Genomic DNA, 72,089 nt, shown 5'->3' with positions numbered 1-72,089 from the left:
TTGCCTGAGGAGGGATCCACTTCCAGGCTCATTTGTGGCCAGCAAAGTTCATTTCCTTGCAGGCTGTTGGCTGGAGTCTACTGTCAGTCTCAGTTCCCTATGATAGATCTCTCCAACCTGGCTGCTAGCTTTATCAAAGTGTGCCAGCTGTGAAGGAGATGGAAAGCATTGGCTAGCAAGGTGGAAGTTACCACCATCTTCAATCACAGAGGTGAAAGGTTGCTCTTCGAGCCGTGTGTTGTGCTGAGATTCATGACCTCTGGAGGAAAGGATTTCCATCTGGGGGTCAGAGACGAGGCTTGGCTATTTGGAGCTTTTTGTGTAGCAAAGTTTTATTAAAGTATAAAAGAGATAAGGAAAGCTTCTGACAAAGACATCAGAAGGGGACAGAAAGAGTGCCCCCTTGCTTGGTTTTAGCAAGGTGTTTTATGTCTGTTAGAAAGCTATTAGGAGAAAGCAATGGCACCCCATTCCAGTACTCTTGCCTGGAAAATTCCATGGATGGAGGAGCCTGGTGGGCTGCAGACCAAGGGGTCTCTAAGAGTCGGAAACAACTGAGTGACTTCACTTTCACTTTTCACTTTCATGCATTGGAGAAGGAAATGGCAACCCACTCCAGTGTTCTTGCCTGGAGAATCCCAGGGACGGTGGAGCCTGGTGGGCTGCCATCTATGGGGTCGCACAGATTCAGACATGACTGAAGTGACTTAGCAGTAGTAGCAGCAGCAGAAAGCTATTAAGCAGGTAAAAGACACCTCAAGGCTGAGGGAGTTTCACCAGGCCACTCTCCCACAATGTGTATTTTTGAGATAGGATGGCATGAGGTATGTCATCCCCTGGCCATAAAATGATCGACATGAATATTGGTTTGTTGAGGCACTATCAGCCCCAGGTTTGAGAAGAGAAAAAAATTTAGTCTTAGGCGGAATTGGTTTCATCAACAGAGAAGGGGAGAAAAAATGTCTGCCACTTGCAGTTTATTTCCTCCTGCTGCTTGGGGACCTTTGGCCTTCCTACCTGCTACCCTCTCAGAGTTGATGCCTTATCACTTTGGCTGTATCTATTGGTTAGAAGGGAGGAGACTCAAAGGGAGGAGACTACACAGGGCACACCAGAAAAGAAAGTGAAAGTGAAAGTCACTCAATCGTATCTGACTCTTTGTGATCCCACGGGACTATACAATCCGTGGAATTCCCTAGGCCAGAATACTGGAGTGGCTGGCCTTTCCCTTCACCAGGGGGTCTTCACAACCCAGGGATCAAACCCAGGTCTCCCTCATTTGCAGGCAGATTCTTTTCCAGCTGAGCCACAAGGGAAGCCCAGGACACTTGGAGGGCAGGGGTTATTGAGACTATCTGGGAGCTTGCCTGCCACAAGGACTTGTAAGTTCAGAGAAGGGACATTGCTCATGCAGGGTCACGTAGGAGGTAAGTGGTAAGGACCATGCTCCCCAGAACCTACCTCACTGAGACATTACTCAAGCTGTAGGTGATTACAAATCAAAAAGTAGTTTTCGTTCACTAAGCAAGTTGTTTAGTCCCTAAGTCGTGTCTGACTCCTTTGCAGCTCCGTGGACTGAAGCCCAGTCATATGCGACTCTTTGTGATCCCTTGAACTGTAGCCCACTGGGTTCCTCTGTCCATGGGATTCCCCAAGCAAGAGTACTGGAGTGGGTTGCCATTTCCCTCTTCAGCAGATTTTTCTAATTTAGGCATCAAAGCCACATCTTCTACATTGGCAGGCAGATTCTTTACCACTGAACCACCAGGGAAGCCCCACTAAGCAAGATGCAAACATTAAATTTATTCCCGTTAGGGTCAGAATTATGTCCCTGATTAATATACATCTTTTTAAAACAAATGAGATCAGAAAGTTTAAATTTATTTTTAGAAAGAAATAAACTTTTGATAGCATGTAATTATGAAAAAAATTGCTTGGATCAAAGAGTACTTTGCTTCTTCAGATAAGGTGATCATTTTTCTCTCTATGCTGATAACAAAAGCCAGTGAAAATATTTCTATTCACACCTTTGTCCTAAGTCCTTTTACTTGGGCTAAAAATATGCCCAGTTAAAACAGTACATTTCTCTCCCTTATATGTGGAATCTAAAAGGAAATGATACAAATGAACTTACAAAACAGATGCAGACTCACAGACTTAGTGAACTTATGGTTGCCAGGGGGAAGGGACAGTTAAGGAGTCTGGGATGGTCATGTACACACTGCTCTGTTTAAAATGGATAACCAAGAAGAACATATTATATGGCACAGGGAACTCTGCTCAACATTATGTGGCAGCCTGGATGGAAGGGGAGTTTAGGGGAGAATGGATGCATGTATATGTATGGCCCAGTCCCTGAGCTGTTCACCTGACACTATCACAATATTGTTAATCAGCTATACCCCAACACAAAATAAAAAGTTACAGAAAAGAGTACATTTCTCATCCTTCTTTGTAGGTCCAGCGGACCTTTGACTGAATTCTGGCCACTGTGTTATGGGTGCCTCCTGGGAAGGTGTCGCGCCTGGTTAGCAGGTGTCTCAGTTAAGCCAGCGAGGTGGCTCAACTGCTCAGTGCACCCTTTCTGCTGCTCCAGCCACCAGCTCAGGCTGCAGAGGAGAAGGAAGGAAGGACTCTGTGAACTGGTCTAGAATTTTCGCCTCTGGACTTTTTTCTACAATCGAAAACACCTATGTGCCTGAGCCCCTGTTTGCTGGGGTTTCTCTCCTGTATATTTGAAGCATATGTGGCTGCAGCTAATCCTGCCGCAATAGGGAATATTTACAACCTAGGGATGTGTCATAAAGAACCAATTTGCCATCTCATCGGGTTAGCAATGAGGCAAGGTGTTCAGTAAGCCCTGGTCAGACTGTATTTTCTTTTCTGCCAAATATATCTGATTTATTGCTCATGTTTTTCCGCTCTTCCAAATAAAAAGATCAGGACTCACTTGCCTGGTGGCTTTATTGCAAAGCCTGCTTTACCTGTCTGGAATGTAAAACTCTGCTTTTGTGTGCGTGCCAAGATGCTTAAACATGTTTTAAATATTACTTTTTGCAGTTATTAAACATGAGAAATGGTGTCAGTTCATAAATACTACTTGGTGATAATCATGTCAGATGTCACTGGGTTTACTCAAAAAGGAACCAGAATATTTTTTCTTTTGTTGTGTAAAGTCAGGCACCTTTGTTCTCCGACATAGAAAGCCCCAAGTGGTTTTCAGCATTTGAAAATGCTATTTCTTTCCTCTCTGCTGTGGTTGAAATAAAGCTTCTAACACCCCCGAAATGTGAACCCAAAATTCGAGTTTTAAACACTTCAGTGGATCCAAAAGAAAACAACTTCCTCCTGCAGAGATAACACAGGACTAAATATTTAAAATCTGTCTTTTGACCAGATGACTGTTTTCTTACAAGCAGTCTGTTAGAAGATTCTAGGAAGCACAAGCTCAATTTTAATTTTCGTAATTAGGACTTCAGTGTCAATCAGTAAAAAAACATTATGAGAAAACCATGGTCTTAATTCCACATATATTATGATTTAGAGTGAGACTAAAGTAGGTAATGGTGTTTTAAGCTGGAAATCAAGTTACAGTAAAACATTAAGTGAATGTTGACTGTGAATGTTGGCTGCCGTTTCAGAACACTGAACCCCACAGAAGGTAAAATCTGAAGAGATGGCAAGAGTCTATGTGTTCAGATGACCTGAGGGATCTCAGAAGGAGTGCAGACAAGGAGGGCCCCAGGGACTGGTCCATCCTTTAAGTCCCATCAGTATATCTGAATGAAAGGAGATTAAAATCTGTAATATGAGACTCACTTCGATAAGAGAATGACATGGAGGGGGCAAGTTGTGATTTTCCTCCACTGCATGTTATCTGATGCCTAACTCTGTCTCATTACACGGATTTTTAACCTTATGTGTGTGAGCATGAACATGTGTGTGTGTGTGTGTGTGTGTGCAAGTGCTCATGTGTGTGTGCATGTTCTCATGTGTGCCTTCAACTCAGAGGGGAGGGTTTGGTGCAGAAAGGGAGCTAGAGTAGGGGAGATGAAGAGGAAAGATCTTGACCTACAGGTATGGACTCTGAGAGCTTTCCCTCTCATTTAGTCTGTGTGTGCATACTAGGTCGCTTCAGGCATGTCTGACTCTTTGCAACCCTATGGGCTGTAGCCTGCTCTCCATGACATTATTCAGGCAAGAATACTGGAGTGGGTCGCCATGCCCTACTCCAGGGGATCGTCCAGACCCAGAGATTGAACCCTGAGTCTCCTGCATTGCAGGCATATTCTTTACTGTCTGAGCCACCAGCAAATTAAAACATCAACCAAAAATTCAAAAACTGGATGGAGACCTCTGGTGAGACCTAGAAGATGAAGGATTGTCAGACCAGAGATGGGGTGCTATGGACTGATTTGTGTCTCCACCTCCCCCTTCCAAAATTCATATATTGAAGCCCTGACCCCTAAAGTGATGGTCTTAGGAGACGGGATCTTGGGGAGGTAACTGGGATTAGAAGAGGTCATGACAGGGGATCCTCATGATGGATTAGCGGCTCATAAGGAGAGACCAGGGAGCTCTCTCTCTGTTCTGTGAGGACATAGTAAGAAAGTGACCATGTATAAGCCAGAAAGAGAGCTCAGGACCCAGCCATGCCTGCACTCTAAACTTCAGCCTTCTGAATGTGGGAAATAAATGCTCCTTGCTCTCAGTCTATGATATTTTTTCCCTAATTTTGTTTTAATTGGAGTGTAGTTGCTTTACAATGTTGTGTTAGTTTCTGCTGTGAATTGGCCACATGTGTACATATATCCCTTCTTTCTTGGATTTCCTTCCCATTTAGGCCACCACAGAGCACTGAGTAGGCTTCAGGTGGTGCCAGTGGTAAAGAATGTGCCTGCCAATGCAGGAGACTCAGATTTGATCCCTGGGTTGCGAAGATCCCCTGGAGAAGGAAATGGCAGCCCACTCCAGTTTTCTTGCCTGGCAAATTCCATCGACAGAGGAACCTAGCAGGCTATAGTCCTTGGGGCTGCAAAGAGTTGGATGTGACTGAACGACTAAGCACTGCACTGAGCATTGAATAGAGTTCCTTGCGCTGAACAGTATGTTCACATCAGTTATATACTTTATTTTTAGTAGTGCATATGTCAACCCCAGTCTCCTAATCCATCCCACGCCTCTGCCCCACCTCAGTATCCACACCTTGGTTCTCTGTCTTTGTATCTCTATTTGTGCTATGCAAGTGGTGTAGATGAACTTATGGTATTTTGTCATATCAGCTCCAGCAGCCAAAGACACTGGAGGCCCAAGGAAAACGAATGTGTGTGGGCTTTGGGGAGTGGACATGCAAATCCTTGTGTCTCATGGTGATGTTCATGGAGGGTCTCTGTTGCTCTGCAACCAGTGGGACAGGATGACTGGTCTGGTGGGGTCCAGTGAGGATGGTCTGGTCCATCCTCATCACCCAGTTCTGTGCAATGGCCCATGGGTGTAGCCAAGATGGCAGGGATGGAAAAGGTTATGCATGGCCCCCTCGCCAAGGTTGACCTAGCCCCCGCCTCTGCTGAATGCTGGCTCCATTTGCCCTGCTATCAGCCTTAGGGGGACCAGCAGTCATTTGGTAGCAAATTGATCACATCAGTCCCTCAATTGCTCTGGGAGGTCAGTTATTCTTACTGGAGTTGACACCTAACATGGGTTTGCCTTTCCTGCTCCTGTGCTGCCAGCACCATCATTGGAGAGCTTCAGGATGAAAGAGTCATCAAATAGGAACCTGCATGATGTCAGCTCAAACCAAGGACTCATTTTATGGACACAGAGGTACGTCATGAGTGTATGACTGTGGGATTCATTGTCTCTAGCAAGTTCTGCATCACCCTGGAAACAACCAGCCTAAATTAACAATGAAAAGGCCAAAATGATACAAAATTGTATAGACAACAACATATTCTCTATATAATACATGAAATGTATTTGGTGGTTCAAGTAAAAGATTTCTGACAGTTAAAATATAGATGCATTTAATGTTTTGTTTAAAACTTTTTATTTTGTGTTGGGGTATAGCCTAGTAACAATGTTGTGATAATTTCAGGACAACAGTGAAGGGACTCAGCCATACACATATATGCATCCATTCTCCTCCAAACTGCCCTCCCATCCACGCTGCCACATATCATTGAGCAGACTTCCCTGTGCTATACAGTGGGTCCTTGTTGGGTATCCATTTTAAATAGAGCAACAACTTAATGTTCAATAATAAATTATTTAAATAACTTACGGTCCACCCATTAAACATAACACTTTTTAACTGCTTAAAATTATTTCATAAGAATGCATAAATTTATGGAAAAACATTTAAGTCGTTTGGTTAATTAGGAGTATTAGTCTCCTAGGGCAACTGTTACAAAGTACCACAGGTTAGGTGCCTCGAAACAGCATACCTTCATTGCCTTATAATTCTGGAGGCTGGAGGTCTTAAATAAAGGTGGCCTCTTCCATCTCCCAGTGTGTAGTCTTGGGCATTCCTTGGCTTCTAGTTGCATCCTTACCCTCTTTGCCTCTGTTATCACATGGCCTTCCCCTGTACATTCCATACATTCTGGCAAATGTATAATGACATGCATTTCCTGAGATAGAACCATGCAGAATATTTTCACTGTCCTAAAAATATTCTTCTCTGCCTTTTTATCCTCCCACCTGTCCCCCTTCCCCGGCCACAGTCGCTGATCTTTTTACTGTCTCCATAGTAGCTGTTGCATTTTTCAGACCCAATCCTAAGGAAATAATTACACATTTATGCTCTGATCCAGCTATGACGACGTTCACCACTGTGTACAATGGTAAAAAGTGCCAGTCATACGACATCCAATAGCAGGAATCTTCTTCAGATAAGTGATGCACCTTCCTTTCATGGAATTATGCTTAGTTATTAAACATATGAGTATTTACCAACTGGAGGAAGAGGCTTTTAACATGGTAAGTAAGTAAAACCTGGCTTCTAAACATTAGATAAAATAAGAACATTTTAAAATCTTTCTTCAAGAGATGGGAATACCAGACCACCTGATCTGCCTCTTGAGAAATTTATATGCAGGTCAGGAAGCAACAGTTAGAACTGGACATGGAACAACAGACTGGTTCCAAATAGGAAAAGGAGTTCGTCAAGGCTGTATATTGTCACCCTGTTTATTTAACTTACATGCAGAGTACATCATGAGAAACGCTGGACTGGAAGAAACACAAGCTGGAATCAAGATTGCCGGGAGAAAAAAAAAAAAAAAAAGATTGCCGGGAGAAATATCAATAACCTCAGATATGCAGACGACACCACCCTTATGGCAGAAAGTGAAGAGGAACTCAAAAGCCTCTTGATGAAAGTGAAAGTGGAGAGTGAAAAAGTTGGCTTAAAGCCCAACATTCAGAAAACGAAGATCATGGCATCCGGTCCCATCACTTCATGGCAAATAGATGGGGAAACAGTGGAAACAGTGTCAGACTTTATTTTTCTGGGCTCCAAAATCACTACAGATGGTGACTGCAGCCATGAAATTAAAAGATGCTTACTCCTTGGAAGGAAAGTTATAACCAATCTAGATAGCATATTCAAAAGCAGAGACATTACTTTGCCAACAAAGATTCTTCTAGTCAAGGCTATGGTTTTTCCTGTGGTCATGTATGGATGTGAAAGTTGGACTGTGAAGAAGGCTGAGCACGGAAGAATTGATGCTTTTGAACTGTGGTGTTGGAGAAGACTCTTGAGAGTCTCTTGGACTGCAAGGAGATCCAACCAGTCCATTCTGAAGGAGATCAGCCCTGGGATTTCTTTGGAAGGAATGATGCTAAAGCTGAAACTCCAGTACTTTGGCCACCTCATGCGAAGAGTTGATTCATTGGAAAAGACCCTGATGCTGGGAGGGATTGGGGGCAGGAGGAGAAGGGGACGACAGAAGATGAGATGGCTGGATGGCATCACTGACTCAATGGACGTGAGTCTGAGTGAACTCCGGGAATTGGTGATAGACAGGGAGGCCTGGTGTGCTGAGATTCATGGGGTTGCAAAGAGTCGGACACGACTGAGCGACTGATCTGATCTGATGCCATGCTATCGACTACTTGTCTTTGTGTGTTGGGCTTAAGAGAAATTTGGTTTAAAAATTTTCCTCCTTTTCTACTTGGGCTTCCCTGGTGGCTCAGATGATAAATAATCTGCCTGCAATACAGGAGAACTGGATTTGATTCCTGGATCAGGAAGATCCCCTGGAGTAGGAAATGGCTATCCATTGCAGTATTCTTGCCTGGAGAATTCCATGGGCCGAGGAGCCTGATGGGCTACAATCCATGGGGCAGCAAAGAATTGGACGTGACTGAGTGACTAACACTTTCACTTTCCTTTTCTGCTTACCTGAATTTTCTAATTTTTCTATGGTTAATTTATATTACCACTTCTAATGAGGAAAATAACAGAAGCTATACAGTAAAAATCATGATGCTTATCTAGGGGTGATATTTTCAGATGGGTTTTGTTTTCTTCTTTATATTAGTGGCCACAGGACTGGAAAAGGTCAGTTTTCATTCCAATCCCAAAGAAAGGCAATGCCAAAGAATGCTCAAACTACCGCACAATTGTACTCATCTCACACACTAGTAAAGTAATGCTCAAAATTCTCCAAGCCAGGCTTCAGCAATACGTGAACCGTCAACTTCCTGATGTTCAAGCTGGTTTTAGAAAAGGCAGAGGAACCAGAGACCAAATTGCCAACATCCGCTGGATCACGGAAAAAGCAAGAGAGTTCCAGAAAAACATCTATTTCTGCTTTATTGACTATGCCAAAGCCTTTGACTGTGTGGATCACAATAAACTGTGGAAAATTCTGAAAGAGATGGGAATACCAGGCCACCTGATCTACCTCTTGAGAAATTTGTATGCAGGTCAGGAAGCAACAGTTAGAACTGGACGTGGAACAACAGACTGGTTCCAAATAAGAAAAGGAGTCCATCAAGGCTGTATATTGTCACCCTGTTTATTTAACTTACATGCAGAGTACCTCATGAGAAACGCTGGACTGGAAGAAACACAAACTGGAATCAAGATTGCCAGGAGAAATATCAATAACATCAGATATGCAGATGACACCACCCTTATGGCAGAAAGTGAAGAGGAACTCAAAAGCCTCTTGATGAAGGTGAAAGTGGAGAGTGAAAAAGTTGGCTTAAAGCTCAACATTCAGAAAATGAAGATCATGGCATCCGGTCCCATCACTTCATGGCAAATAGATGGGGAAACAGTGGAAACAGTGTCAGACTTTATTTTTCTGGGCTCCAAAATCACTGCAGATGGTGACTACAGCCATGAAATTAAAAGACACTGACTCCTTGGAAGGAAAGTTATGACCAACCTAGACAGCATATTCAAAAGCAGAGACATTACTTTGCCAACAAAGGTTCGTCTAGTCAAGGCTATGGTTTTTCCTGTGGTCATGTATGGATGCGAGAGTTGGACTGTGAAGAAGGCTGAGCACGGAAGAATTGATGCTTTTGAACTGTGGTGTTGGAGAAGACTCTTGAGAGTCTCTTGGACTGCAAGGAGATCCAACCAGTCCATTCTGAAGGAGATCAGCCCTGGGATTTCTTTGGAAGGAATGATGCTAAAGCTGAAACTCCAGTACTTTGGCCACCTCATGAGAAGAGTTGATTCATTTTCCAATGAATCAGACCCTGATGCTGGGAGGGATTGGGGGCAGGAGGAGAAGGGGACAACAGAAGATGAGATGGCTGGATGGCATCACTGACTCAATGGACGTGAGTCTGAGTGAACTCCGGGAGTTGGTGATGGACAGGGAGGCCTGGTGTGCTGAGATTCATGGGGTCGCAGAGTCGGACATGACTGAGCGACTGATCTGATCTGAATAGGAAATTGTTATTTATGTAAGTGAAAAACAGTTAAATGTGGGCACTTTTGTAACAGGGAAGAACAAATCTGATTGCCTTTGGGATCTGTTTCTTTAATCTTTGTGTTATATTGTTTTTGTTAAAAATTGATCACTAAAAGAATTTTACCTATAGACTGAAACATATAGGATAGTCCATTCTCAAGGCTCTGACCTTTAAAGGTATAACATTTTTTGAAAAATTCCTATAGAGATAAAACAATGTGAGAGACCTGGGTTCGATCCCTGGGTTGGGAAGATTCCCTGGAGAAGGAAATGGCAACCCACTCCAGTACTCTTGCCTTGAAAATCCGATGGATGGAGGAGCTTGGTGCAGGCTACTATCCGTGGGGTCTCAAAGAGTCGGGCATGACTGAGCGACTTCACTTTCACTTTCACTTTATAGAGATAAAAAGTTGCAGAACAGAGAAAAACATTTATCTTGTTACATTGTGACCAGACCTTTGTATACAGGGGCAATAACAAAGGATTCCTGCACCAAGAAGTTTACAACAACCCCACCCCCACCAGCCCTGCCTTTAGTATAAAAGATGCCTGAATTCTCACTTGGGTAAGATGGTTCTTTGGGACACTAGTCCATCATAGTCCCAGTCTGCTGGCTTTCTGAATAAAGTTGCTTGCCACAACAACTCATCTGATTTTTTGACCTCTTGTATGGTAAGCGGTATGAGTTTAGACTCAGTAAAACTTTAATGATTTGACCTGTTACTTTTAATATTTTAAAAATATTCCACAGAGATCATGCCACCAGTTCACTTAATTTCTCAAAGGGCTGTTAAAGGGTCTAAAATCATAGCTCTCATATGAATTGAAAAGAAACATATGTCTCAGATTTTATTTAACTCATTAATTAATGAGGGAACCAGCAAGACATTACAACAGATTCAAAGGATGATTCAAGGGACACACATCTATGTGCCATCATGAATGTTAAAAAAAAATTTTACAAATAGATGCAGAACTGGTCAGTAGCTTCAGGGCAAAAATCAATTGCATCTTTGGTCGAAGTTCATTTGCATTTCTAAATACTAGAATCATTTATATTACTTTCAGTTTCTTACAACTTTGTATTAGTCAGTGCCCTACAAAAACAGCACCAATAAGTTATTTATTCATTAATCAATTATGAGAAATTGGTCCACGTGATTATGGAGGCTGAAGAATCCCTTGACCGTCTGTCTGTAGGATGGAGACCTGGGAGGGCTGGTGGTGTGGTTCAGTCCAGATCTGAAACCCTGAGAACTAAAGGACTGATGGTCTAACTTCCAGTTTGAGTCTGAAGGTCTGAGACCAAAGAGGGCCAGTTTCTGAGATCAGAAGAAGACTGATGTCCAAGCTGAATAGTCAGACAGAGAGGAAATTCATCCTTCCTCCACTTTCTGTTCTTTTTAAGCAGTCGACCCTGATGCTGGGAAAGATTGAAGGCAGGAGAAGAAGGGAGAGACAGAGGATGAGATGGTTGGATGGCATCACCAACTCAATATACATGAATTTGAGCAAACTCTGGTAGATAGTGAAAGACAGAGGAGCCTCGTGTGCTGCAGTCCATGGGGTCGCAGAGAGTCAGACATGACTTAATGACTAAACAAGAACAGCAACAACAAGGTTAGATGAAGCTCAAATCTGCCTGCAATATGGGAGACCCAGGTTCAATTCCTGGGTCAAGAAGATCCTTTGGAGAAGGAACTGGCAACCAACTCCAATATTCTTGCCTGGGGAATCCCATGGACAGAGGAGCCTCATGGACCATGGAGTTGCAAAGAGTCAGACACCACTGAGTGACTAGATGATGTGACCCACAGTGGGAAGGAATCTGCTTTCCTCAAGTCTACTGATTCAAATGCCAACATCTTCCGGAGGTGCCTTCCCAGACACACTGAAAAAGATGTCTAACCAACTATCTATGTGCTTCCATCCAGTTGACACATAAAATTAAGAAACTTAGAGTTTCCAGAAGCTCAGAGACAGCTCAGGTCCTATTAAATCAGATAATCCCATAATCTTTTTTCCCCATTTCAAAGTTTTCACCACTCTTCTTGATGTTTCTTTCTGTATTAGAGTTAAAGACAAACCTCTTGTCTGAATCCTCGGTCTGGACCCTGCCTCTCCTCTGCATCCAAGGCACCCCCCCTACACCCTCCCCCGACCCCGCACCTATTTGCATTCAGGTCCCATAAGGCTTTTCAATGTCTTCAGGGTACCAGGCCTCCTGCCATTCATCCTGCTGCCAGCAACCATGAGTTCATTTCTCTAAGTCTGTGAATCACTTTCTGTTTTGTAAGTAAGTTCATTTGTATCATTTCTTTTTGGATGCCACATATAAAGGATGCCTGGTGACTGATATTCTAAATGTCAGGATGGAATGAAGCCAAGAAAACAAAAAAGCACATTGGGCAAAATGAGCTATGTTGGCCTTTGATTTTTTGGTTCCTGTGGCTCATTGCCTTGGAATCATTTGAGTTTTGAATTATCTCAGTCCTTCAGGGTCACAGCTCCTAAATAAGATGCTTTAATCCTGTGTATATTTGTGAGATATTTGACAGATATATTGACTCTCCAGGTCTACCTGCTTGTTTACCATTTTTCTGACCAGCTCCTAGCCCCAAAGCCTGGTTGAGAAGCAAAAAAAAAAAAAAAAAATCTTTTCCTCTATCCTCTTAGGTTCTGAGCCTGAGGGCTGTGAATTAAACTGACTATAGCTGGATTAAGAGGAGAAATGTTTATTTTGTATGCATATGGGAGCCAACAAAGGAGGTAACTGTCTCATTGAATGGTTAAAGACTTGCATAGCTAACTTACTAGGAGAAAGGAAGCGGTTGAGAAAAGTCATCTTAGGCAAAAAACACAGTTTTTTTAGGATAGATGGGAGTTAAGAAGTTTGTGGTGACATTTGTCTACACAGGCATGAGTGGTCTTTCTGTCTTCCTTAGCATCATAAACTCCCCTGGAGACAGGACTTGGAGTAGGTCATTTGTGTTTTCTCTTCTGGGAGTAGACCTACCCTGAAGAGAAATTTATGGCAACCTAATTTCCCAGAAGGTGCTGTTTTCAATCAGAAAAGGAAAGCTCTGAGAAGGTTATTTTTCCCTTTGTCTTTTTTTTGCATCTGTTGAATCTCAATCTTCAGCTTAAAAATAATCTTTATGCCAAAGTGGCATGTTTTGGGGTGGTGTGTTCCGAATCCCTTCATCTGGAAGGCACAGTGTTTCTCCCATATTCATTGCTTTCCAGGGTCTTACTCTCAGTATAAGATCCACACCTTTGCCCTGAGTTCCATGACTGGATTAGAATGTGATGGAGACCAGCCAGAAACTCAGAAAGAACTGTAAGAGAGTAGACAATTTGGTACGATGTTGCTTCATGATTTGGGGGATGACTTTTTTTTAGGAATTATCAGTGCTCCGAAAAGCGAAGTTCCTTGATTCGCTTCCAAGGGGCTGGGGTCTGGGACGTCTGTAGAAAACCTCTTAGCAGTTCTCCAGTGAACCCTCCATGGGAAACAGGACTTGACTTTTAAAGCTGGCTCTACTCCAGAGGACTTCACCCTCAGGACTTTGTTTTTTTTCTTTCACAAAAGAACCTGTTCTTGTGGACGTGGAGGAACCTGGCTGGGAGCAGGAACCGGCTTTGCCAGCCCCAAGCCTGTGCCGGAGCCCAGGGAGCAAGGCTGGCTGGCGGCCGGCCGGGTCCGCGTCCATATCTATATCCACAACCATGCGCAGAAAGGGGCTGCTGTCCTCCCGCTGGGGCAGGAGGGCTCGGGCCTGGCTCTGCTGGATGTGAGAAAGCTCGTGGGCGGGAACCAGGGGTGGAGGCCAGGTGGAAGGGCAGCCGTGGCCCTGAGGCGGGGCGTTGTCCGTCTGACCGGCCCTCGGGCTGGCTGATGATTAACTGATAGTCTGCTGCTCTGGGCCCGAGGCAGGAGGCCACCTCTGTGTGCTCGGCCTGTGACGTGAGCCACTTCCTGGTAACAGCTGAGCACCGTCCAGATTCTCTAGTGGCCGACAGATTTGTTCCTGCGTTTGTGTGGGGAGAGCTCGGAGGCAGGAAAGAGGGGACCGAGAACCTTCGCTGAAGGCCTGAGGGCCAGATCCACCTGCCACAGGTGAGACACCCCGTGGGCCTGGTGTGTGGCCAGTGGACTCCCCGCAGGTACCGGCTTCCTCCGGGGAGCTGGTGCTTAGCTCCTGGAGGCCCGCTAGCTGGCCTTGGGGGAAAGAGCAATCTGAGGCATATCTGTTTCCCAAATTCCACAGAGTTAAAATGAAAACACCGGGATGCCCTGTGAGTGTAGGAATTTTAGACTGTTTCTCAATTCTAGCTTCATTGGGAGCTGTTCTTGGGTTGCGTTGAAAGCTGAGACTCCGCTGGAAAATTCCTGGCATGCCTGTTATTCATTGGACAGACTTTAAATGCCGTTTATTCTTCCCCAAGTCTTCCCCAGTGGCTCAGCAGTAAAGAATTCTTCTGCAATGCAGGAGATGCAGCAGACTCAGGTTTGATCCCTTGGTTGGGAAGATCCCCTGGAGGAGGAAATGGCAATTCACCCCATATTCTTGCCTGGAGAATACCACAGATAGAGGAACCTGGCAGGCTACAGTCCATGGGGTCGCAAAGAGTTGGACACCATTGAGTGACTGAGCATACACACATATCTTTCCCCAGTGAGAGGGTTGATGGAAGGGAAATTGCTCTAAATCTCTGAAAGTTCTAAGACTCCCCACATCTGGCTGGCAGAGTAAGCGCCCCTCTGAATATGGGGGCGCCCTGAGCTGAGGTACTGGGTGGAGGAGGCGCCTTGGTGCCTTTGTATGTGCACAGAGGTTTGCAGAGAGCCCCTTGTGTGCATTTAAATTCTCACTGTCTTCCTTGTTTTGGGGTTTAGAATTTATGTTGATGCCTAAAGACAGGATGTCTGCAGCCCCTGAATTTTGTGGTATCAGGCTGTTTCTAAGAACCCAGCCAAAAAGGTGTGTGTGTGTGTGTTATGGGTAAATAAATCAGATGATCAAATTCAACAATTTCCTTCCTGAGATGACGAGCTTGCTGGGTGCAGATGGGTCTGCTCAGTGTTTCTGCCTTGTCTGGGCAGTAAAGAGTGGTTGGTATTTAAATCCTGTCCTGATGCAGTTTAATAAGATTTGAGACTTTTAACATTGCAGTTCTTCAACTAAAAGCAGGTAATGCAAGTCTTCTGTAATAAAATGAATAAGAAGTGAAATCTCAAATTACTCCACCAAGATATGAACTTGCAAATTACCTGGCAGAGATTTCCTTTAATTAAAGGGACTTGTCTGAGCTCAGTTACAACTTGAAATCAACCTGATGACAGTTCTTCTCTATACCCACCCTTTGAATAGGGTCTGCTCACAAATCCACATCTGGGTTCCTGTAGCACTTGGGGTGTTCCCATACCCCAGCCGGGGGGCTGATGCTGAGCTTTTAGGAATGGCCTCATTCTGTCACACAGAGAATAAGTGAATTGTCATCTGGTCCTAGTTGGCAGCTCAAGTGACCCTGACCATCAGTGATTAGAAATACTTCATGGTGGACCTTAAGCTCTTGCTGCAGTTTCAGTGATGCTGGGTCCACACTTCACATTTATTGCTTTTGGTAAAATGTGTGACTTTTATAACTTGGCAGCTCAATTTCTCCTCCATCCTCTGCTCTGGCCTAGATTCTAGGTGACTCGCCTAGCAACTGACTTGTCCACTTGTGTTCATCGAACCTTGAAAAAATTAGTAAATGATTTATTTGGTGCTTGGTAATTTGGGATCTTGGATCAATCTGGGAAGCCTATGATTTTAGTTTGTGTTCAGCTGCTGGACAGCTTGGTGAAAGTGAAAGTGTTAGTTCTTCAGTCATGTCTGACTCTGGGACCACCAGGGACTGTAGACCTGCCAGGCTCCTCTGTCCATGGAATTCTCCAGGCAAGAACACTGGAGTGGGTGGCCATGCCCTTCTCCGGAAGCTTGGAATCAAAGCATATTTGCAGGGATTTGCTGAGTCTGTTTTCGATGATGGAAGAGGCTGAGGTGGGATGCTCCTGCTGCACATGTACCATGACCCCTTACACGACACAATTGCACACAAGTGGACATGGTTTCCTACACAGGCTGAAATTTACTTTCCAAAGTCATCAGAAAACAAAGAGGGGGAAATCCCACATTCCTTCTCGTGATCTCGTGAGCAACCAGTGACATGCTACCATGTAAAGGGGGGTCACAGGCCCGGGGGTCCTCAATCCTTCCCACCCCAACTCTGATTCAGCAGCTTGTATGTGGCGCCTTTCACAGGTGGAGGTGATGCAGTTATTACCTGTGTCTATTTCAGTTCTCGTATTTCTGCTTATGCGTTGTTGTGGGGCCTGCCTCCTACGTCCTGTAAAAGAAGACAGGATGGATCCCAGGGTGGGTGGGTCAGTTCATCACAGAACCCTGTGCAGGGTCTCTGATGGAACCTGTTGCCCCCCAATTTGGGGGGATGGGTTGTATCCCCCAAGTGGAGGTTTGAAATTTGTGTGGATGCCAAAGCCAGAGTGAAAACTCCTGACAGGTCAGGTCACTGTGCTAAGGATGGGTGAAATAAAGAGCCCCTTCCCTGGGGCTGAGGAGCAGGTGTTTCTAGAGACAATTCAGAATACATTCAGTGGACGACTAAAATGCTCCAAGCAGTGCTGGTGACAGTCTTGGACAGGCCTGTCCCAGGGAGAAGGAAAGAATAAAACTAAAAATGAGGGGACAGGGAGTGAGCAAGAGGGTTATCACAGAAAAAAGGATGGGCTGAGATATGTGCATGACAAGACCGCCTTGTGCTGCAAGGGGCCAGCAAGGCCTCACCTGCTCTATGCTGACCGCTCCCCTTCCACTCACCTTCATTCTCTGCCCAGGCCCCAGAGTCTCTCTGTAGTTCCGCAAACAAACACAGAGGCACAGTTTCACCCCAGGGCCTTTGCACCTGCTGTTCAGCCTGGGAGGCCCTTCTGCACTTACCCACCTGCCTGTCACCTCACCACCTTCCCTACTCATGGGACACCTTCTTGGGAGCCTTTCTCCGATCTCTCCTCTGAACCATCAGCCAGCACATCCCCCACACCCCCTCACACACACTCCTCTCCACTGTTTGTCTTCATACCTCTTAACACCTTCTAATAAGCTTATGATCTAGGTCTTCATTTTGCTATTTTTATTCTGATAATGTAAACTTGTGGGTAGGATTGTTTTTTCTCAGTGATTAGAGCATCCATTCCCATCCATATAATGGAAGGGAATAACAGTAAACCCACACTCAGACCTCTCAGTCAGTGATTCTGTGGTCATTGTAGAGCATAGTAGGTGTTTCCATGATTTATGCATGGGCTTGGGAGCAAGATCACTTAATACAGTGATTCTCAGACATGAGTATGTACCAGAATTGGTCCCATGCTTAACTTTGGGCAGAATTCTTCCTGCTCACCCCTAGACCTAATCCAGTAGGTCCAGGGTAGGCCTGAGAATCTGCTTTTCTAAGAAGTTCCTTGGTGGCTCAGCAGTAAAGAATCCACCTGCAATGCAGGAGACTCCCTGCGAGGCAGGAGGTGTGGGTTTGATCCCTGGGCCAGGAAGATCCCCTGGAGAAGGAAATGGCAACCCACTCCAGTATTCTTGAGAATCCCACGGATAGAGGAGCATGGTGGGTTACAGCCCATGGGGCAAAGTCTCGGACACGACTGAGTAACTAAACCACCACCACCAGGTAATCAAACCACCGACAAGTTCCCAGATGAGGCTGGTGCCCCTGCTGATCAGGCTGAGAAGTGCTGATTCATCTCTCCAGGGACACATGCGCACTGGGAGGGTCCTCTTGGGTCTCTGCAAGGGGACCAACTGTGACCTGCCTATTTTGCTTTCCCAGGTGAGGAGGAACATGTGAGATGGAGGGAGCTGCCAAGAGAGGCGTCCTGGCAGTGCTGGTGGTCCTGGCTGTGCTGGCAGGTAGGGACCACGGAGCTTGGTGGGATGTTCTGGGGTATCCTCCTGGAGTGGGCAGAAGGCACCTGGAGTGGGCCACTGGGGAGCATGGCTGCCCAAAGATTCTTTGTTGAGCTCTTCGCAATGGGTTCCCGTCCTCCCTCCACTTCCTCCTGCCTGTGCCTGCGTGTGCTCAGTTGTGCCCGAGTCTTTGTGACCCCAGGGACTGTAGCCCACCAGGCTGCTCTGTCCATGGAAGTCTCCAGGCAAGAATACTGGAGGGGGTTGCCACTCCCTCCTCCAGGGCATCTTCCTGACCCAAGCACTGAACCCAGTCCCCTGCATCGCAGGCAGATTATTTACCACTCAGAGGGGTCCATTGCCTGCCATGCCAGCCCTACTCCAGAAAGGTCCTTCATGTGCCTGTGAGCCCACAAATCCTCCACTGCGGGGTCCTCGCCTTGGGAGTCTTGCTGTGGTCCCTTCCCAAAGTCACTGCTCTTGTTAGAGCATTACATTCTCCTGCCTGAACTTTCTCCTCTGATTCTACCTGGTCTTCAAGGAAGACCTGACTCAGGCATCACCTCCTCTCTGAAGCCTTCCTGACCTTGCAGTTTTCAGGACAATCATCCTATTTCCCATTAATGACAGAGTAAGGGGCCCATCGCCTGTGAGACCTCCTGGTCCTCCCAACAGCTCCTTCTCAGCCTGGAACTTTCCCAGGGTGTCAATCAGAATGAATTCCAGGTGTCCCAGACCAGGGTCTCCCAGTCAGATTCTGCATCGCAGTAGATGGAGAGTGCAGATCCTGGGGTGCTTAAAGTAACCAGTTTATACTTCAGCTTTTTTTTGACTATGTCTTGTGCTGATTTCATTGCTTCTGGTGTGTTTTTCATGTTTTCCTAGCTAGTTCTAAACTCCTCAGGGTATTCTTACTGCAGTGATCTTAAGGTGCTGTATTGAAGAATACAGAAAATTGTGCAAGTCGTAAAGGTACAGCTTGATGAAATTTTACAAACTGAGCACTTTTGTGTATCAACAAGGAGCCCAAGAACATTTCACAAATGTTTCCTTTAGCCCCTCCCCCACCCCTACCCTAGAGAGACTGTTATTCTGACTTCTAGCTGTGTAGATATTTTGCTTGCTTTTTACCAAACACACCTATGGGCTTCCCTGGTGGCTCAGGCTGTAAAGAATCTGCCTGAAATACGGGAGACCCAGGTTCTATCCCTGGGTTGGGAAGACCCCCCTGGAGGAGGAAATGGCTACCCAATCCAGTATTCTTGCCTGGGGAATCCCATGGACAGAGGCACATGGGGGGCTTCAGTCCATGGGGTTGCAAAGAATCAGACATGACTGGGTGACTAATGCTTTGACTTTGATATACACCTATAAACTCTGTTTCAGAGGGCTAGATAATGTTGTTGTTGTGTTTTAAACTCTGTCTATGACAGCAGTGAAAACATAACTAAAACAGAAATAAAATAGTACAGGGACGATCAGAGTGTGTGAGGTGCAGTCAGGACTATTCCATAAATGTTGGTTTCGGGTGTGTTTACACATTAAGACAAGGGAAGCTGGCTCTGGGCTGTTAACACGTATTTGGGGACAGAGATGTTTGGACGGCCTCTGTCTTGTGCAGGGTGTTAAGCATTTTTTTAGGTGCTTGATGTGCATTTGTCTGTAGGCTGGAAAGAAGACATTTTCTCTGCTTGTGCAGAACTTAGGGACTCATGGGGTGCAGAACTTAAGGACTCGTGGGAGTAGCAAACCAGGCTCAACCATATTTCCAGGATATGGCTCCCACATGACTTTCTCAGTCACAGTGGCAAAAACCTCTTCCAATGGCTTAGCAGGAAATTGTTAAATTCCATATCTACAATTCTTCTGAGCCATTTACCCTGGTGGCTCAGACGGTAAAGCGTCTGTCTACAATGTGGGAGACCCGGGTTCAATCCCTGGGTTGGGGAGATCCCCTGGAGGAGGAAATGGCAATCCACTCCAGTACTATTGCCTGGAAAATCCCATGGACAGAGGAGCCTAGTAGGCTACAGTCCATGGAGTCGAAAAGAGTTGGACACGACTGAGCGACTTCACTCACTCACTCACTCTGTTTTGAAGGCAGGATTGGCTTGGGTTGAGGCTTGGGTGTGGCTGTTCCAAGAGGGCAGAAGTTGTTGTTCAGTCGCTAAGTCGAGTCTGTTTGCGATCCCATGAACTACAGCATGCCAAGCTCCTCTGTCCTCCACTGTCTCCCAGAGTTTAATTTATTCATGTCCATTGAGTCAGTGATGCTATCTAACCGTCTCATCCTCTGTAGCCCCCTTCTCCTCTTGCCTTCAGTCTTTCCCAGAATCAGGGTCTTTTCCAATGAGTTGGCTCTTCACATCAGGTGGCCAAAACATTGGAGCTTCAGCTTCAGCATCAACCCTTCCAGTGAGGATTATGGGTAAATTCTAGAGCCCCATGGTGGGTGGGGATCCATTGCAAAATTCTGACCCCCTAGGAGGCTTGAAAAGTTTTGGGTAAAGACTCCTTCTTTTTTAGACTTAGCTTTGAGTAGCTAAGGGCAGCCTCCATGTGTACGCAGAGGGCTCCTGCCAGCCCTCTCCTCTCCACCTTACACCCAGCATGGCGGATTATACAGAACTTGACCATCCTGTTTCTTCACTTGGTGAATATTCACTTGGGGCTCTTATGTGCCATTTAGTTGCAGGCACAGGGATGTGCAAAATCGGGCAGAGTCCCTGCTAACCAAGAGCTTAGACATCAACTAATAGAAAAATCAATACGAAATCACCGCCGTGACAAGTGCTTCACTGATTCAAAATCCTGTTCTGGATAATTTGACTTGTGTAAAGTGGTCTGGGAAGGCTTCCTGAGGGGGAGACTACTTGGCTGGGAGCAGAGGTGTAAATGAGACTGGCTCTCCAGGCAGTCTCTGCCTGTGCAAAGGGAGCCAGAAAGAGCTGGTAAGTTTGATAGATGAAAGATGGTCTGGTGGTCAGAGGGTGGAGTTGGGGAAAAATGAAATGGATGTGAAACTAAGCAGGGTTTTAAGATATGATAATGTTAAGGATGATCTGGTCTATATTCTAAAGGGTGGAAATATTTTAAACAAAGTCTGGGATGGGGGTAGGGAAGGGTACCCGATCATATTGGCGTGTTGAGATCTGTCTGGCTGCCACGTGGAGAGCAGTCTTGGGTGACGGTGGCGACAGTGATGCTGGCACCCCCTGCTGTGGTCAGCAGGATGCGGCGGGCAGCTCAGATCCACCTCCGGACCCCTTCCTCACTCCTCAGTCTCCTTCTGATGGCCCAACCCTCCTTTTGGTTTTCTTTTTTTTGAAAGTCTTTCTGACGTGGACTGTTTTTAAGGTCTTTATTGAGTTTGTTACAACATTGCCTCTGTTTTATGTTTTGTTTTTTGGCTGCAAGGGATGTGGGATCCTAGGGGCTTCCCTGCTCAGGTGGTAAAGAATCTACTACAATGCAGGAGACGGGGGTTCGATCCCCATGTGGGGAAGATCCCCTGGAGAAGGGAATGGTAACCCACTCTAGTATTCTTGCCTGGAGAACCCTATGGACAGAGGATCCTGGTGGGCTACAGTCCATGGGGTTGCAAAGGGTCGGACACGACTGAGCGACTAACACTTTCTTTCATGTGGGGTCTTAGCTCTCCAACGAGGGATCAAACCCATACTCCCTGCATTGGAGGGCAGAGTCTCAACCACTGGAACAGTAGGCAAGTCCCCTGCCTTGATATGCTTTGACTTCCATTTTCACCTTTGGAGCTGCCTCACCAGGGCCCTTCCCTTCCACCCCCTCCACTTTATTTACCTTGCTCCATTCTGTCTTTTTTCCTCTTTATTTATTTATCATTATTATTATTTTTTATTTGGCTATGTCTTGGTTGTGTCATGTGGGATCAAGTTGACCAGGGATTGAACCTGAGCCCCTTGCATTGGGTGGACCCCTGCACTGGGCGGACCTCTGCATTGGGTGGACTGAGTCTTAGCCACTGGACTGCCAGGGAAATCCCTCCCTTCTGCTTTTAACTGTCTGCTTTTCTATTCATTTCCAATGTTAAATAACAGATGGGAGCAGGTTAGAGGTCTATAGGTACAGGAGGGAAGCTTGAGAAGAGGTGAGTGGAAGACTAGAGGGGTCGGTTTGGGCAGACCCGCTGTCCCCCCATGCTTGGGAGACACCAGCTGCTACCCTAGGGGGCTGAGAAGAAATCACTGTAGAAGAATGGTACTCATGTTCAGGATCTATCCATGGAGGACTGGAAGGGGCCAGGCAGCTGGCCACATGTTCCTGTGTGAGTGATTTTAGTTTTGCAGATGTTAGTGTGGTGGCAGTTCAAGCATGGGTTGGAAAAGAGTTTCCAGACACAGGCAATTTCAGAAGGGAGCGAGTTTATTAAGAACAAAGAGCAGAGATAATGTGGATATCGCGAGTACAGTGAGGCGACCTCTTGACAGACCAGGGATAGTCAACAGTTTTGTGGGTTAGCAGCCAATTTTTATAACCTCAAGACAAAGAAAATTCCTGCTGGAAGGTTGGTGTTAGGTGAGTAGTAGGGTACTATAGGTGAGCACTGAGTGGGTACTTTTGCTTAACGTGGGGTCAGGGAGCTGGTTGGTGATGATCAAGGGGGTTTTGGGCAATGGTTACAAAAGGGTTCAATCAGTTTTGGAGGTGACCTTGGTTCTGGTTCCACTTCTGTGGCCTTGGGGCAGGACTCCACAGTTAGGACACAATTAGTTGGAAGGGGAACTTCTCAATTCTGAGGGGCAGCCAGTCATTTACATGGAGATGCTTGGTGGAGCGGGATTTGCAAAGCAGGAGGAGAGAAAGGGTCGGGGTGGGGGCAGGGCAGGAGCCCTGGATTTGGAGTTGAAGGCTGTAGACGTGACAAGCCTCAAACAAGTGGGTCAACTCTGGCAGGGGAGGACTCGGTGTTGGGTGACCCCCAGAGCTGGTCACTTCAGCGAGCGAGGTGGGTGGGGACACTGATGGTTCGTTCCCATGGCTCTGCCTGTGGTTTGGTCCTTTGCTCTACAAACTGAAAGAGCAAAGGGGAAGGTGAGGTTTTGCATCGAGATGGGGACTGTTTGATGACAATTTTCTCATGTTTGTCATGTGCGGGGCAGGTTACACAAACCACAGCTGATAGGATGCAGGTGAGGAGCAGTGAGAATTCAGGGCCTCACGTCACCTAAAATAGAGCTTCTGAGTCACAGGGCAGAGCTGGGGGGAGTCAGTTTGTGGTGGTAGCAAAGATCACTGGCAATGATGTCAGAGGGGTCTAGTGATTAGGGTTCGGTGCCTCCTGTTTAGCTTAAAGACCAAGTTCAAATGCGAAGTCTCCGTTTGGCCCAGGTCCCTCCCTCGCTCTTGCTTCCCTGCACAGTAAGGTCTGGACCCTCATGCGTTCTTATTCCCACCTGCAGTCCACAGGGAATTTAAAGACTGTTTTGGAGTGAGCAGGGTTTTAGAGTAAGCGCAGTTTTGGAGTGAATAACCTCCCTGGTGCCGGGCAGTGATGGGACCAGGGTTTCAGACGCTTTGCTTAATTCTGTTGGAGTGGCCTGGACTGAGATGCTGGCAGGGCGAGCCTGGGTCTCACCCCCTGCCCTCCCACAGCCAGCCCCACAGGCTGTCTTCCAATCTGCTCGCACGGACCTGAGTCTGAATGGGGAAGGATGGTGTTATCGTAGTATGGAGTATGACAGTGTGTCTAGTCTTTCTTTCCTCACAGTATAGATTTGGCCCTTTCTTTTCTTTTGTGCTTCTTCCTAAGATGAGATTCAGGGCTCATGGAAAGATCCAAGTTGGCACAGCAGCTGTGGCTTCCCTGGGGGATAATCTCTGACTTTCCTTCCTCGGCTTTCCCCGCCCCTCCTCCCCTTTAAAAAAAAAATCCCACATCAGAGGGATCCACGGATCAGAGAAATGTGCCCACGGGTAAGGGAGAAGAACCACTCTGAGCAGTTATTTAGGATCTTACTTTTTCTCTTTTTATCATGCCCAGAGGCAAAACAAAGAATAGTGATCGTGTTTATCCCCATCTGGGATTAGTTTAGTTAATTTTGATCTTCTTTTATTTCTGCCTCTTTGAAGCCTGGGGGCCCCCTCCTTGATTCTACCTCACAGGCATCTGGGTCCCTGTCTCCTATCCTCTCCAATGGACCTGGCCCTGCAGTGGGCACATCCCCCGAAGTGCATTTTGGGTACTTCAGTGAGTGATGGGCAGGGAGGTTCCTCCCCAGAAATCTTTCATACAGTAATCAGATTCCTTTAGAATCTTCCTTACAACTTGACCTTGTAAGATTGGAAGGGGGGAGCCTACAGTTCCAGAAGGTTATAGGAACATGTAGTCTTTACTGATGGTGGCAGGCATGGCTGAGAAGAAACCAAGGGTGTGGGCTGCCAGGGCTCTGTTTGCCATAAACTCTGAGATCAGAGAGGAAAGAGTGGGAAGAGGGAAACTTCAGAGTGCAAAGAACTGAGTTTATGTCCCAGCAACATCCCTGTGCTCACAAATCCCGAGATGTTGCTGGTCTTCATTTCTTCACTATTAAAACATAAGAGGGGTGTTTTCTCGGTGGTCCAGTGGTTGAGAGTCTGCCTCCTAATGAGGGGGACACGGGTTCAATCCCTGGTCCAGGAAGATCCCATGTGCCTCGGAGCAACTAAGCCTGAGAGCTGCATCTACTGAGTCCCAGTGCTGCAACTACCAAAGCCCAAAGCCCACGTGCCTAGAGCCTGTGCTCTGCAACGAGATAAGCCACTGCAACGAGAAGCAAATGCACCGCAGTGAAGAGCAGTCCCTGCTTGCAGCAGTGAAGACCAGTGCATCCAAAAAAACAAAGGAAAACAAACAAGCACACACTAGAGGCAGAAGATGAGAAATCGCGAAGACTCTTGGTTGCTATGCAAGTTCTACTTTGAATTATTACTACATACATGGGAAAGTCTAGGAAAACTCTGGCCACCACCTTGCTTTTCCTGGTGATAAGAAAATCAACTAAATGACTGAAAGATTCTTGAGTTCTTCAGGAGCAGAACACACTCCGTGTTGAGTGATTCTGCCCGAGTTCCTGTGAGCTAGAGTGGTCTTGGTCCCCTCCCTGGGGAAGGCCAGTTAGAAGTTGTCATTTCAGTTAAAGCCAGTGTCAGAATGCATCTGGTGAGGGAAAAGTACAATGCTGTGAAAAGTGTGAAGGAAATAATTTTACTTTCCTCTATGATTTTCTTGGTTTTCTTGCAAGTCACATAATAGTGACTGCTTCCTGAATGCTTGAGTGTCATTGTAAAGGCTTTGCATGGGTTGTCTCATTTGGCTCTTAAAACTAATTGCTGCGGTGCTGTAAATCAATCTTGGGTCTGCTCGCCCAGCACATAGCCAAACCAGACTGCTGACACCAGGTTGTGGTGAAGGAAAATACAGCATTTATCGCAGGTGCTGAACGAGGCAAACAGGCAGCTAATGCTCAAAAGACCCAAACTCCCTGATGGCTAAAAGGCAGTTGAAGCGGGGAGGTCACAGAGTACATGAGCAGCTCATGGACATTCTTCTGATTGGTAAGAAAACAGGGTGGTATTTCAGATATCAATTTTATCAGCCTTTTGGTTCCAACTGGTCTGTGGTCTCTGTGCTTGTGAGCAGCAAGCAGCTAACTTCTTTCACCTGGTGGGGGTTTTGGACTCTGCAGAACAACTCAAGAATTTGGCTCAGAACATTATCTAGAAGACTCTTGAGAGTTCCTTGGACTGCAAGGAGATTAAACCAGTCAATCCTAAAGGAAATCACTGAATATTCAATGGAAGGAAAGTTGTTGAAGCTGAAGTTACAATACTCTGGCTACCTGACATGAAGAGCCGACTCATTGGAAAAGACCCTGATGCTGGGAAAGATTAAGGACAGGAGGAGAAGGGGGCAACAGAGGATGAGATGGTTGGATGGCATCACCCACTCAGTGGACATGAATTTGAGCACACTCTAGAAGATAGTGAAGGACAGGGAAGCCTGGCGTGTTGCAGTCCATGGGGTGGCAAAGAGTCAGACATGACTTGGTGACTGAACAACAACAACAAATGATCAATAGCCCTGGAGGAGGAGCTAAGGGTCCTTGACTTTGTTTTATGGCTAAACTATTAATATTTTGTCTTGTTTGACTGTTTTCGTGTGTGTGTGTTTTCACTTCTCTGATTAAATCTGTTCTTTGGGACTTGGGCAAGGCCTAGAAGGCTAAAGCTTTTCTACAAACAAGGAGGAGGAGGGGGTGGGGGAGGGGAGGACCTGTACCTGGGGAGACCCTGCAGCACCCTTCTGGGTTTCAGTACCAGTGACCCCCCCTGGTTTACAGTGAGAGGAGTGGTCAAGGAGAAGTGTGATAACTTGCCCAGTGGGCCAGGACTCGCTCCGGAGTCCACAGTCTTATGCCCTGGAACTACATGCTCACGTGTGGGAGTTTTAAACCGGACACTAGATGCTGTGAGACTCTATGAGGCTGTAAATGCCTCCCTCGAGTGTTCTTGCTGAGGGATCCTGCTCTCCAACATCCTTCTATGTATTTTCCCTCTCTGTGTCTCCCACATGGGTCTCTTCTCATCTTTGGAAAAGACCTGCCTCAGTGACAGGTCTGTCCTAAAGGTGCTGGGGGGTGGTGTGGTGGACCATGATCATGGCAAGCTAGGGTCTCTATTCTCTGTGCAAAGAGACACTTCCTTCCACTCCCCGCTTTGAGCCTTGAAATCTCAGAGGTGGAAATCATCTGTCTTCCCCATTTCAATGGGAGGAAAATTCCCACTTCATAGTGAGGCTGAAGAACTTACCTGAGGTAACAGAATTGGGCTAGTGGTGGCTCTCTGGACAGGCTGGGGTCAGATACTTCAGGGAATGTTCCCTCTGGAGGAGGGGCATTGCTCCCCCCATCCCCAATCTTGCTGGGATTTCCCATAGACTGTGGAGTTGGGGGTGTGGAAAGGAGGGCTGTGGTTTCCTGTCCCCATGGCTTCCTGTCCACTGGCATCTCCTGATCTACTGGGAGCCCTGGTGTTGGGACCAGCAGGACATGGAGTCTGAGCCATTGGATGGTCCCGACTGGTACACAGAAGGGCTACAGTGTACAGCTGACCTCTGTAGAGTCATCCCCTCACCACCTGCAAACCTGGTTGTCTTTCAGCCTGTGGATCCAGCAGTGAAATCATAGAGGGTCCCAAGAATGTCACAGCCCTGAAGGGCTCGGAGGCTCGCTTCAACTGCACCATCTCCCAGGGCTGGAAGCTCGTCATGTGGGCTCTGAGAGGCACAGTGGTGCTGAGCATGACACCTAATGAGACCATCATCACCAGTGACCGCTTCACCTCGGCAAGCTACCAAGAGGGCGGGAACTTCATCTCTGAGATGATAATTCATGACGTGCAACTCAGCGATGCCGGGCAAGTCAAATGCAGCCTTCAGAACAGCAACCGGGATGGAGCCGCCTTCCTTTCTGTTCAAGGTGTGTATGCAGGCAACTCTGATGAGGAGCACTTGCAGTCCTCTGGTTAAAACATCAGGTTGCAAAGAAGCTTCTGAAGCTCATGTCATGTGGGGACATCTAGGGTCAGCCTTCTGTTGGTACCATGCTTGGAATTATTCTGAACTGATGGATATTTTGCTGTTTATTTATCATCTCTCCCTCTCTCTCCCTTCTTCCCTGCCTTCCTTCTTCCATGTATGGACTTGCCTTTGGCTGATATTATGCTTCTAATTTCTCTGAACTGACTGGTGTTTGTTGTTTTCTCATGTGTTTATTTCTCTCCTCCCTTCCTCACTGTCTTTCTACTTTCTTTCTTCCTGCTTCTCTTCCCCTCCCCTTCCATCTTTCCATTCCTTTATTTTCCATTTTCTCTTATTAAGGCTATGAAAGACAGGTGTTTTTTTTTTTTTTTTAATCACTTTCCCATCTGACCAATTTCAGTTCGAACAGCTTTTCTGGAAGTGTATCCTGGAATTCTAAGGCCAGTTGTGGTCGTTCGTCTTTGACTTAGAGAGAGAGTTGACAAACATTGCCCTTTTCCTAGGTTTTCATATCCTGGCTCTGTTTCTTTACCTGACATCATGTATCAACTTTGAATCATGCTTTAACTTTTTCCTCTTTCTGGCTGAATTTTCCTAATCTCTTTCCTGCCCCTAGTGAGTCTTAAAATCAATGGTGCGTGTTCACTCAACCCTACCATGTCTCTTAGAGAAAATAAAACAGTAACAAAATTTATAACAATGGACAACTTACTTTTCCTTTTATTGTTCATTTTCATTATAGGGAAGTTGTGGCATCAAAGGTAATTTTGAGGTGCTGAAGATTATGCTACATAGTGAACAAAAAAAGGATACTTTACAAGGATTCAGAATATCTTTATCAAAGTTTAATCATTTCGCATTCCTTGAAAATGTAACTATGTAATATTTATAGATGTATTGGAGCTTTTAGAGTTCCTGATTTCTATGGCAGCATCTCTTTTAACAGACTACATTGTGGCTTTGAAATTTTTTCTTATGTATATTTATTTGTTAGTTCAGGAGAAATTTCCGATGATTTGGTCTATATTTGCACTGTTATCAAATCAAGTTTGATAATGTTTGGTGGAGATACAGGCCTACCTGTTTCTACTTGCTTATTTTTAAATTTAGCCAAATTGTTTTATCTTTATTTTTATGTGTCCTTGATTTTGGGTGGCTTAATTAAGGGTACAATGATACTCTCTAAAGTGATCGTGTGAGGCTACCTGGATTATTGGCTTAGTTTGCACAATGAAATTGTTGCTCTATTACTTTGTGGTAAAAGGAAAGAGCACAGGACAAGGAATCAAAGATATGAGTGCTGGTTTTGTTGTCATCCCACCTTGGAGACTCCTGGAATGGCTCAATTTCTTTATCTTTAAAGTGGAGATAAGGCTCCCCTGCTCACATCACAGGTTTACCCTGAGGATCAGATGAAAAACTGGCTGAGGGTGGTTTGAAGACCCCCATGCTCTGTCTGTTTCAGTTTCCTGCCTATGAAGCTGGGGGCCAGAGAAGTCTGGGGGTTAACAGCAGAGGCGTGGGAGGCTGGCTGCCAGGTCAAATTCCAGCTTTATCGCTAACTGTGTGACCTTGAACATACTACTTAGTGACCTTGTGCTGTAGTTTCCTCATCACAGGGCAGTTGTGAGATCAAAAGAGTAGGTCTATATAAACACCTTTAGGTCAGCACCTGATTCAGAGCAATCTCCATGTAGTCATTTGCTATTATTTATTGTGTTCCCAATAGGAGCATGCCATTGCATTAGGCATTTAAGGAAGACTCAAAGGTAAGTGCAATAAGACACAATCCTGTCCTCAAGAATTCAAGAAAAGTGGATAGGGACTTCCCTGGTGGTTCAGTGGTTAAGAATCCACCTTGTGAAGGAGAGGACTCGGGTTTGATCCCTGGTCAGGGAACTAAAATCCCACATGCCACAGAGCAGCTAAGTCTGCCTGCCACAACTACAGAATCTGTGTGCCACATGAAAGATCCTGCAGGCTGCAACAAAGATCCTGTGTGCAGCAACTAAGACCCAACACAGCCAAATAAATATTAAAAAAAAAAAAAAGAGTTGATGCTGGAGCTGAAGCCCCAGTACTTTGGCCACCTGACACAAAGAGCCGACTCATTAGAAAAGACACTGATGGTGGGAAAGATTGAAGGCAGGAGGAGAAGGTGGCTGGCAGAGGATGAGACGGTTGGATGGAATCACTGACTCAGTGGACATGAGTTTGAGCAAACCCCAGGAGATGGCGAAGGACAGGGGAGCCTGGTGTGCTGCAGTCCATGGGGTCACAGAGTCAGACACGATAGAGTGACGGAACAACAACAACAAAGTGGATAATGCAAGGGCATAAACAACAGCGGTGCAGTGTAGTTGCTGGCCAGTGCAATGAGAGGGAGACAAGGTCAGGTTCAAGTTGTGAAGGGAGATGAGAGACTCAATGAAGTATTCTAGGTTGGCTCCAGGGAGCAGGTGCCATATGAGAGGTGCTTTGAAGGTCTGTAGAAAACAGGCAAAATGGAGAAATACCTCTGGATCAAGGAAACAAGGTCAAAGACATGACTTGCTGTTGCTATGCTTTTGGCATATCAGATTCTTAAATCCATGTGGTTTTATAGCATCTTGCTGGAAGCTATGAATCTATAAAGTTGCCTGAACACTGCAAACGTGCATTTTTTAATGTTGATAATTCCTGTGGCCTTTGGTTTTTAACACAGATGGACGAACAAGCATCTAGGGAAGATACAGTCTTCCCCAAGATCGCGTGGAAGGAACCCACAGATTGAGACAGAACTGCATCCATTTATCTTGATTGTAATGATCTGAATGGCACTTCATTCAGTTTACTTCAAAAGACTGTTTTTTTCCCCTTCCCGTGTATCCACAAGAAAAATAAAGAGAGCTTACATAACTGCATGTTGAGTCATCCTAAATCTATGTGGATGTTCTAGCTATCACCTTGTGAAAAGTGTTTCACACCACTGGATGACCTTTGTGAAAGCCCATGAGTGGGAAAAAGTGGATCACCTATACATACTGAAAAAGAAAATGCTTCAGATTGAGTGTTTCTATTTACTGCCCAATCCACCAATTAATCACACACTGAAATCTAGACCTTAGGTGTTTTGAGGGCCACTAAGACTGGCGTGATTTTGTGATTTTGAAATCACTAAAGCAGCAGTATTCCACTCCAGTTCCTGTCTTCTTAAACATCTCCATCATGAAACAATGAATGAAATGAAAAGAATAAGCACAAACCCCTGCAGCCTGCAGAGGGACAAATCCGTTCCTCTCTCATTATATTTACAGTAATCCTTGAGATAACTAATGTGCTTCACTTACTCTAAGACACTATCCAAGAAAGAAATAATGGGAAATCTAACATTTCAGAGTAAGAAGGGCTTTCAGAGCTGATTCCGTTCAGTCTAGTCTGGAAACTCCCCAGCGTCTTCCCATGTTCTTTCAGGGTGGTTTATGAGAATACATGTCTCCACAGTCATACTAAGATGTTATTGCCTTTCTCACGCATTGTCATGAATGTACAGGGAGTTTCCCACTGTACACTGGGAAGGTCTGCATAATTTAGTGGACCGGCATTTTCCAAGTGGCTGATGTATGATACAAAATCATGCAAGGATAAAAGATCCACTCAAAGTGCCAGCTAAAGCAATGAATTCTAATGTAACGGAATAAAAGTTTATTTGTGTGGTTTCAGTTTATAGTGTGTGTGAAAGTCGCTCATTTGTGTACGACCTTTTGCAAGGTCGTACGACCCCATGGACTGTAGCCAGCCAAGTTCCTCTGTCCATGGAATTCTCCAGGTCAGAATACTGGAGTGGGTAGCCATTCCCTTCTCCAGGGGGTCTTCCCAACCCAGGGATTGAACCCAGGTCTCCCGCATTGCAGGCAGATTCTTTACCATCGGAGCCACCAGGGAAGCCCTCCACAGAGTAACTAAACTTTAAGAAAACACTACTTGTCAAGTTTTGGTGTAGTATTAAAGAATAGCCATGATTATCTGAAAAACCTCCTTACCACTCCAACCATATATCTGTGTGAAGTTAGATTTTCATGTTTTCTTTATATAATCCAAGAAAGCAATATATGCCAACAGATTGAAGGCAGCCACATGATGTTAAAGAGATTTGCATAAATAGAAAACAATGTCATTTTTCTTACTAATTTATTTTGGGTTAAATATATTTTTCATAAAAATATGTTAATCCATATTAACCAGCAAAAGTGTTAGTTGCTCAGTTGTGTCTGACTATTTGTGACCCCTTGGACTATAGTCCCCTACGCTCCTCTGTCCATGGAATTCTCCAGGCAAGAATGCTAGAATGGTTAGCCATTCCCTTCTCCAGGGGATCTTCCTGACCCAGTGATCAAGCCTGGGGCCTTCTGCATTGCAGGCAGATTCTTTATCTTCTGAGCCATCTGGCAAGTAATGGGTTACTGATGTTATTTTAAAATATGTGTTTGAAAATAAGCAAATATTTAATTCTAATTTCAAATATGGGAAATATAGATAGACCCCACCTAAACCAAAATTCTTTGGCATCCTCAGCGGTTTTTAAGAATATGAAAGGTATTAAAACCAAAATGTTTGGGAACCACTGATCTAAGTTAAAGCCTCTTGCTCACCAGGTAGTAAAAAGAGAGCCTGAGAATTTCAGTGATCTGCCCAAGGTGATAACAATTTTGTGGGAAAGTCAGGATCCAGAACAGATTCTTTGATTCTTAGTCCAGTGTTTTTTCCATTATAAAATGTGAGAGGGAGTTTTAGGTAATTTTAATTTGAATGTTTCAATGTCTATGTAATTCACTAAGGCTGTGTCTTTTCCGGGGCCAATCCTCAGGTTATTTTAGTAATAGTAGCACATACAAGTGCTATTTTCAAATGGGTTATTTGCAGTGTGAGCCCTGGCATATGCAAGGGAGTCTTTACTAAAAACTTTAAAATAATTGATCTAATATATTTTGATACAGGATTTAAGGTAATTATTTCTATGATTAGATTAGATTTGTATCTAATTTGTACCTAGAAAAATATTTTAAGGCAATATCATAGGAAATTATATTTTAAAATGTGTTGTCCCAAAATAAAGAAAAATGAATCAAAGAAGGCCAGGAGAGACTTGCTTCCATCATGAAACTCTGAGATGTGTTCTCTCTACAATGAAAAGAATGTAAAGGTTCTTTCCCTTTTTGCATTGATTCTTAGGGCAGCCCAGGACAAGTTTGCCACTCTGCTGCAGTGATCCTGTAGCCCTCTGTGGTGGGCACATTCATCCCATCTTTCCCATGTAATTTATATTTCCCTGGGTCCTGATTTTTTTTTTTTAAGAAAATGCTTATTGTTTATTGCCTGTGAAATTTAACGAGGATATTTTCAAAAAGTAATAACAATCAGAGAATATTGCTTTAAGACAATTAAACAAACCCTTAAGTGAAAAAATGAAAAAACATGGAAAGATTTGAACTACAGATTTATTATAGTTAACAACAAAATAAATGATCAGTGAAGGTGAAAGACAAGTCCCTAAAAATTTCCAAGAATTCGGTGAAAGAATACAATTAAATAGAGATATAAATAGATAACCACCTGAAGAATGAGTCCCAGGGTTTCTATATGCATATAATAGGGATTCTAGATAAATGGAATAGAACAGAAAGAGGAAATGCAATCAAAACTAATAGAAAAAAATTACATGTTGAAAGAGAACACGAGTGTTTGAATTAAGTATGCTTCCCAAGTCCCTGGATCCTGATTTTTTATTTATTCATTTTCTCTGGAATCTGTATTTTCTGGTGAGCCACCTCCCCTTCTTCCATGAGCCTGACAGGTGTAAGCTTAATACACAGATCAAACCTGACTTACGGCTTCCGGATACAGACACAGTCAATTTGGGCTGGGGAAGACAGCGCTCATGCAATGTGATCTAAAGGAAAATTTTTGGAAAAATCTGGCTCTGAGAGGCATGATCATTCCCTCGAACATTTCTCTTTTCTCCTTTAGTCATGGGGCAGTTGCTCATTCCTGGAGGCAGCCTTGTAGTCATTGAGGATAAGCCTTGTAATGTGACTTGCCGTGCACTGAACTGGACCCTGCTCCCAGATCTTTCCTGGGAGATAGGGGTTCCCGTGAGCCATTCGAGCTATTATTCCATCCTGGAGCCTGAGGACCTTCAAAGTGCAGTGAGCGTCCTTGCTCTGACACCACAGGGCAATGGCACTGTGACTTGTGTGGCTGAGATGAAGGGGCTGGACGTCCGTGAGTCTGTAACTGTCAATCTCACTGTGGTTCAGCCTCCCTTGGGTAAGTGAAGACTTTTTGCTTCATATAAAGTAAATTATTATTGCATGCTTTACATTTTATGTACTGTGCTGCTTAATCAACGATGCTCAGGAAAATCATATGGTGACCTTGATCTCAGGAAGGGATGGTGATGGAGACAAAGGACTTGTGTCAGCTTCTTGACCCTGTAATTTCACGTTTAAATTCCCTCTTCAAGTGTTTTCTCTCTTTTCTACTTACATTTGGAAATCACTGAGAATCTTGACAGCTACTTAAAAAAGAGCATTAAGTTTTCAGATATAAATTCTTGAATTCAGTGTTTTTCTCTAGCTCTCACCTGTTGTTCCTGTCTGATCCCATCCCCTGCACCAATAGGAAAGGATTCTTCTAACTTTTGAGGAAGGTGTGCATTTTCTCAGGGATTCCTTCCAACCTTAGTGGAATTAGGAGGGATCATTTTTTTTACACAGCAAATCTAGTATATCTGAAAGTACCAGGTCTATGCATTTTTAAAAAAATGTACAAGATGACATCAGATCAGATCAGTCGCTCAGTCGTGTCCAGCTCTTTGCGACCCCATGAATCACAGCATGCCAGGCCTCCCTGTCCATCACCAACTCCTGGAGTTCACTGAGACTCACGTCCATTGAGTCAGTGATGCCATCCAGCCATCTCATCCTCTGTCGTCCCCTTCTCCTCCTGCAAAATTTAGATCCAAAGAGAATCTGCTGTAGGGTCCTTGTTGTTCAGTCACTAAGTCATGTCTGACTCTTTGCAACCCCCTGACCCCATGAACTGCCGCATGCCAGTCTTCCCTGTCCTCGGAGTTTGCTTAAGTACGTGTTCACTGTATTGATAATGCCATCATCAACAGGGTCCTTGGCAAATGCCAGACTCTGACCACACATCTTCATGGGGCCTCTCTGAGCCTGCTTGGGCTCAGAAAGCACAGGGGTCGGGGCTGGAGATTTGCTTTCACACCTACATTTTGGAAAAGTGAAAGGAAAGGAGGCCCAGAGAAGGACTACACTCTGTTCCAGGTCGAATGCTGATGGCACAGAGGGATCCCGAAGCCAGGATGAGTTCTCCCATGTTGCATAACTCTTCCCACTATGAAAATATCTTCACTTAAGATCTTCCAAAGTTTGGAACAAAGTTACAGCCATAGCAAGATTAATAATAACAAAAATAAAAAACAGTATTACATATCACTTATTAAGTAAAGACTATTTTTTTCCAGCTCAGTGTTTTACTTTATTATTTTTTAAAATTTTTACTGGTGTATACTGATTTAAAAAATGTTGTGTTAGTTTCTGCTGTACAGTTAAGTGAATCAGCTATATGTATACACACCAAACAATGTATCTCCTCTTTAAATACACTAGTTTAAGTGGTTCTCAGATATTAACCAAATTAGCCTGCACAGCTTTCTCATGAGTGGATGCTGTTATATTCTCCTGTAAAGATGAGACGACAGGGGAGCATTGTTTGGAACATGTCCATGTTTATAGTAGATGGCAGAGGTGGCCTTGCCAGGGTGTGTCGAATCTGCTTACCTGTCCACTCTGCCCTCCCACTGTGAGCAGCCCTGGAAGGTGTGTGAGTGTCCTGGGGCCATGTAACCTCAGACTGGGTGCTTAAACAACAGGCATGGTTTCTCTCAAAGCTCTGGAGGCTGGGTGTCTGAGATCAAGGTGTGGACAGGGTTGGCTTCTTCTCAGGACCAGTTTGTTCCAGACCTCTCCCCCAGCTGTTACTGAACCAAGGTCACTCTGCTCACTGCACAACAGCCGGATAAATCCAAGAGATGAGATATTGAGGCAAGGAATATGACTTTATTCAGAAAGTCAGCTGACTGAGAAGGTGGCAGACTAATGCCTCAAAATAACCATCTTATTGGGGTTTGGATGCCAGGTTCTTTTACAGAACAGAGATAGGGGGTTGGGTGAGGAAACAAAGTATAAAGAGGCCATTAATCTTGTAAATATCTCCTAGAATGGCAATCCTCAGGCAGGGGATGCATTTATTTCTTTCATCCTGCCACCCACATGTGGACAGGGGCCTGAACAAAGACATTTTGGTTTAACATTCAGGTAGAGGGGCAGGGTTTTCTGAGGCAAGCCACTTTGTATGGGCAGTATCCTTTCAGTGAACAAAAGCAGCAGGAAGCAAAGGTTAAAGAAACAGATCCAAATGAAGCTGTAATTGGTTCTTCCCTGTAACACAGCTTCTGGTGGCTTGCTGGCCATCTGTGGTGTCCCTTGGCTTATGGACACTGCCACTGATCTCTGCCTTCGTCTTCACATGATGTTCTCCCTATGTGTGTGGCTGTGTCCAAACTCCACCCACTTCCTTTTAAAAAAAAAAAAAAAATAAAGACACCAGTCATATTGGATAAGGGGCCACTCTATCCAGTGATGTTAAGATGACCTCATCTTAACTAAATTCCATCTTCAACAATACTGTTTCCAAACAAGGTCACATTCTGAGGCTCTAGAATATAGGACTTTAACAAATGAATTTTGCATGTGTGCATGCTAAGTCACTTCAGTCCTTTTCAACTCTTTGCAGCCCTTTGAACTGTAGCTCTCTTCTCTGTCCATGGGATTCTCCAGGCGAAAATACTGGAATGGGTTACCATGCCCTCCTCCAGGGGATCTTCCTGACCCAGGGACTGAAACCAGGTCTCTTATGTCTCCTGCATTGGCATGTGGGTTCTTTACCACTAGTGCCACCGGGGAAGCTTGGGGAGAGACAATTCACTGCACAACAGATGATGTCTCTGTGAACCTGTAAAAAGCCATTTAGAGCCTAATGTGTTTGGATCCTGTTACCCTGAACTTTATACTACAGATGATCATCCCCAGTGTAGTACCAGCACAAGCCCACGCTCTTGATGTTTGGCCCTTTTCTCCAACTCAGACACCCCCAGAGACCAGGCAGACGACAAAAATGAAAGCATGGGTGAATACACGTGTCAGGTAGGAGACAGATTGTAGGGGCTTGTTAGGAATCAGACAGCATGCCCTATCCACACAGAGCAGGTGGACCAGCTCCAGCTGGTGATTGCCAACAGAAATGGGAGCTCAGGACTGCCAGAGCTTTGACCTGCTTCTGTGAATATCTGTCTTTTTGATGGTAAAGATCACAGAGATCTGTGGGTTTTTTTTTTTTTTTTTTAAGTCAGGGTTAACTTATTTCAGCTTATGAGACTCCAAAGAATTTAGTTTATTTCCTACTAAGACTATATATGTATATGAAGAGGAAGCTAGAATTCAAACCTAACTTGCTTTCCTTACTAGTTTGGACAATTAAAAACCTTTAGAAGAGTTGCAAGAATAGTACAAGGAGTACCAATGTATCTTCACTTAGACACAACAGATGTGAACACCTTCTCACGTTTGCTTCTCTCTCTCATCTTTTCTTTCCCTCCCTCCCTCCTTGTCTTCCCCCTCCCTGTCTTCTGTCCATCCTTCCCTCCCTATTTTTACAATTTTTTTTCCTCTCTCTCTTTCCTTCCTTCCTTCCCTTCTTTCCTTCTTTCCCGTTTAAGATTTGCTTGGAGGTTTATGACACTTTACCCCTAAATACCCCAGGATATGTATCATAAGAACAAGGCCATTCTAATTAACTGCAATGTTCTTGCAAGTCAGGAACTTTAACATTGATACAATACTATTATACAATATTCAGTTCATATTCAAATTTCTCCCATTGTCCTTTCTAGATGTTTCTCCCCCCAAGCCAGTATCCAGCTAAAGACCATGTGTTACCTTTGGTTGTCATGTCTTCTTCGGTCTCCTTTAATATCCAGTGGTACTCCCACCTTTTTTGTCTTTTCTAATAAAAACATCTTTGAAGGATCCAGACCTTTATCGCAAGAAGCCCTTCAATATGGATTTGTCTGAGTTTTCCCAACATTCTTGATGAAGGTCAAATATTTTTGCCAAGTTATGAGTAATGTCATGTGGGCGCATGATGCCAGTTTTATTGATTACTGGTAATAAGTTTGATCATCTGATTAAAGCACCATCCCCCAGATTTCTTTATTGTAAAGGTACATTTTAGCTTTTATAATTAATATGTAATCTACAAGTACTGTGTGAATATCTGTTTCTTGACAGTCTTTCACCTAATAATATTTGCATTCATGAATAAGTCATTGCCCAAATCACTTATTTCTTTGGTGGTTGTAAAAGAATGATTTTCTGGTTCCACCATTTTTCTATATTTTTTAGTTGTCATTTTTCTGTAATGGGTTTCTTAGGTGACACAGTGATAAAGAATCTTCCTGCCAGTGCAGGAGACATAAGAGACGGGTTCCATCCCTGAGTTGGGAAGATCCCCTGCAGTAGGAAACAGCAACCCACTCCAGTAATCGTGCCTGGATAATCCTGTGGACAAGGAGCCTGGCAGGCTACAGTCCAGGGAGTCACAAAGAATTGGACGTGACTGAACAAATGAGCACACACATTCTTCTGCAAAGAAGAGACATCGCTGTCTCTTTCTTCCTTTTCTTTCTTCTTCTTCTTCTTCTTTTTTTTTTTTTACAGTTTGGTGTGGACTCATTTTTATCCAATACATTGTAATTTACTCCCATCACTATCCGTTTTGATATTCCAATTTTGACCAGGGGGAATCCTTTCCAGCTGGCTCTGGTGTCCTGACGTGTCCCTCTTAGTTTCTGAGCACTTGGCTCATTAAAATGTTCCAAATTTTCTTTGCATTACCCCTGTTCTGGCCTGGAATTGACCATCTCTCCAAGGAGCCAACCCAGCTTGCTTTCAGGCAGTTTAAATGTGACAAAGTATGGTCCAGGGTTTGAAAGGGAAGATTGAAAAAAAAAGTTCTATTAGCACCAAATGGTACGAAACTGTTCAAACCACACACTTTATTAAGGCAATAATGCAACAAAGAGCTCTGGTCTGACTAATGATGCCTTGGAGAAATGGATCTGGAGATGAGCTTGTCTGCAAAGTTTGTCTTTTTTTTTTAAAACAACTTAAGATCTTTTACTGACAGCCTCAATGTAACAGTTGGAATGTTAAGACACTTACTCGTATAGAGTTGAACATTTCTGTTTTGGGTTTATGTCCCACAGCTTCTTATTACGGACAACATACTCATTACTATGCTGTTCATACAGAGCTTCAAATTCTTCTATATCCTGCCGAAGGTGATCAGGCACTACAAAGGGGCCCGCAGAATTTAAACTGCGTTTGCTGAAGTGACAGTCTCATTGTTTGGTGTGACTGAAGGTGTTCCAGATCCAACTAACATAGGCTTTGAATCTTTTGGCTTCTCAAAGTTTGTCTTTTGTAGGGAAAGGGGAGGGGCATTCACTTTCCCTTGATAGGGTTTAACTCGGCTGAATTCTTCTTAGCCCGGCACCAGTGAAGTGAGCAGCTTAATTATGGCATCTGGAGATCCAACAGCTTCACAGAGGAGAGCGTGATGTGTATATTGCAATGAGTCCCATTTTATTGGACTCATCTGGAGATGGGTAATTTGTTTCTAAATTATTCATCAAGATCGAGAGCAGCTGGTGGCTGGTGGTGTGTTGTGTGTTTTATGCAAGTTTTAGTAGCTGAAGACCTCGTTACCACCTGGGCTAGGGGAGTTGGCTTCTGGAAGCCAAGCCACGTTTATGAAGAGCCGAGAGTGCATGAGGCTGTGCTTGTTCAAGCTTCCTCAGGAATCAGATAAAAGCATCAGTTCTGCCACCCATTTCCTAAAAGTGCAAGGAGTTTGTGTTCATTTGGGGGTAATCCTTTTGAGCCCTTGAGGAAAGTGACATTGACAGCTTAGGAAGCTTGATGAGTTTAAGCCAAAAGGTTGCATGAAGTACTTATTGATTCTATAAAGAAAAGTGTATTGAAAGGCGCATGCTGGTGTCTTTTTAAATTGATTTTCTTGATTATAGAGGTAATACAGACTTTAAGATCGCAGACATAGAGACAGCGAGAAGGTGAAAACCACCCTCACTCCTGCCTTGGGCCAAGCTCCCTCAACCCTCTGTCTGACCGTCTGGGTCATTTTCTCTGCAAACTTACAAGTGTTCAGGCTGTAGACTGAGCAAGTGAAGCCATAGTTTTAGGACACATGATTGCCTTGTAGACTGGTAATTCCTGGTGAGATCTGAGTTCTGTGGGACGTGGTCCTTTTGAGAGCAGACAAGAGTGGTGGGTGTGACCGTCCTTGTTGGAGTTTGGGCACTAGTTGCGTGACATTGGGCGAGTCCTAGTTCTTCGTGGCATAGTTTTCTTGTGGGTAAAATGAGGGGCAGGGAAGAGAATAGGATATGCATTTCCCCTCCTCAGCTGCTTGTTAAGGGAGCTTTAACACTTATGCTGATTCTCAGGCCCCACCCCAGAGTTCTGTCTCAGTCTGTGTAGTCTGGAAGCCAGAATTTATTATTATTATTATTTTAAAAAGCTCCCAAATTACTGAGCAAGCAGGATTAGGAGCTACTGAAATGGAAACTTTCTAAGGCTCAGCCTCCCAGCCCAGCCTCATCAGATGCTACTCTTCACAGCTTGATGCCAGACAGTGTGGACTCAATTCCCAGCTTGCCTTCTTACTCACAGTGTGGCATTAGGCAGGTGACTTAATCTCTCTGAGCCTCAGTTTTCTCATCTGTGAAACAGATAATAATAATCCCTACCGTCTAGAGTGGTTATTGGTATGAGAAGTAAGTGGGTTAAAACACCCGGTGCCTGCACCAGAGCCTACAGGACAGGAGAGTGAGCCACGGCTCTCATTTATTTGTGGCTTCAGTGATGTCCCATGTCCTTTCTGGTCCACATAGGAGCATATTTTGCACATTCTGGTGGTGACATTTTGCAGTCATCCTGCTGGTTTTGAGAAAGTCTATGTGCCCTTTTAAAACTCTGAGCACTTCTGTGAGAGCACCTGGGATCTATTTTCCTTTTCTTCACAGATGGGAAAAGGACAATCTCGGATCTGAGATTAAAGTCACACTGTAAATTCAGTCTTGCAGTCCTTGCGTGCAGGCAGTTATGGGAGGGAATGTAGGGAGGAAGGCAGGTGGTGTTGAACTTGGAGGTAACCTTACTTAGTCACTGTTTGTGGGTAACAGGTAACAGGTATATACCCAGGGATCGAACCTGGGTCTCCTCCATTTCAAGCAGATCCTTTATCACCTGAGCCACCAGAGAGGCCCGTAGTATATCCATCTGTACCTGCAAATCTGCTTTCCATCTTGAATCATTGTGCCCACACCCTTTGCTAAGACACAAATCAGGGACTGGTGTCCACTGAGAGTCCCTAATTCTTATAGGACCTGGGCTGCAACTTTCCAGGCAGGAATTTTCCAGATTAGAGACCCAACGTGGCAGAATAAAGAGTCAGAGACTCTGGGGCTTCCCTGCTCTGAGCACCCTTGGCTAACCTTTAATGGAGCTTTATCCTGAGTGTCTTATTTGCACGATGAAGGGGTTGGGTAATGGATGAGATCATTCCAAGATTGTGTTTTCTGTTCGCTGTCATGATTTTCATTTTATCAATATAGGACTATTGTTTCTCTTTCTTTCAACCCACTGTAAATGTGCTCATTTAAAAATTGTTGTTGTTTAGTTGCTCAGCAGTGTCTGACTCTTTTGAGACCCCAGTGGACTGTAGCTGGCCAGGCTCCTCTGTCCATCCAATTTTCCAGGCAAGAATACTGGGGTGGGTTGCCATTTCCTTCTCCAGGGGTCTTCCTGACCCAGGGATTGAACCGTTCTCTCCTGCATTGGCAGGTGGATTCTTTACCACTGAGTCACCAGGGAAGCCTTGCTCATTTAAAACTTAGCCTCATGCTAAACATAGATACCTGTGATATATATGCATGTGTGTACATATATATATACATACTGTGATATCAATTAAAAGTTATTATTAAAGTAAGGAAGGAGAGCTATGATTAACCTAGACAGCATATTAAAAAGCAGAGACATTACTTTGCCAACAAAGGTCCGTCTAGTCAAGGCTATGGTTTTTCCAGTAGTCATGTATGGATGTGAGAGTTGGACTATAAAGAAAGCTGAGCACTGAAGAATTGATGTTTTTAAACTGTGGTGTTGGAGAAGACTCTTGAGAATCCCTTGGACTGCAAGGAGATCCAACCAGTCCATCCTAAAGGAAATCAGTCCTGAATATTCACTGGAAGGACTGATGCTGAAGCTGAAACTCCAATCCTTTGGCCACCTGATGCAAAGAACTGACTCACTAGAAAAGACCCTGATACTGGGAAAAATTGAAGGCGGGAGAAGAAGGGGCTGACAGAGGATGAGATGGTTGGATGGCATCACTGACTCAATAAACATGACTTTGCAGAAGCTCCAGGAGTTGGTGATGGACAAGGAGGCCTGGTATGCTGCAGTCCATGGGGTCGCAAAGAGTTGGACATGACTGAGTGACTGAACTGAACTGAAGGAAGTTTCCTCTCTGTGGCTCCAATCCTAAATTACATCTGTTTAAAACGCACACCCCATGCTTTTCTTGGGGTTCCCCTGGAGCAGAGAGAGGGCATAAATCTTTCTTAGGTGGGAAACTCTGTGGGAGATTTGACCCCCAGTGTAGCGAGGTCACAGCCAATAGGAAGCAAAAATCTGAGCTGTGTGGTTCCTGATGTAAGTTGCCATGTTGATGAGAGCCTGGGGCTTTTAGGTGAGTGCAGGCATCCCTCTTTTGAAGTTGGTGGTTAAACTAAGGGACACGAGAGGCAGGCAGGGTGCAATATCACCCTCTCTCTTTCTTGGTTCTGTCTCCCATGCCAGTGAGGTGGCCTCCCTTCCTTCAAATAGGCCCTCCCTAGGGTTATCTTGCTGTACAAGATTAGGGGGAAGATTGTCATGCTAAGAAACAGCTGACCCAAGTTGGCATGCTGAGAGTTTTTTCCAGCAGCAAAGGAAACGCCCCGATAGAGCGTTTGAGTAAGTCAACAGTGTGTTGACTTTTCCAGTAAGGATTTCATGCCTTTCTCTTGAATCTTGAACCAGACCCACCTACGCTGGCTCCCTTCTTATAAAAGCTTCTATTTTTTTCAAACTTCAGTTTGTAAAAAGAGTTCATCAGACCGAATTTAAGATGAGCACTGCAATCTGGAACACACGCGCTGGACCTCACAGTGTTTGGCACTTTGACCCGTGCCTCTTGAGTTTCTGAACAGCCTGGTGGGCTGAGAATTGTTACTAACACGTGAGCCCCAGGCTAAAGGGAGCATAGACACACGGTGACCATGAAATTTGATTGTTCTATTGACATGGAACCCGAAGCTCTCTAAGTCACAAGGCTTCTGAAGAGTGGACAGAGTGTGAATATCCTAAAGCAGTTCTGGGTTTAATAATTTTGTCATCATATCAGTGGGAGGGAGAATATAGGGGTTCCCTGGAATGTGGCAGTTTGCTTGGGCAGTATTTATATCTTGACTGCACTCAGGGATTCTCAAAGTGTGGATCACCAACCACCTGCCTCAGAATCACCTGGGGTACCCCTGACTTGGCATCGAGGGAGCTGGCTCTGAATCCATGAGCACAGCAAGCATTTCAGGTGATGCTTGGGAGTCTGCTTTCTGTGGAGCAAGGGGATGAGTCATGTTACTCTCTGCTTGTGACTGATGTTAAGGGACTGGCTTGTTTTTTGACCATATACTGTATTTTATCTCATTTTTATTTTTTTAAGTTGAAGTGTAGATGATTTACAATGCTGTGTTAGTTTCAGGTATACAGCACAGTGATCCAGGTATATATTCTTTTACAGATTATCTTCCCTAAATCATTATAAAATATTGAGTATAGTTTCCTGTGCTATACTGTAGGTCCTTGTTGTTTATCTATTTAAATATAGATATACCCATTTGAATGCAGAATAGCAAGGAGAGATAAGAAAGTCTTCCTCAGTGGTGCAGTGCAAAGAAATAGAGGAAAACAATGGAATGGGAAAGACTAGAGATCTCTTCAAGAAAACTAGAGATACCAAGGGAACATTTCATGCAAAGAGGGGTTCAATACAAGACAGAAGTGGTATGGACCTAACAGAAGCAGAAGATATTAAGAAGAGATGGCAAGAATACACAGAAGAACTATACATAAAAGATCTTCACTACCCCAATAATTACGATGATGTGATCACTCACCAAGAACCAGACATCCTGAAATGTGAAGTGAAGTGGGCCTTAGGAAGCATCACTATGAACAAAGCTAGTGGAGGTGATGGAATTCCAGTTGAGCTATTTTAAATCCTGAAAGATGATGCTGTGAAAGTGCTGCACTCAATATACCAGCAAATTTGGAAAACTCAGCAGTGGCCACAGGACTGGAAAAGGTCAGTTATCATTCCAATCCCAAAGAAAGGCAATGCCAAAGAATGCTCAAACTACTGCACAACTGCACTCATCTCACACGCTGGTAAAGTAATGCTCAAAATTCTGCAAGCCAAGCTTCAACAATACATGAACCATGAACTTTCAGATGTTCAAGCTGGTTTTAGAAAAGGCAGAGGAACCAGAGACCAAATTGGTCCAGCATCCACTGGATCATGGAAAAAGCAAGAGAGTTCCAGAAAAACATCTATTTCTTCTTTATTGACTATGCCAAAGCCTTTGACTGTGTGGATCACAACAAACTGGAAAATTCTGAAAGAGGTGGGAATACCAGACCACCTGACCTGCCTCTTGAGAAATCTGCATACAGGTCAGGAAGCAACAGTTAGAACTGGACATGGAACAACAGACTGGTACCAAATAGGAAAAGGAGTACGTCAAGGCTGTCACCCTGCTTATTTAACTTCTATGCAGAGTACATCATGAGAAACGTTGGGCTGGAAGAAGCACAAGCTGGAATCAAGATTGACAGGAGAAATATCAGTAACCTCAGATATGCAGATGACACCACCCTTATGGCAGAAAGTGAAGAAGAACTAAAGAGCCTCTTGATGAAAGTGAAAGAGGAGAGTGAAAAGTTGGCTTAAAACTCAATATTCAGAAAACTAAGATCATGGCATCCAGTCCCATCACTTCATGACAAATAGATGGGGAAACAGTAGAAACAGTTTCAGATTATTTTTTGGGGCTCCAAAATCATTGTAGATGGTGATTGCATCCATGAAACTAAAAGACGCTTGCTCTTTGGAAGGAAAGTTATGACCAACCTAGATAGCATATTCAAAAGCAGAGACATTACTTTGCCAACAAAGGTCCGTCTAGTCAAGGCTATGGTTTTTCCAGTGGTCATGTATGGATGTGAGAGTTGGACTATAAAGAGAGCTGAGCACCGAAGAATTGATGCTTTTGAACTGTGGTGTTGGAGAAGACTCTTGAGAGTCCCTTGGACTACAAGGAGATCCAACCAGTCCATCCTAAAGGAGATCAGTCCTGAATATTCATTGGAAGGACTGATATTGAAACTGAAACTCCAATACTTTGGCCACCTGATCTGAAGAGCTGACTCATTTGAAAAGATGCTGATTCTGGGAAAGATTGAAGGCAGGAGGAAAAGGGGATGACAGAGGTTGAGATGGCTAGATGGCATCACCAACTTAATGGGCATGAGTTTGAGTAAACTCCGAGAGTTGGTGATGGACAGGGAAGTCTGGCATGCTGCCGTCCATGGGATTGCAAAAAGTCGACATGACTGAGTGACTGAACTGACTGACTGATCTGTTAATCTGAAACTCCCAATTTAAGGACTGACTTGTTTTAAAGCTCCATTTATGGGGCTAGGGAGGATGATATGGGGAGTGATAATTCTGTTACCTCCCCCTTCATTTTTTTGGGGGGGTAAATCTCTTTTTACCTCTATCTGTCCTAGCTTACCTCAGAAGAATGGTGGCTGATGTGGAGATACATATTAGTTTTGACTTTTCTAAAGTCCTGTAATCCTTGTCCAAGCATCTCAATATGAGGAGAAAGGTGAGTCCCAGTTCTGGCTCAGCTGCAGCTGACAGTGTAGTGTACAGATTTCTCTTCTCCATGCAGAGTCAGAAGGAAACAGTCTCTTCATCTATCCATCCATCGATTGATTCATTGGTTCAACATGCCCAATTTTAATATGCCTGTTGCCTGGGGTATAAGCAGAATAAGACGCAGTCTTTGTGGGAACAATTTAGTTTAGATAGAAGGAGAAGTATAGGAAGAATGGACCTTATAGTGGCCAGTTTCACAGACATTTAAGGTGGCATTGAATATGAGATGTTTAAAAAAGAAAGAAATATAAAAAGGCCATCATAGGTAATGCAGAGAAGCTTTGCATGAAGGACAAATGGAAAATATCTTTTTATATTATATAGTTCTTCAAAATTCAGAGTTCTCTGGATTTCAGCGCTTGTTTTGAGATAAGTCTGTGGATTATTCTGCAGTGGGATCATTGCTCATCCAGAGGTCAGCACCCAGAGGTCAACACCAAAGTATTGCTGCTGCTGGTGCTAAGTTGCTTCAGTCATGTCCAACTCTGTGCGACCCTAGAGACGGCAGCCCACCAGGCTCCCCCGTCCCTGGGATTCTCCAGGCAAGAACACTGGAGTGGGTTGCCATTTCCTTCTCCAATGCATGAAAGTGAAAAGTGAAAGTGAAGTTGCTCAGTCGTGTCCAACTCCTAGCAACCCCATGGACTATAGCCCACCAGGTTCCTCCATCCATGGGATGCTCCAGGCAAGAGTACTGGAGTGGGTTGCCATTGCCTTCTCATCAAAGCATTAGTGATCATCTATAACCATTCATGCAACTTATTCTGAGCCTTTAACTTTTAAACTATGATTTCAAGGAAAACTCTAAGTAAGAAAATCCAAGAGACATTTTTCAGCTATAGTCTCTGGTTCCAAAGTGTGGGGAGACCATTGATTTACAAGCAAATCCTATTTTTCTTCATAGAAAGTCTCTTGTTTTAATATTTTTCTAATGACTGATATCTAATAAAATAGCACACATTTACACTGAGATGCTACCCAAGCACCCAGAGTTGAGTGACAGACTTTCTTGAAAAGCAATTCACATTTAAACAGATCAACTTAAACATGTTGTTATAAAGTTGTTTTTTAAATTTATGTTTAATTAGAGGATAATTGCTTTACAATATTGTGTTGGTTTCTGCCATATATCAACATGAATCAGTCATAGGCATACAAATGTCCCCTCCCTTTTGAACCTCCTTCCCACTTCCCATCCTGTCCCACCCCTCTAGGTTGTTACAGAGCATGGAGTTTGAGCTCCCTGTGTCATACAGCAAATTCCCACCCACTATCTATTTTACATATGGTAATTTTTAAAAATTTTGTTTCCATGCTACTCTTTCAATTTGTCCCACCTCTCCTTCCCCCACTATGTCCATAAATCTGTTCTCTATGTCTGCGTGTCCATTGCTGCCCTGCAAATAGATTGACCAGTACCATCTTTCTAGATTCCATATATATGTACTAGTATATGATATTTGTTTTTCTCTCTCTGACTTACTTCTGTAATAGACTATAGGTTCACCCACCTCATAGAGCTGACTCAGATGTTTTACTTTTTATGGCTGAGTAATATTCCATTGAATGTATGTACCACAGCTGCTTTATCCATTCATCTGTCGATGGACATCTAGGTTGCTTCCATGTTCTAGCTATTGTAAATAGTGCTGCAATGAATATTGGGGTACATGTGTCTTTTTCAATTATAGTTTTCTCAGGGTATATGTCCAGAAGTGGGATTGTTGGGTCATATGGTAGTTTTATTCCTAGTTTTTAAAGGAATCTCCATACTGTTCTCCATAATGGCTGGTCAATTTACATTCCCACCAACAGTGCAAGAGGGTTCCCTTTTTTCCACACCCTCTCTTATTGTTTGTAGATTTTTTGATGCTGGCCATTTTGACCAATGTGAGGTGATACCTCATTGTAGTTTTGATTTGCATTTCTGTAATAATGAGCAACGTTGAACGTCTTTTCATGCATTTATTAGCCATCAGGGAAAGATTGGGAAGGTGGTGTGATCCCACTGGACTCTCCCTGATGAAGGTGAGGTTCTTTATTTGGGCTAACTGAGCCCTGAAATGTGCTGGTATGACTGGTGCTGAGTATGTAATTGTATATAATTGTATGTAATTTAAATTAGATTAAATTTCAATTTAGACAACCATACCACATGTATTGGAAAGTGCCCACTAGGGCATGGCCATGAAAGATCAAAATGGCTTTTCTTCTCTCTTTCTTTCTCTCCCCAGCTCTCCTTTTTGTTTTGATTGCACTTTTTAAAATTATCTAGACATTTCTAGAATAATTACAAATTTTCTTACTACTTCTGGCTTGCTTAATTAGCACAATGTAGTTTGCATGATCATGATTTCAGAACCCTATTTAAAGCTGTGTACATCAAAACTCTTTCTAAGGAACATGACTTTGCCATGAACAACTTGGAAATCACATCATCATTGTCATTACTTTCTGGGGGGAAGCACCTTTACAATGTTATAGTACTGCTGGATACATTAATGTAAATAAAATAACAGCAACTCCAAGAGTTTACCGGTTGTTTCCATTCCTGAAAATAAATCGGTGATGAGGCATGACTTGAAACACTGAATAGGTCAGTCCAGTTCAGTCACTCAGTCGTGTCCGACTGTTTTCGACCCCATGGACTGCAGCACACCAGGCTTCCCTGTCAATCACCAACTCCCAGAGCTTGCTCAAACTCATGTCCATTGAGTCGGTGATACCATCCAACCATCTCATCTTCTGTCGTCTCTTTCTCCTCCTGCCTTCAGTCTTTCCCAGCATCAGGGTCTTTTCCAATGAGTCAGTTCTTCACATCAGGTGGTATATGGTTTATCACAGGGCATTTTGATTATATTTCCCTGTACTATATAGTAAACCTTATTGTCTATTCATTCTATATGTAATAGTCTGTATCCACTATTCCCAAACTCCTAATTCATCCCTCCTCCACCCCCTTTCCCCTTTGGTAACTGTAAGTTTGTGTTTGAAGCTGTCAGTCTGTTCCCATTTTGTAAATATGTTCAGTTGTGTTGTAGTTGAGATTTCACATACAAGTGATATCATATGATATTTGTCTTTCTCTCTCTGGCTTACTTCACTTCGTATGATAATCTCTAAGTCCACCCATGCTGCTGCCAGTGGCATTATTTCGGTTTTTTTTTTGTGTGTGTGGTTGACTAGTACTCCATTGTGTACCACATCTTCTTTACCCATTCATCTGTTGATAGACATTTAGCTTTCTTCCAGTCTTAGCTATTGTGGATAGTGCTGCTGTGAACAAAGGGGTGCCTGTTGCTTTTCAAATTAGAGTTTTGATCCAGCAATCCTACTCCTGGGCATGTATCTGGTCAATAAGCATTTCTTGAGTAAGTAAATGATATCAGAGCATGGAAACCAGTGTTCCAACCTTAGGGAGTGGCACAGCCTAGCTTATCCACCTCTCAGGAATGTTAGAGGCATTGACCAGAGAATGTTTGGACTGTGTTACTAGGCAGGTATTTATTAGTAGCAGTAAATGGATGAGAAAGTAATGGAAGATACTGTAGAACATTGAATATTTAATCACACTGAAGGGAACTTGGCCTTTGACATCTGGCTGTAGCAGATCCAATAGTTACAATATTGTCGGAAAATGTATTCTAATTTATGGTGTGGCAGATTCAGTGATTACATACCCTTGACAATGGCAAGCATCACTAAAATATATTTTTTTCTCCTTTCTACCTTATAGACAGTATTGATAAACCAGGTACATCATTGCCTACCTGGGCCATAGTTCTACTTGCTGTGTCATTGTCATTGCTTTTGATCCTGATCATTGTTCTGATTATAATATTCTGCTGCTGTGTCTCCAGGACAGAGAAAGAAGGTAATTTACTTTTGTTCACATAGATTTGTATGTGTTTTTAAATTTTTGGTACAAGGATTTGTAGTTCATTAGCTCATCTGCTCTTTCAAAAGATACATTGGCTTTTAGAGTCCTTGAAAGGAAATGCATGAAATTAGTAGAGAAGGAAAGGACTTTCTCATGGAAGGAAGCCTGAGCCAACCCCTCAAAGAAGACAGATCTTCACACCCTGAGAAGGTTAAGAGATGGTTGTGTGTTTATTTGCAAGGCGTGTGTGCTCAGTCATGTCCGACTCTTTGAGACCCCATGGACTGCAGCCTGCCAGGTCCCCGTGTCCATGGAATTTTCTAGGCAAGACTGGAGTGGGTTGCCATTTCCTACTTTATTATTTGCAAGGATATAAGGCTATTTTGATGTGTCATTCAGATGCTATGCCTTTTTTTCTTTCTAAAATAATATCTACCTATCTGAGCACATCAAAAGATTATTTGCTAGTTTGTAGGATTCTGACTCTCTTTTTCTAGGTGAATATCAATGCAGTGATAGAAAGAAAAACATGGTCTTTTGTTAACAAAAATAGTACAAATAAAATTAATAAATATAAGTACACATCTTCTAAATGAAGTCTTTTGAGATACTCCAAGATATGTGAAGGCAGTGGCCTTGTCTGGGGGCAGGCTCAACCTCAGGGTGAGTTTATCAGTGTTAGGGTGGGAGTAAGTTCATGGTTTTGGAAACCACAGGCACTTTGTTGTATGGACTCAGGACTACCCAAGGGATACCTCAAGGTGCCACTCAGGACTACCCAAGTGTTGAGTGTGTGTCCGTCTTTGTCTTTCTTTCTCTCCTAAAACCTCCATCTACTCTTATTTGAATTTTTTTTCTTAAAGTCAGAGTTTTGATGTTTGGCTACATGTCAGTTTAATTGTACTTTTAATTTTACTAGCACTATATGATTTGATGAGCACTTTCTGCATGTCTGCCAGGCACCATGTTATCTACCTCTTTTACTTGGACTAGCTCTCTTAGTGCGATATTTCACGTGACGTGCATTGTCCTGCCTAACTGGGCTACTTGCCTAGACTTAGCTCCTGTTGGGTTTAGTTTGTCCTTGGAGAATTACCTCTGTGCTATACCTCTATTCAGACTTCTGTGGTGGCTCAGTCACCTGCCAATGCAGGAGACACGGGTTCGATCCCTGGGTTCGGAAGATCCCCTGGAGAAAGAAATGGCAACCCACTCCAGTATTCTTGCCTGGAGAATTCCATGGACAGAGGACCTGGCAGGCTACCGTCTATGGGGTTGCAAAAGAGTTGGACTTAGCAACTAAACAACAACATACTTTTATTCTCCAAGAAACAGAAATGAAAAGTAGTGAACCCCTGTTGACCCATATTTGATGGAAATTTGTTTTTCCTTGGGAGTTATCCTGTATGTCACAGATCCATTATTAACCCCACTGAATTTTAATGAAAACTATGGATAACAAATTTTAATTCAAAACAGACAAGGATTGCTTGTTGCCTTCAGATGATTATTTTTGACATTAGCTATTGTGGTATGGTTGAAGAACATTCTGGTTATTTGGACTTCTGAATCTCCTAGGCTTTTGTCTGCTCCACACCAGCCTAATAAGAAGGTCTGGTCCACATGGGTTGTGCACCCAGAGATCCTCTGATTCTTAGCTTCCTCATTTACAAAATGAGGATAAGTCCTGTCCTAGAGATTGGTTGTTGCTGTTGTTGTTGCTAAGTCATGTCTGATTTTTTGTGACCTCATGGACTGTAGCCCACCAGGCTCCTCTGTCCGTGGGATTTCCCAGACAAAAATACTGGAGTAAGTTGCCATTTCTTCCTCCAGGGGATTTTCCCGACCCAGGGATCAAACTCACGTCTCTCTCTTTACAGGTAGATTCTTTACCATTGAACCATCATGGAAGCCCAGAGATTGGTTAGGAGAATTAAAGAAATTAACATAATAAAAGTTTATGTGATCTGTCCTAGAGTTTATCTTTTATTTATCTCTGAAAAGCTGATTCACAATGGACACTACACTTCACCTTGACATAAACGTAGAGGATCCAGCAAAGTCTTGGACTTCCACATGATAATTATTTCCATGCTTAAAACTGTTAAAATTCCAGGATTTTAAAAAGTATTTTCAGGAAACTTCCCTGATGGTCCAGTGGTTAAGACTCCATGCTCCCAATGCAGGTGGCACAGGTTCAATCCCTGCTTGGGGAACTAAGATCTTCATGCCACATGGTGTGGCCAAAAAAATAAGTAAATAAAAACAAAAAAGTTATTTCCTGGTGCTCCACTTTTTTGGTGCCTGAAGAATTCTCAGTGCTCTTCCTGGTTTCTGGGGACTGACTGAGGATGGCTGGGGACCCCACTCAGCATGGCCTGGAGGCTTTGGGAATCCATGCTTCTAGAGCAGTGGGACCAGGGGTCCCTGTCCTTCAGACTGAACCTGACTGGAACACAACATCCTCTATCACCACGGGGAGACCAATCTCTTCCTTTCAACTCAAATAAGATTCCTTCTGAGGTTCAATTTGAGGTGTCAATCAGTAATGTTGTTAGAACTGAAAATAAGTGAGAACATTATCCAAAAAACAAGGAAAATGAATATTTTTTGGATCGCGATAAAGCAAGATGCATAGGGGCAGTAGACAGGAAGGTGAAGATGCAAAGCACACTGGTTTTAGAGCCAGGTGGGCTGGGTCTATTGTGGGGGCTGTGCTGCTCTCCATGTTGAAATGCTAGATTACTTCCAGCCCAAGAATCCATTGACTAAAAACACTAGCATTGTAACAAGAGCTTTTGAGGGGTGGGCAGAACTGTGTGAATTGATACTATTGGTACATATTAACTGAAAACGTATTTTAGAATGAAGAACTATAATGCTTAAGCAATATAATTTCTTATCTGTTAAAAACATAGTTACCCTTGTGCAATAGTATCTAGTTTGTTAAAAATATGATAATGCTAACACTTACCTCTTGGATTGTTGTAACGATTAAATGAAATAACACCTTGCATAGCACTGGCATGCTGTCTGGACAGGTAAGCACTGAATGATCGACAGCAGAGACTGGGAACACAGAGTCCTCATGGTGAACTAATGCAGTCTCTATAACCTCAGGAATCAGATTCAGTACTCACTAAGTACATACTCGGCCCCTACTGTATTTCAGGTACCCAAATATCATAAATATATCTATTTATGATAGTGAACAGTGAATTCTACTTTCCTTATGTTTGAAGTCATTTGGTAGTTCACTGTCAGGGTACTAAATACCTGTTGGATCACAAACACTCAGTAATGTGAATGTTTAAAATGAGGGGCCTATAAAAATTGATGTGATTTTATTTTCAGAATAACTACCCTGATTTTGCTAATGTAATTTTGTTCCTTTTATTTCTATTTTTGCAGAATCCAGTTATCAGAGTCAAATAAGGTAAGTCTGAGATCACAATTTTCTGAAAATAAAAACAAATGAAAATCAACCAACACACACAGCTCTGGGATTTTAGGACTATATTACTCAAAATAAGGCACTAAATGTGGACAACTCTGAAAAACATGTATGCCAATCACCAACTCATAGGGCGATATTAACTGTAGAATAAAATAGGTGGGTTCCTACTGCCTGTGTTTGACTTACTCACTTAGGAAAATGGAGTAGATTTTTACTTGGTGTCTGGCATTCGCCACTCTTTCCACAAGAGGACACTCTGTACCATGACTGGTGCCCTCTTGCTTTAAGTCATGGCTAGGGTTCTGAGGTGTTCTTGCCTGGAGAATCCCAGGGACGGGGGAGCCTGGTGGGCTGCAGTCCATGGGGTCGCACAGAGTTGGACACGACTGAAGCGACTTAGCAGCAGCAGCAGGGATCTGAGGACCATTTTAAGAATCAGGCAGAGGTCCTACTGGAACTTCCAGGGCAGTGGAGACAGAGAGACCAGCTGGGTTGCTTAAGGCAATGAAGCTGACTAGGCAGACAGGTTAGGAGTGTTCACTGCTCACCCCCCCAGGGGAGGGATGGAAACATTCCTGCCTTTCTCACAGCTGTCCATATATAGCTGCAAGCATTTTTAAGATAACTACATCAAGGACTTATAATAACCAGTTTAAATGTCTGCAATATTTACATAATTATAAATGCAGTCAAGGGAGGGATTTCTAGACAGTGGTGGTTTTGTTGGGAGTGTTAAAACCACATCCAGCTTTCAGTATCTTATTAGACAATTTTAATACGTGTAATGCTACAATTTAAAATATCTTCTGGCTACATGTGATGAAGGAAGTTGTATGTAATCATCATTAGCTCATGAATGGACATCCTTTCAGGTAAATATTTGCACATACCCTTGCTTATTTCCCTTGCTTGATAATCAATTCTTAGTGGTAAAGCATAAATATTTTAAAATCTTTGGATATCTACTGCCAAACTTCCTTCCCCTGGGAAGCTGTACCAATTTTTGCTTTATTTCAGAGGCAGACTTTTTCTATGAAGGGCCATAGTAAATCTCTTTGGTTTTGTGGGCCACATGCTTTCTGTCACAGCTACTCAACTCTGTTGCTCTAACAGGAAAGCAGCCATAGACAATATGGAAGCAGACGAGTTCCAATAAAATTCCATTTATAGAAACAGATGGGGGCCCAGATTTGGTCTGTGGGTCACAGCTGGCCAATCCTGCTTTATTTAGTCACTGGTTTCTGAGAGTTGAGTATCAACCATGTGGGGATTGGCGTTAATGGACCTGTCATGATAAAGTTCCATTTCTTCCCAGAAGGGGAGTGTGTGAGCATACAGGAGTCTACATAGCCATCCTGGTGGGTATGAAAGTCCATCCTGATGCTGGCCGCCCTCCAGGATCCAGGGCCTGAACTTCAGCCTTGCGTTAAGTTCTTTGTGTGTGAATGCACTGGGTGGGCAGTGAGACCCGAACATCTATTGCTGATGAACATTGGCTTTTTCAAATGGTCTAATTCTAGGAAATCTGCAACTGTGAAGACAAGCAAAGACACTGCTGGGACAAAGTTGAAGAGTGCAAATGAAAACTATGGCTACCTTTCAGATGAGTCAAGGACCACACGTGAGTGGCTGGGTTTGGACAGGGAGAATGTCAGAGGAGGAGCTGGCCCACCGAACACCATTTCTGAAGGCATCTGCTTAGCTCTTGGCGGTCATTATTTGGGGTGTAATTTTTAGAAGAAGTCATTCCAGAACTAGAAATATTCTAGGAGACAATAACAGTAAAAATCCACCTGTTTATCTAAAGTTAAAAGAAATTGAGGTGAAAATTTGTTTTTAAAAATAATTTTGTTCAAAAATTTTTTTAAATTATTCTACCTTAAAGTATGTGAGGAGGCACTTTTATACATTGGAGTTACTTCCCCAAAACTTCAGTTAAATCTGAAATTCAGCAAGAAATCTTTCCTTTTCAATTTGATAGTCATATTGGGTTCTTTGAAGCCACTGTCACTAGTGAAGGGCACAGGTAGGACCTGAACCAAGATCCTTTTCAAAGCAGTTGAGAGACAGACTGTACAAATTACCCCTTAGAAGTTGGGGGCTGGCCCTAACAATTTGCCCGCAAATCAAATTCCACAGGAAGATTTTTGGTTAATCGATTCTTGCAGAGATGCTCAAAACTGTTTTCTCCACTAAGACTGGGACTCTATTCTTGGTAGCTCTTTTCTTCCCGTTCTTTTGTGCCTCCCTCCTATGTACTTTCCAAATTGTATGCTTCAGATTCAAAGGAATATCACCAAGCATGGACAGTTTCCTCGAATAATCCCATCATAGTCTCTTGCAAAATTTCCTGTGATAGAATATTTACTCATTAGTATTTAGAGCAATGAATCAAGTCCCTTGACCAAAATTGTGGCCCAAACTGAATCTCTCTGGCCCCCTTTTCCCACTGTGTCTATTTCCCTCCATCAGATGTTAAAGCTATGGATTCGTCTTGTTTCTGAATGCGACTAACTTCTCAAGAAAGGAGTTGATTTTGAGTCCTTTTGCTATATTTTTATTTCATTAGAAAGATAAATCTCTAAAAACATGTCCCATCAAGTAAACTTTAAAAAAGCCGTTTGTGGTTAGGAATGATTGATGCCAGGATACTACATAAAAGTATTTCTTTATGCGTCAGAGTTGTTAGAATAGGCAGTGGGGTTTGGGTCACTTCTGACTCTAAAAACATCTTCTTTCTGTTGCAGAGCCGGCTTCCCTCCATGCCAAGTCCTCTGAAGCCAGTGTTCCAGAGCAATGCAGCAGTAGGCAACCTCATCAGGTGATTCAGACCTTCTCCCCCTTTTGGACTTTTTTTTTTTTTTGCCATTAAACAGCTTTGCCTCATGGCAGGCTATTATGTTATATTCACCATGGACAAATATGGCATTTGCCCACCTCTGAATCAATGGGACAGTATTGGGGAATGGGACCAGAACACGTAGTATCTCTCCCTGTGGAGCAGGGTTTTTGGGAAAAGACCAAAGTGTAATTGTTGACTGGTAATATTGAGGAGTCTGTTAGACGTCCACACAGAGATGTGGGATGTGCAGACGGATGTGTGAGCCTGGGGCACCAGGAAGAGCATGATTTTTTAAAAAATTTTATTTTTTCTCATATGTTTTTCAAAAATATTTATTTTAACTGGAGGGTAATTACTTTACAATATTGTGATGGCTTTGGCATATATCGACTGAATCAGCCACCAGTACACATATGCCCCCCCATCCTGAACTCCTGCCCACCTCCCTCCCCACCCTTTCTCTCTGGGTTGTCCCAGAGCACTGGTTTTGAGTGTGCTGCTTCATTCATTGAACTTGCACTGGTCATCTATTTTACATATAGTAATATACATGTTTCAATACTGTTCTCTCAAATCATCCCACCCTCACCTTCCCCCACAGAGTCCAAAAGTCTGTTCTGCTTTGCTACCTTGCACATAAGATCATTGTTTCCATCTTTCTAAACTCCATATATATGCATTGATATATAGTATTTGTGTTTCTCTTTCTGACTTACTTCATTCTGTATAATATGCTCCAATTTCATCCACCTCATTAGAACTGACTCAAACATGTTCCTTTTTATAGCTAAGTAATACTCCATTGTGTATATGTACCACAACTTCCTTATCCGTTCATCTGCCAATGGACATCTAGGTTGCTTCCATGTCCTAGCTATTGTAAACAGTGAGGGAAGAGCACAATTGACTGCAGGTATTTCTGGTTGCTAGGCAACTTTTGATGGGCACTGCCCTTCCAAGGGACATTAACATAAGGGAAACCATCCATGAGGAGCCGTGGAGACACAGTTCATCATTTTCTGACACTGAGCCAACATTGCTTATTACTCGAATGAATTAGAGTTCATATGCAGGATGTATGGTTCTTTATATCCAAAAATTATATTAAACAAATGTGTATATGTCAATCCTGATCTCCCAATTCATCCCACCCCCTCTTCCCTCCTTGGTGTCCATAGGTTGTTCTCTGAATCTGGATTAATATATATATTCTATTCATACTATGTGTAAAACAGACAACTAATGAGAACCTACTGTACAGCTGAGGGAGCTCTACTCGGTGCTCTATGGTGACCTAAATGGGAAGGAAATCCAAAAAAGAGGGGATGTATGTATATGTGGGCTTCTCAGGTGGCTCAGTGGTAGAGAATCTGCCTGCCAATGCAGGAGACATAGGATATATGGGTTCGATCCCTGAGTTGAAAAGATCCCCAGGAGAAGGAAATGGCTACCCGCTCCAGTATTCTAGCTTGGGAAATTACAGTCCATAGGGCTGCAAAGAGTCAGACATGACTGAGCAACTGAATACAGACACGTATGTATATGCATGGCTGCTTCACTTTGCTGTACAACAGCAATTAACACAGCATTGTAAAGCAACTATAGCCTAGTAAAAATTACTTCAAACAACAAACAAAATACAAATGTGTGTCTAACCAGGGCCATTTTCTAACTTGTGCATCTTCAAAGGAGAAGAACTTAGATGCGATTCTGCCCTAGTATCCCCAATGGGTGTTCTCCTCTGCTAGATTTTGGGGAAGCCAGACTCGCAGCTTGGGGCTCCAACAGCTTATGGATCACATAGCCTTAGCTCTCTCTGGCCTCGGAGTTGGTACCTGCCTGAGGTGCTACTGCTGAGTGCATGCCTTCGAAGCCCCATCCTTCTCTCCTGGCATTGATGTTCACTTCAGCTTCCAGCTGGCTGCCGGCTGTAATATGCCTCCCTGCAGTTGAGACCCAGCTCCATACGTACATCTTGCCAGAGACATGTGCCTCCCAGGCCTGTGCAGGGAAGGGGACCTTGATGGATGTTTAGCCACGTATAGAGAGGAGCTAAATGATGCTGTTAGCAGCAACTAAGGTAGCCAGGCAGGAAGATGTATGAGGGGTTCGAGGCACAGAAGCAGATGGACCTGCGTGACAAATTGTGAGCTCCTGGTATGAGTTTGAGCTACTGCCTCAGGCTGGGTGGCAGGGAATAGAGAGGTAAAACTCTTCCCATCAAGCTGCTCCTGTGGGCACATGCATCTATTGTCTGTAGCAATGCAACAGTTTCCCCTTTGAAGGGCCAGTGTCTCTTGACTTAAGAAGTGGTGGGTGAAAGGGAGCAATTGCCAAGCTGTGATGGGCGTTTCCTGTCCAGACCCCACGACCAGACCTGAGTGGGCACTGCGTGCTGATGAAGGGGCTCTCCCTCAGTGTCAAGCATGGTCATCCCAAGGACACATTTAAGCTGGTCATTACTTCAGTGGCCTTCCTGTGGTTACATGGCATGTGTCTTTCCACCAGAGAAGTCACAGGGCTCAGGTCTGGGATGGAGGATGGGGCAGCGGGGAGGAGATACAGAAGTGGGTCGTGTCCCATATCCCTGATATAAATGAAGAGAAAGGGGGACTATGGGTGTGCTTGTATACAGGAGGATGGCATTCAGAGCTCTGAGGGGACACTCAGTTCAAAGCGTTGTTTTGAAAATATACAGGGAGACATTTCATTTAGTATGTTTTCCAATTTCTCCATCTCTTCCTTTTTTTTTTTTTTGATGTTCTTTCTCAAGCACAGTAGAAAAGCTTTTTCGTACACATATAAATAGTATGTATAATATATATCTTAGAAAACTTATGAATTTTTGCCTAACTAAAAAATTTATGACATTTTGACTTCACTTATTTGACTTAGTATGAATGAAATGCTAGATTCCAATAAAAAAAATAGATGCACAACAAGCAACAAAGATTTACTGTATAGCACAGGGAACCATAGTCAATATCTTATAATAACCTGCAATGGAAAATAATCTGAAAAATAATATATGTGTATATGTATAATTGAATCACCTTACTGTGCACCTGAAACATTGTAAGTTAATGGTACTGCGATGAAAAATACATATGATGAAAAAAATATACAGGGAGAGAAATTTAGGATGTTTCTTCTTCTTAAACGTGTAACCAGTTAGATAATCTATTGGTGGAAAAAGAACAGTGGCCATCGAGGTGCTGGGCCCTGGGGGCTGGTAACACACCCCCACGCTTCTTGAAGTGTTTGTAAGGTTTCTAGGCAAGCAGGGCACCTCAGCCAGAGGACCAGGTTTCTTAAGGATCAAAAAGGATGCAAGGAAGATGAGCTATTTTTGCCTGAGCTAGAAACTGACAAAGGGTTTTTAAATAGCTGGATTTTTCTAAGCGGGGGAACTTAGGACAAACACATTTCTGAAAAGGTCCATCTTTGATCCTTAGGCAAAAGGTGCCTTGCAGGTGTGGGTCCAGGCACTGTGTCCTCATTGCCCATTTGGGAAACCTGGACGTGAGGTGTACCGTGGATTATGCTTCCTGTGAGGCCCTTAAAGGAGGGAAGAATTGTGTTAGTTGCTCAGTCGTGTCAGACTCTTTGCGACCCCATGGACTGTAGCCCATTAGGCTCCTCTGTCCATGGAAGTTTCCAGGCAATAATATTGGAGTGGTAGCTATTCCCTTCTCCAGGGGAACTCCCTGACCCAGGGATCAAACTCTGGTCTCCTGCTTTGCAGGTAATTCTTTACAACTGGGCCACCACAGAAGCCCTAAAGGAGGGAGGGAACAGACAAATATCATATGATATCGCAACTATATGGAATCTACAAAGTGATACAAATCAACTTATTTACAAAACAGACTTGCAGACATAGAAAACGAAATTATGGTTACTAAAGGGGAAAGTGAGAGGAGGGATAAATTAGGAGTTTGGGATTAACAGATACACATCACTCTATATAGATAACCAACAAGGACCTACTGTAGAACACAGGGAACTATATTCAATATTTTGTAATAACCTATGAGGGTAAGATAATCTATAAAAAGAATCTGAAAAAGTATATGTACAGGTGAATCACTTTGCTGGACACCTGAAACGAGCATGACACTCTTGTACTCCAACTTAATCAAAAGAGGAGGAGGGCGGGAAGAAGAGGGTCCATAGAGGAAAGGCCTGGGCCTTCAGTAGTTCCCTCCCATGTCCTAGTTCCAAAGAGGACACAGTCCTGCATGTGGTCATCTGGCCCCTGGAGACCCACCAGGTGGTCAAGCCACAGCTTGTAGGAGCAGGTCCAGGCCACCCTTAGTGAGAGGTTCCTTTAGAACTTGCCACAGCCAGGCCTGCAGCTGGTCTGTGTGGCCACGTCGCCCACTCTGCTGGGGTGGGGACCCTCCTCAGAACTTCTTAGGCCACAGAGCAAGGACAGTACACTGTGATTTCTTTCCTTGTAACTTTTCTCCCTGTGCAGTGACCCCTGCTCCCTGGAGGGCCCAGGACAGGCAGCTGAGAGTCAGAGCCCCGTCCCTTGTCCTTCTGTCCTGCCCTCCTCTCCCTGGGCCTCCCTGTGAGTCAGTTTGTTCACTCTGCTGTCTGTGCTGCTGTCGGGGGGTCGCCACCCACCCCAGGGGCCCAGAGTAAGTGACCAGTGAGATTCCTGCCCAAGAGCTGGCTGGTTAGACTTCAGGGTGGTTGACTATGGATGACACAATTGTAAGGAAAATCTGAGCTAGGCTCAGGTCCTGAGCAGCCTGTGAGTTAAACGGAGAGATCTCAGGTTGTGAGTCAGCCTGCAGCAAAAGTGTGGCCCGGGCTCCTCACCACAGAGCTGGTTGGGTCAGATGCCTGTCCCATGGATTGAGATAGGCCGTGTATGTGAGAGCAGCTGAGGCTCCTGCCCTGGGTCAGCGGGTCTCAGAGCAGGGCCATCTTGCCTTTGACTAGACCAGCATCTCATGAGTCTACCTGTGTGTGTTCTCCCCACTCCGTCTTCTCATCTCAGCTGATGTCTTGCTTACCCTCCACATCTTCAGGAGGTCTTAGGTAGTGGGAGGCCGTGGACTCCGTGCAGTCTGGCATGGCATTCTGGATTGCTCATTAAACACTAATTCCCTCTACTGGAGAACACCCAGCATTACGCTGTCACGAGTAAAGTGACACCAGGAGCCTGAGTGCTTATAGACTGCTCACCACAATACAATCAGGACAAAAATACTATTTGACCGGAGTAGATGAGTATGCAATGTTTTGTTTCGGGTCCTTGAAGACAGGTGCATGATTCCAGGTCAAATGGTCATCTTGCTCCTTTCTAATTTTGGTCCCTCAGGGCTTCCTCAAGACTGTCTTGTTCAAATGATCCAGGGAAGGGGGAGCCTGAAGGGCCCTGGGTGCAGTGCATAGGAGAGTCATCGGTGTGGCCTTTGGGGTACCCAGGTTCCTGGTCCCCCCCATCGTGGATCTTCTGGCTCAGTCCAGCTGGTGGTGGGGCAGCCTGGGCATCTCTGCATTTTAGAGCCAGTGGAGGGGTTTCTGACACGTGGCTGGATTGAAGGGGTTATTGCCTAAGATGGAAATGACCTTGTAGGTGGGGAGAGTGGGATGTTGCCAAAGATTGACTTGGCTACTTTGTCATTTCACCCTGGGCAATACTTATGATATGCTCAGAGTCCCAAGACATTCATGTTAACCGAACTGGGCTGGGATTTACTGGGCCGCTCTCCAGGACCGATGCTGCCTGCACACCGTGCGATTCCCAGGTGGCTCAGTGGTAAAGAATCTGCCTGCTAGTGCAGGAGATGCAGGTTCCATCCCTGGATCAGGAAGATCCCCTAGAGAAGGAAATGGCAACCCACTCCAGTATTCTTGCCTGGAGAATCCCATGGACAGAGGAGCCTGGCAGGCTACAGTTCATGGGGTTGCAAAAGAGCTGACATGACTGAGTGACTAAAGAGGCAGCAGCACTCTTGCTGGCATCATGTGGACCCCGCTACAAGGAGAGGAGGCCCTGGGGTCTGAGACCACACCTGCTCAGAGTTGAGCACAGGTGCCGAGGAGCAGGCTGTTTGGGGAGTTAGTCTCACCCTCCCTTCAGTCCCACCCAGAGTTCTACCATCTGTATCTCTATCCCCAGGCTGCTGAGAGCATCCACATGCTGTGTCCTCATCGTGCATCACCAGGCGTGAATTTAATTACACCTTACGCTCAGCAATTACTGAACAGGAGCCTGGCTCCTTAATACTTTGTGTGTGTGTGTGTGTTAGTCACTCAGTCATGTCCAACTCTTTGCGACCCCATGAACTAACCTCAGGTTCCTCTGTCCATGGAATTCTCCAGGCAAGAGTACTGGAGTAGGTCATCATTTCCTTCTCCATGGGGTCTTCCCAAACCAGGGATTGAACCCGGGTCTCCCACACTGCAGGCAGATTCTTTACTGTCTGAGCCACCAGGGAAACCCTCTTCATACTGTGAGTGGGTGAGTGACAGTCGCTCAGTCATGTCCCACTCTTTGCGACCCCATGGACTGTAGCCTGCCAGGCTCCTTTGTCCAGGAAGGGGTAAAACCCTATCTGCCATGGCACCAGCCCCTCGCTCCTTCGACACCCTCCCTGTTAAGGTCCAGAACACCGGAGGCCCGCACTGCCATGGGAAGGTCGCCATAGTTGTTGTGGGGAAGCCCTTTTTTCAGATCCCCAGGTGCCTCCAATTCTTTCAGTGGTGATGGTCCTTGAGGACTTCAGAAGCAGGGAGGGCTCAGCTCTGCGGCAGTGTCACTGGGGACAGGCCGTGGGCTGGAGGTTGCCTCCACATAAGGCCAGCCACTGTGCTCTGGAGCTACCAGAGGCCATGGCTGATGTAGGTCAGGTCCACTGGGAGTCGCAGGCTTTTAAATCAAGGGAAGTGGCCCCCTGTGGCCTCCTGGAGCACCTCCCATGCTCATCCCCACCTCTCAGCCCACTGCCCTGCCGGGTCCCCCCAAACTTGGAACTCTTTACCAGGGGCTGAGAGAGAGAGTCCTTATTACTGCCACAACTGGAAGAAGTGGGGAGTGCTTCTCCCGTATTCTGGGTCCCGAGGAATGCTCGCTGAGTGTGGAGATGAAGCCGGCACCTAGAAACACGTTAGTCTGGGTACCAGCGGACCGAGCAGTGGTCCTCAGGACAGAGACGCACTTCAGGGGCTTGTTAAAATGCTCCCTCCTGAGTCTCTTCCAGACTTTCTGGGCCAGAATCTCTGGGAGATATGGCTGAAGAATGGACACTTTTACTGCGCTCCTGGGCAATCTGCTTTGAGGAAAATTCATTTGTGGCTCAGCGTGAAAACATAACAGACATGCATTGCATCGTTCCTAAGGGGACATCATCCCCGAGTTTGGGAGACTCACTTACATCTGTGCGTTCAAAATGACCCGTGTTCACGACCCCACTGCAGGGAGCTTGCTGCAGAGCACAGAGGATTCAAGATGCTTGTTGGGGGCTGTGAGGGGGGTCACATGGAAGTGGCCTGACATTGACGTACTCCATAACCATGAGGCATCGTAGTTGGGGAACACTTTTTAAATCTCCCATGTTTTATGTGGGTCCGAAGGCACAACGCTTTCAATATGAATGAATAAAAGAGGATTTTAGGCTGTAGAAATCCCAGATCATGCACTGAATTTTAGGAAGACTCAGAAGGTAAAAACGAGACTGATTTTCAAAATTTGCATTAATCAAAACACGACACTTTTCTTTCTGATTATTTCTATTCTGGTTGAATCTCCAGTTAAGACATATAACACTGATGTTCTTTTCCAGACAAGAATTTCTGTTGGTGAGGTACAGTTAATGTAGGTGTCACTGTCCATTAATTCATTAGCACAAAACTGATAAAGTCAGAAATTTCTTTCTGAAAATTGCAGTCAATGAGAAAGGAAAGCTTCTTTTATTTTGATACAAAACCATGGGGTTTGCAAATATTTCGCATCATGATGAATATTTAAAACAAACAATCCTCCTTTTCTTCTCCTTGACTCACTGGCAGTCCATTTTTTTCTGGTTATTTCAGGCAATTCTGTCTTTCCTTCCAAGTCTGTTAGTTTTGGGGGATGAGCTTATGAATAATTCGAAACCTGGGTTATGTCTTCCCCGCTCATCTCTCCTGTGCTGAGACCAACAGAAATAAACTCTTGATAAATTTAGAAAACAACATTGGTTGGTGCAACCATGTCATGGGGAAAAGACAAACAACAGCAAAACCCCAGGCATCATCACAACAGAAGCACCATCCTTGTGGCACGATGCAGCCCCCGTCAGCCACAAGGTTCTCCTTGTGTGACCGAGAATCAATGAATTAAGACCGGGAGTCAGAGTGGTGCCATCCCCAAGACTCGCTGCAGTTCCATTGTGACCTTAATTATTCATGGTGGCCAGTTACATTATTTAAGATGTTAAATGCAGCTCCAGGGCCCTGCAGTCTGAGCCAATATCTTCAGGATGGGCAGGAAAATACACTGCATGTAATTTATTTTTTATTTTTTTAAACCTTTTTATTTTGCATTGGTGTATGCATGTGTGCTAAGTCACTTCAGTCGTGTCCGACTCTTTGCAACCCTATGGACTGTAGCCTGCTAGGCTCCTCTGTTCATGGGATTCTCCAGGCAAGAATACTGGAGTGGGTGACCATGCCCTTCCTTCTCCATGGGATCCTCTGGGTCCAGGGATTGAACCTGCATTTCTTAGGTCTCCTGCATGGGCAAGTGGGTTCTTTACCACTAGCACCACCTGCGTAGACAATTAACAATGTAGTGATAGTTTCAGGCGAACAGAGAAGGGACTCAGCCATACATATACATGTATCCATTCTCCCCCAACCCATCCTCCCATCCAGGCTGCCACATAACACTGAGCAGAGTTCCCTGTGCTATACAGTAGGTCCTTTTTGGTTATCCATTTTAAACATAGCAGTGTGTACATGCCCATCCCAGACGCCCTAGCTATCCCTTCCCCCTATCTTTTCCTCTGCAACCATAAGTTTGTTCTCTAAGTCTGTGAGTCTGCTTCTGTTTTATAAGTTCATTTGTATCATTTCTTTTAGATTCCACATATAAGGGATGTCATATGATATTTCTCCTTCTCTGTCTGACTTATTTCACTCAGTATGACAATCTCTAGGTCCATCCATGGTTCTGCAAATGGCATTATTTCATTCTTTTTAATGGCTGAGTAATATTCCATTGTATTATGTACCTTCTTCTTTATCCATTCTTCTGTTGATGGACATTTAGTTTGCTTCCATATCCTGACTATTGTAAACAGTGCTGCAATAAACACTGGGATGCATGTATCCTTTCAGATCATGTTCTTCTACAGATATACTGCATGTATTCTAACAGGGAATTACTCTTCCACAGGCATTGGCCCCTTGGAGGAGTGAGTGATCTGCTTGGGAGTGCATTTCAGAAGGGGAATGTAAGAGCCAGGAAAACTGTCTGAGGAGATAGATGGGTGATCTACATGGAGTCAGTTCATCAATTTTGCTTCTTTCCTTTAGGAAGGAGAGTGTTATTTAAAGAAGGTTGAAAATATTCTATATTTTCACATAATGGTGAGATTTAGGAATATTAAAAAACAAAATTGTGAATTTTTGCTGTAATTTGCCTTCATACACATTCTAGATTCTTTGAATTGGATCTCTCTTTAGGCCCTGAATTTGGGAAATGTCTAGAGTGTTGTACTGAAAATCATAAAGGAAGGACACATGCTAACAATTGGTATTTCTTTCTGCATCCTCATTTTACCTTTGCTGATGAGTAGAGCTTTCTTCTCAAATGTGCCTTTTATGGTGATCTCAAGCAACTCAATGCATCTTTTTTTCTTTGTCTTCAGGAGTCTGATCGCCGCCAGCTGGGCCCAGCAAATCACCCACAGGTTTCCTTTTACGTGGCCAGTCCTAAGAAGGTCAGGAATGTGACTCTGGTATAGTACAGACATCCCTTTGGCTTCACATGGCTCTGACTGAGGACCTACAGCTCATTGCTCATGACGTCATCATTGCTTACTGTGATGTCATCACTGCTGTCATTCTAATGCTGGGCTCCCACTTTGCAGCATGACCTGGAAGAAGCAATGTTGTCATCATCAGAATGGATATTTTATTTTGAGAGAAGGAATCCATTTTCCCAGCTTCTAAAGTGGAATTTGGCTTTTAAAATATTTCAAGATTTCAGCGAATTCCATAGTTACTCAGTAAAAGTTGCACATTCATTATGATAATGCTTCTCATCACTCAACACTCCTGCTTGCTAACCCAGCACATGGCAGATATGTCTACATCCCATTGTGACGTTGAAGACATCTTTATTATCTACAGTCTCTTGAAGATAATATTTATGTATGTTTACTATATGGTTATTATTGCATATTATCTGTGGAAAAAAAGAGGATTAAACATTAGGATCCATTAGATGAGTGAAATTGCCCAGAAAAATCCTAAGTTGTAGGTTATAAATAATATTACATTCTAAAGCAGAAGTGCACCTTGAGAAATATCTTATTATTGGATATTGACATGAAGACATTCATTTTTATCTGCTCCCTTATCAATCTTTTTCTCACGTCCTCAGATGAGTTAGATGTGGATTTTGCTGTTTGGGGGATGTATCTCCAGCTATGAAAAAACTGGATATGGGCAATACATTCTTTCATAAATAAAAGGGAAGACACCAAAAAACCTTTTATTGTTCTTCTTAACTCTTTACTGTTTAAATGGTTTAAATAATCATAGAGTTTAAGAATCAAGCATTTTCCAAGAAACAAAACAGGAGACCTCTATTAAAAATTCTTTTTTCATTTTTCATGTAGAGATTCTCAGTGTATTTTGCTGACAACCCCATCTCTTCATATTTAACGTAGAGGTTGGACTATGATTTGACTGAGCTCTGCGCTGGTTGATGCAGATTACTATGATGGCTAGCAATTAGTAACTGCCCTGCGCCCCCCAGACCGAACCATGCTATTGTCAAGATAGAATTTGACTTTTCAGAAGTGTTAGGATTTTAGTAAATTCCTTAGAGTTACCTGGTAAAAGACACAAATACATTGTGATGATGATGTTTTTTATCATACACTCCTGTGTGCTAATCCATCCACAAAGAAGTCTGTACAGGCAGACCTCAGAAATGTTGTAGGTTTGGTTCCAGACCACAGCAGTAGAGCAAGTCACACAATTTTTTTTTTTTTTTGATTCCCAGAGCGTGTGAAAGTTATATTTACATATACTGTAGTCTATTAAATGTGCCTTTGTGTTATGTCTAAAAGAACAATGCACACATCTTAATTAAAAAAATATTTTCTTGCTAAAAAATGCTTGCCACCATCTGAGTGGTCAGTGAGTTGCAAACTTTCTGTAAGAGTCACATCAGAAATCACTGATCACAGGTTATCAATTGAAAAAAACTGCCCAACCTAAAAACTGAGAATTTTTTTATTTGGAAAATTTTCTAAAGACATCAAGCCTGGAAGGCAGACTCCTAGTGAGCTCCGAGGGATTACTCCCAAGAAGTAAGGGAAGAGACAGGATATGTAAGAGTTTTTGCAACAATGACCAGATAGTCATCAAAAGATGACTGTTAATTAAAGAAAACCAGACATCTCAAGTTAAGCAATTCAGTGTTTTTCTATATATGGGGAGATACAAGAGCCTGTGCTTGCTGAAATCATTCCTATTCTGTGCACCTCAGCTGTCTGGAGCCAGGATCGTGTTCTTTCCTATCCTGAGTCCCCTCAGGGCTCACCTTCGGGCCGACTGCAGTGGCTGTTGGCTTGATGGCCACGGCATCCTTTGTTTGCTGATACGGCAGGCAACGTTTTGCATCCACAACCGCAGCAAGTGTAATGAAAGTTTGAAATACTGTGAGAATTACCAGACTGTGACACAGAGACAGGAAGTGAGCAAAGGCTGCTGGAAAAATGGCACTGATAGACTTCTGCTGGGTGTCACAAATCTTCAGTTTGTAAATGCAATATCTATGAAGCACAATAAAGCAAAGCATAATAAAATGATGTGTATCTGTATATTATCATGATATAAAATACTTTTTAAAATCTTAAATTACATTCAGCCCCTACCCTAGACCCTCTTCTATGAATTGATGACTAACTCAAGGGAGATTTGCTGGCACAACATGGGACTGTGTTCTGCTCTGTACCTGTTCTGATTGGCTGGTTCCCATATATCATCCATTCTGATTGGTTGATGTACATACAATACCTTTCTGATTGGGTGGTTCCCATGCACTATGCATTCTGATTTGTTGGCGTACCTAGACTAACCATTCTGATTGGTTGGCTCATCTACCCTGTCCATTCTGATTGGGTGGCTTTCCTGCTTTCAGTTCAGTTCGGTTGCTCAGTCATGTCTGACTGTTTGCAACCCCAAGGGCTGCAGCATGGCCATGCTTCCCTGTCCATCACAAACTCCTGGAACTTGCTCAAACTCATGTCCATTGAGTCGGTGATGCCATCCAACCATCTCATCTTGTCATCCCCTTCTCATCCTGCTTTCAATCTTTCAGGTTGTCAAATACTTTGAATATCACCACTACTTAGAGGATCCTGAAAAAAATACCTCTTATAAGACTGTGTCCATAATGTGAGGGAATTGGTCACCTATGTTCTTGAAGGGTGAAACTGAAAGTGCAAAATTTCAGAAAGCCATGAATATTGCTATCACTTTCCTGAGAGAACTTTTAATGAGAAACATTAAATGTTTTTAATGAGAAACATTAATTGCCAATACAACTGCTTAAAAATGAGACTCTTTGTTTGTTATCAAGACTTCTTTACTTCCTGTAAACATGATTCTGTCTCCCGCCACCATCCCTGAATGAGAAAGAAGAAAGACCAGAGTTTTCATGAGACCCTTTAAGCAGAGGTGTTTGATGAGTGAATTCTGTATTTTTCACTTCATGGTTTGCTTTCCTTAAATTGCCACAGAATTTGGATCCTGGGACAAAGCAAATATTATGTCCTTTATGCCTTTTGTAACATTTATAGAATCTAGCATTCTGTAGGCATTAAGTAAATACTGACATCAAATAGTTCAATATTGAGAAAGATAGCATATTGAGGTATAATGAATATTTGCCATCTGCCTGCTATAAGAATCATATTCTTGTGGTTATTGTAGGAGTTGGGGGGGGTTGCATGTAGAATACAATTGAACTTTAAGTTTTAAACTCTGGAGAATGATGCCAAATGATTTCCATAGAAATATCTCCAACTTGCTACATGCTTGGTAAATCAGTCTATAATATTTTTTCATCCATTGGATTCTGGGAAGTTTTCCTATATTATGAGTAAATAGGTTCTAACAGTAGCTTATTCCATGAGTAAGTTTTCTCAAAGGGATCCTTGGCTAGTTTATTTTTTAAAAAAATTTATTTATTTATTTGGCTGTGTTCAGTCTTAATTGCAGCATGGAGGATCTAGTTTCCTGACTGGGAAGGAAACCCAGGTACCCCTGCATTGGGAATATGGAGCCTCAGCCACTGGACTACCAGGGAAGTCCCCTGACTAGTTTTTATTTTACAAGAGGTATAAACATTTTATAAACAGAACTATCTAGAGTTGACCTATGCAATACCATAGGCACATGTGGCTATTTGCATTTAAATTATTTGAAATGAAATATGATTGATTTCCTCAATCCCAGTGGCCACATGTCAAGTGCTCAATACCATGTGTGGCTAGTGGCTGCTGTGTCGGACGTGTAGATTACAGATTTCATTGCTGCATAAAACTTTTTGGGTAGTGCTGACCTAGAGCTTTCTACTTGGAAATGACCTTGGTGTGTCAAGGATGAGCTGTTTTACACAAACATGCAATCTGTGTTTGCTCTCAGTGCTATGTCTGTGTACTTGCCAGTTTCTATTTAGGAATCCTGCAAACCCCAGGGCAGCTCTCAACTGATAATGGGATTGTGCTGATGTGATAAATCTTTCTCTCACTCCTGCAATGCACAGAGCTGAAGCAGGCTCAGGGGAAGGGGTGAGAGAAGTTAAAGCATCGTGTCCAAGGATGTTTCTCTGAAAGATACATATGCCTCTCTGCCAGTGAAAGACCAATGAAGCTACAGATGCATTTAAAGAAGTGTCCCTCAGAGCCTTGAGTCATAAAATGATACCCAGGGAGACCACACCTGCCCATCCTTCCAGGGTTCTTTGATGTTGGTTACACTGTCAGATTCCAAGCCTGCCCCAGGGAGTTAAGGATCTTCCTTTGTTTACTTAGGGCTTCCCTGGTGGCTCAGCTGGTAAAGTAGGACTCAACTCATTCAGGAAATCAGCCCTGAATATTCATTGGAAGGACTGTTGCTGAAGTTGAAGCTCCAATATTTTGGTCAGCTGATGTGAAGAGTGGACTTATCAGAAAAGACTCTGATGCTGGGAAAGATTGGGGGCAGGAGGAGAAGGGGATGACAGAGGATGAGATGGTTGGATGGCATCACTGATTCAATGGACATGAGTTTTGAGCAAACTCAAGAAGAGAGTGAAGGACAGGGAAGCCTGGTGTGCTGCAATCCATTGGGTTGCAAAGAGCCAGACAGGACTTAGTGACTGAACAACAACAACAACGACTCAAGTCATAATGTCAATACATCGAAGATAATTGAAGAGGTCCAACAGAAGCACTTCCTGTGCTCTTTGTGGCCCTGATCTTGGAACACTGTTAGGGATCTTAGAGCTGGGATGCTGGGTTTTGGGTGGTGATGACCTGAAGGTGAATGGATGCTGTTGAGGATACAGGATATGCTGCATCAGCATCTGAACCTACCATATAAGTGTGTATCATGCCCTTGGAGGGGCTTCCTTGGTGGCTCAGTCAGTGACGAACTCCCCTGCCAATACAGAAGACACGGCTTCAATGGATATAAGTTTGAGCAAATTCAGGGAGACAGTGAAGGACAGGGAAGGCTGGCGTGCTGCAGTTCGTGGGGTCGCAAAGAATCGGATATGACTTCGTGACTAAACAACAGCAACAACAACAACATTCCCTTAGATAGAACATGTGTCCTATGCAAAGAGGTAGGACAGTCCTTTTTGTGGGTGGACTGACCCAGGTGAGACCCAGATGAGAATGTGGGTCTCAGACGGAGGAAGAGATGGGCTATTCCAGGTGAACGGGTTCAGGCAAGTAGAATGGGATAGATGGTGATCCAGCAGGCCTTTGTAGGACATATAGGTCAGAGGAGCTATCACCATCCACAGGACTGACGGGGCACGAGAGGTGGCCAGGCCTGCACAGAGAAGACCCCTGACAGTTGCCGGGGCACAGGTAGGGGGACACAGCCAAGCTATGGACAATTGACCAGGAAGGAGTCAGGTAACAAAGACACGGTCTCCTCACTCTGCTGCTCACCAAGCCTGACCAGAGCCAGGACTTCAGGGAGCTTGCTGCTGGCATCCACGTAGGATGGAGAGGGGTGAGTGTGGCTGATGGATGGGAGAGGCAGGGAGAATACACCTGTTAACATTTAGGAAACAGAAATTGAGGCATCAAGAATGTGCTTGTCATGTCACAGGGAAAGATGTTGTGCCTGGCAGGGTTCCACTTCTTCTTGGGGTGAATCCATTTACCCCAAGAGGACACAGGTTGGAGGAAAGGAATTTGGCTGCATTGAACTTTAGTAGGTTTTATCTTTGGTGATGCATCAGTAGAACAAAGGGATTGAATGGTGAACTCCTGAAGTCCCTTCTGGAAATGCCCACCTCCCCACTCCCCTGACCTGTCCTCACCTGACATGGTCCACTTCTTAGGACTGAGGTCACCCTGCTCCAAGTGCGTGCAGACTTTCCTCATCCCTGCAGCATGTGGAAGGAATCTTGTTCCCCTGCAGTTGGTAAATATTTAATTCTCACCCTGCACAGCCTGTAAATCATGCCGCAGGCCGCAGCCTCGGGTGAGGCTCACGGTCTAACATTTATGAAGCAGGTGCCCTGGGTTCTCAACTTGGGAAAGGCAGAATTTGAGGCAGCAGCCTGGGTCCAGAGCTGAAACAACCCCACAATCGTCTTCTTTTGTTGAGTGAGACATGTTATTTCTAAGACTATAATGAGATTCTGACCCTGCAGGCTGGTGGGAAGATTTGTGAGAATCATCGCTCACCCTGTGGCTTCAGACGGAGAGGTTCGTGCCTGGC

General features: G+C 44.0%; 1 protein-coding gene across 5 annotated transcripts; it reads left to right on the top strand.

Annotated features, from left to right (window-relative positions):
- The first annotated feature begins 13,922 nt into the window (after nucleotides 1-13,922).
- IGSF5 (immunoglobulin superfamily member 5) lies at nucleotides 13,923-67,948 on the top strand. Of its 5 annotated transcripts, XM_086315821.1 has the most exons (9): nucleotides 13,923-14,055; nucleotides 17,844-17,923; nucleotides 27,097-27,414; nucleotides 33,483-33,782; nucleotides 49,462-49,599; nucleotides 53,017-53,041; nucleotides 54,583-54,683; nucleotides 55,810-55,883; nucleotides 65,777-67,948. In XM_086315821.1, exons 2-9 carry the CDS (start codon nucleotides 17,863-17,865, stop codon nucleotides 65,870-65,872), a joined length of 1,113 nt encoding a protein of 370 aa, XP_086171947.1. In that variant the 5' UTR covers nucleotides 13,923-14,055; nucleotides 17,844-17,862; the 3' UTR covers nucleotides 65,873-67,948. The 5 variants fall into 5 exon arrangements, with proteins under 5 accessions (XP_086171947.1, XP_086171955.1, XP_086171967.1 ...); XM_086315829.1 differs by lacking the exon at nucleotides 17,844-17,923; XM_086315841.1 differs by lacking the exon at nucleotides 33,483-33,782.
- The last annotated feature ends 4,141 nt before the right edge of the window (nucleotides 67,949-72,089 follow it).

The sequence above is a fragment of the Bos grunniens genome, chromosome 1 (genome assembly GCF_055505025.1).
Source record: "Bos grunniens cultivar Pamir isolate PY7600 chromosome 1, Bosgru_T2T1.0, whole genome shotgun sequence".
Classification (NCBI taxonomy): domain Eukaryota; kingdom Metazoa; phylum Chordata; class Mammalia; order Artiodactyla; family Bovidae; genus Bos; species Bos grunniens.
The sequence above is the reverse complement of the archived record's forward strand: the minus strand, read 5'-3'. Positions and strand labels throughout refer to the sequence as shown.

What these genes read in the sequence shown, in the direction of transcription:
- IGSF5 (XM_086315821.1), top strand. Translation starts at nt 17,863, where the DNA reads ATGGAGGGAGCTGCCAAGAGAGGCGTCCTGGCAGTGCTGGTGGTCCTG. An exon ending in GGTCCTGGCTGTGCTGGCAG is followed by an intron (nt 17,924 to 27,096) that starts GTAGGGACCACG and finishes GTTGTCTTTCAG; the next exon opens with CCTGTGGATCCAGCAGTGAA. An exon ending in CGCCTTCCTTTCTGTTCAAG is followed by an intron (nt 27,415 to 33,482) that starts GTGTGTATGCAG and finishes TTTCTCCTTTAG; the next exon opens with TCATGGGGCAGTTGCTCATT.